We start from the raw sequence: 72,089 nt of genomic DNA, 5'->3' as shown, positions 1-72,089 counted from the left end.
CAAGATTAATGAGGTAAAACAAAAACCAGAAGAGGTAGGGGAGGAGATATGAAAGCACCAGAGGATAGTTCGGTGTTTCATCAATGCTATACTGTTCCCTAGCGTTATCATTCCTTCTGTGTGGCCCTTCTGTGAGGGACTGTCCAATGATTTCACAAGTGGGTTTTGGGTCTCCACTTTGTCCAGGATCCTTCATGTCAATTTGATTGCTTGTTTTTGAACTTCTGCTACCTATTCCTGTTGACACTTCATGATCACACAAGCTAGTGAGCTTCTTCCATGTGGGCTTTGTTGCTTCTCTGCTATCGGACCACATATTTAACTACAAGCCTTTACGACCCTGATGCTCTATCTTTTAATAGCTGGGCACCATCAGTTTCTTCGCCACATTTTCTTATGCATCCATTTTGTCTTTAGCGATTTTGTTGGGAAGGTGAGTAACAGAGAGTGCCACATTATTAGAACAAACTGTTCTTGTATTCTTGTACTGAGGTGAGATTTAAGTACAGGCCTAAAGTCCATCTGCTTCCTTGCTGTATTTACACACACACACACACACACACACACACACACAATGACAAATACACCTATATATATTTATGTATTTACACATATCCATCTTTGTACCTATATGCAATTTTTACTTTCTTCTTTCCTCTTTTTCTTTTTTCCTTCGTCCTGCCCCACTATCCTGTTTACCCATGGTTAACCTCCTAGTAATTCCACTCAGCTACATCTCAATTGATCACATGACCAGGAACACTATACCTTCCTCACTGTCAGTTTTAGAACCCTTGGTATTCCCAGGTCCCTATCATTATTGGCTTATCATTTTCTTCTCCCCATCTCCTCCCTCCCTTTTCCCAATCCCCTTGGAGCCATAAATCCCTTAGCTACCTCCTTGGGATTGCTTATCCTGCCTATGAGAGAGAGAGAGACAGAGAGAGGGGGAGAGAGAGAGAGAGAGAGAGAGAGAGAGAGAGAGAGAGAGAGAGAAAACAACAACAAAAAGATAAAAGAAAGACCATACAAAGATTTCCAAGCCTATCTGTTGTCCTGACCCACAGTAGATGGGTACCTCTCTGTTAAATAGTGCGCCAGACTTGTTAAAACCCATCAGTTCAATCCCCTTTTCCTTCAGGACTCCATTTCCCGAGATCCGTACCTCTCTGTTAAATAGTGCGCCAGACTTGTTAAAACCCATCAGTTCAATCCCCTTTTCCTTCAGGACTCCATTTCCCGAGATCCGTTTAACTAACAGCACTTATACCCTTTTATTCCTTAGCATTTGTGACCAATAAGCACGTCTTCTACATGTAGTCAGGGATGGGGAGGTCTAGTGCCACCCCACCACCCTCGTTACACCTTTAGACTTTTGGTGTGGCCCCCTTGTGAGTACCCTCAACTGGTTCAGTTGAGGCGCCAAGTTCTGCCCCTGAGATAGTAGTGTACAATCGAGATGCCTCAGGGACTTCGTTTGCCTTATATCTTAGAGATTAAAGTAGAATCCCTTGGGAAAAACCAATCCCCCCAAAGTTATTAAAATGTCTCTGTTCTTAGTCCTAGCCTATCGATGGTGGAAATAAAGTTAAGGAGAATATGGCAGAGGGTAGCTCAGCTGTGGAGAGGGTCACGCCTTCTGGACCTCACTGGCTGGGAATAGAGTAGCTTATGCTGAGCTGTGTGGGACGTAACCTTGGAAATTTAAGAACCTCTTGAATAGGCCAAGAAAATTGGAGCCCAGTAGCTTATGTCACGCGGAGCAAGGGAAAGGTCTCACCATCTGCAGAGCAGAGTGCACAGTGCCCTGGATGAAATCCTTTCAGCTTTGGGCCAAGATTATTTTTGGTAAGGAAACTTGTGGCAGCCAATCTTGCAGCTATTTCACAGATAAAGGCATTGCTGCTTGTTATGAAGTAAATCTCCTTAGTATAGATCCTATTTTTCCTGAATTTTATCGCTGGCAACAAATTTCACCAGTTGTTTACCTTAGCCCCTGACAAACTTCTTTAGTTAACTTTTGAAATAAGTGGGCCAAATCCTAAAACTGGGTAATCACAGTCAGTTGATCAGTGACTCCATCAAGCACAATGAGGTGCTGAGAAACCGAGACTACGTCAGCTTGCAGCTCAATCTCTCAGTTGCACAAGGTCAGCTTGCAGTTTGGTACGCAGAGAAAGCACTTTATGCATACCTCCCACTTCATCAAATGGAACATTTTACAAACGTGGACACCAGCGCTCAACTTTTATAAGGCAATGTCTACTACTTCATCCATGTCACTAAGTCAAACTGACTTTAGACACGTCTTGCTTGTGTGTGGCTGATGGCCTCAATGGCAGTGAATTATGGCGATTGATGGAGAATACAGCAACTGCTAGTTCTCTGCAGGGCTGCCCTTTTATTGATGCTAGGAACCCAGCAGCTTCATCCACCACGGCCCTGATACACAGCAACAGAAGGCCATCCTTGACCTCCTCTGACTTCCCTGTTGCCACCAGGCAAGAGGCTCCATTCTTCCTTATCTATTCTTACACCAAGTCTTCCTCTGACGGCATGCTATTTCTATGCTGAGTTCAATAATTCATTGCAACAGCCACATAGAACTCCCTGACAATACTTGAACATAAGGGGTGGGGTGGTGGTGTTATTAGGGTAGTTCATAGGCTACCAAAATCCAGGGTCAGCAAACAGTAAGTACCCTGTTTCCCCGAGAGTAAGCCATCCCCTGAAAACAAGACCTACTTACAGTTTTACCTCTCGCTGAAATATAAGGCATCCTCCGAAAATTAGACATCCCCGAAAATAAGGCCCCCCGAAGCTACCGTAAACTCTGGACTGTAGCAGTAGGGACCACCACGCAGCTTACTGTTGGTTGCAGCGCAGCTGGAGCAGACAGGAAGTGCAAGGTCTCTTTTAATAAAACAATAAGACAATAAACAATAAACATGTACCATATTCTTCTTCGTGGAAAAATAAGACATCCCCCTGAAAATAAGACCTAGCGCACCTTTGGGAGCAAAACTTAATATAAGACACTGTCTTATTTTCAGGGGAACAGGGTATTTGGTTATTGGCCACCAGCAACACCTTACCTCAGTCAGGAGCCAAGTCTTTCTCTGGTCTTCAGTCTCTCAGCCATGTGATCCCGCGGCTTTTGCCTCCACTGGCCAGGAAGGCAGCCTGCTTGTTGCTGTGTCCCACAGTTCCCTCTTCTCAGGCCAGAGAAGGAGAGGTACCCATGGTCTCAGGGCTGCTTCTCTTGGCGGTCTCCGCTATTTCAGGCAAAGACCTTGAATCTCATCTCCCAAGGTCCTCGGGGGTTCTCTGTTCTCTCCTTGCTGCAAAGAAAGTCTCATCCTCTGGACATGGATACAGATAGGCTCTGGAAGCACAGGGAATCCAGGACAGATGAACCCCTCAGGACCAGTGGTGAGAGTGGCAATACTGGGAGGGTGGAGGGAAGGTGAGGGAGAAGGGGGGAACAGATATCAAGGATCTGCATATAACCTCCTCCCTGGGGGACGAACAGTGAAGTGGGTGAAGGGAGACGTCAGACGGTATAAGATATGACAAAACAATATTAATTTATAAATTATCAAGGGTTCATGGGGGAGGTGGGTTGAGGAGGGAGGATGAAATAATGTGGAGCGATACCAGGGGCACAAGGAAAAAGCAAATGTTTTGAGAATGATGAGGGAAACAAATGTACAGGAGTGCTTGACACAATGGACGTATGTACAGATGGTGATAAGAGTTGTACGAGCCCCCAATAAAATGATTTAATAAAAAAAAAAAGAAAGTCTCATCCTCATATCCAGGGGAGTGATAAAGAAAACTGACCAATGTCCTCTATCCATGTTATGTGTGCCCGGTATGCACAGTCTCCCCCTGTAATTTGGTGGGGGTGACAGAGACTTGGGTAGAAGAGTCAGATTAAGGAATTTCACTCCACCACAAGTACTTCTGCACCTTGAGTGTCAATGTCACCACAAGGGAAAAGACAAAGGCTGTCTTCGCCTTCCTCTGAAAGTAGTTTTCATCTCTAGAATCCTTGAACGCATCTCAGGGAATTTTTGAGATCTGTAAGGCACCCACTGAGAACAGCCTCTCTGAGGTGTACTACAAATGGAAGCTATTACAATTCTTCTTCTACTTCACTTTTAGAAGAATTATTGGGAACATGGAGGGAGATAACAGACCACCTGATTGGGAATGTTGCTTAGGGAATTGGAATTCATGCGCCGAGTGGAAGATTGGAGTCAACAGTTATTATGGCGTCTTTCAGTTGGGGGATTTTTGTGCTCTCTGGGAATTTCCACAGCTTCCCAAGGATATGTAGGCATAATGGTCTGATCTTCCTTCTATTTTCAATGGCGGAAACGTGGTTACTCTTCATGGTTGCCTATCTTTCTTTTACTCATGGGAAATCAATAGGCTTTCTATCCATGAGCTCTGAGTTGACATCTTCCTATGAGGCAAAACAGCAGTTGTTTCGGGGAGGGGGTGTTCATGGGTTTCTTAGCTATTTACAATTATAGGCAGACCTACGGAGGAGGATTTTACCTGGCAAAGTTGCGTCCTTGGGACTGGAACAAGGAAGCAAAGGCCCACTTTTCCCCTCATTCATATATTATGCTGGAAGTGTTTTTACCCAATATTTTTGAAATTAAAGAAATACTGATTGATAACAGATGGTTTTGAAAGATGGTTTGAACAATAGAAAACCTAACACATTTCAAAGGGTGCTTATTTGCACCATATTGACGTGAAATGGACAAAACCTCACCTCCTAGAAATTGTTTTCAGCCTTTCCATTCATTCAGTCATTAATTAGTCTAGTCACCTTAAGAAGAAACACATGGTCTTTAACCTTGTGTTTCATTTGACAATCGATGGTAAGTTTTCTTATTTTTTATACTGTATCTAATCTTATTTTCTTTACACTCCCATTTCCAAATATAGCTCCTAGGTATGGCCGGATAATACTAATTTCATTTACCTGATTAAAAGCTCAAATCAAGTAGATGGATATTAAGGAGCACGTTTTTGACATCTGTGTTCCATTTTGGGGAGTTTGTTGTGTTTCTACGCATTCCCAAGCTCAGATTTGCTTGTGCACATTAAGCAATATCTCCAAACCCACAGATGGAGAAGGTACCTGCCTAGGTGGTCTTAAAGTCTTTGGAAAGCACTGCATCTCCAGCACAAATGACCCTCTTAAAAGCATAGCCCTTAGTGTCCAATTTTGCCAATCGACTTAACACCATTCAATTTCCTACTTGAGTTGCTCTATGCATATGGGCTTTTGATTCATGTCTGCAAAGTTGGTTCCAAATAACTCGGACTATGTGCCCCCAATACTCCCCAATCTAGTCACCATGCTGTTTACCTGGAAGTCCTTGGAGAATGGCATTAATACCATCCTTTTTCAGATGAATTGATGAGTTGTAGCTCAATGCAATGTTTAGATTAACAACGTGGATCCCTAAAGGAAGTTCTTTTAAAGTTAAATTACCCGAACAGTTGATAAAACAGGAAACGAATTATTTCAGTTTTATGAAAGAATAACTTTACGATTGTGGGAAAGAGCCTGACCTCTGGTGATAGTTTTATGATCTATAACATGAAAGTTTGTTATTTAAGATAAATCCTTGATCTTGTACATTCATTGATGTTATGGAACAAATGGCATCTCTTTTCGCCATCACGATCACTATTCTTTTGCCTTTAGCTTTGAATAGCATAGCCTGGTGTTATATAATGCTCAACTGATTTAGGTAGGTGACGTGATTGGGTTAGAAATTATTTGATTGGGCTAAGCAGTTTTCTGATTGAATTGGCTGATCAGTTTGGTCAGTGATATTAGGTTGATAATTCAGAGTAATCTTCCTTACCATTGATATGTTTAGATCATCAGGGTGAGGCTGAGGAATGGATTCTCTGAGGGAAGAACCAGGAAAGGAGACACCATGGGTTATGCTTTTCTTTCTTCCTGGTGGGAAATATGGGAATCTAGACAGGGGATGGAGCATCTGTACTAGATAAGCAATGAATCTGATAAGGCTTCAAGGACAATGAGGATATCTGTATTGAATCTTACAGTAGGCCCTTCTGGATACAAGAAAGAGAATTTAGAACCCCTCTTAAACTCCTCACGTTCTTCTGCATACAATTATTCACTATAACCATCGAAGGGCTGAAATCATTGTGTTCTTGACTGTGGGGAAGGGTGGGAGACTAGTGTCTGAGAGACATGGTAGGCTATGAGACTTATCATTGACAAGTCTCCCCTTTCCTGCTTCTCGTGGTGCCTCGTATGCAGGCAACCACTGCATTCTGTTATGATTTCTTATATATTATGTAGATGGGATGGAAACATCTGATGGGCCAATTGAATCGACTGGCTTAAGCGAAGACATGAATGGCGGACAAAAACTACCATTCTTTCTTGCATCCAAATGGAGAACAGATAACTGACTAAAGACAGTGATTCCTTTATATGAAACTTCATGGATTGGAAAGAGGAGAAACTTGAGATAAGGAGACTAACTGGAAATTTAAGACAAACTGAAGATATAAGTGTACAGGATAAGACTCTGAAGAACTATGGGAAGGTAACTCTGAGGTAGAGAACTATCTAATATAATAGTTTATAAGTAAATTGAGAAAATGTATTATAATATTCTTGGAAGAGTGTTTCTATTGCAGTTACTGGGACACATTTTTATTTTCATCAGACTTCCACAAGACCAATATGCTGCCTTCTTTTATTTATCAGGGTTTTTTCTCCTTCCTATGTCAGACACTGTACCAGGAGTGCAGAGCTCTGTGGAGAAGATAGATATATGAACAGATAATTGTAATACTACTATTACAGCACATCATTATTTTAATGCAGCAAATGGAGAAGATTCAGTAAAACTACTGAATAGTGATTAGGCCGCTTGGGGATCTGTGGAGCCTTTCACAAGGGAGGCTTTGAATTCAATCCAGAAATGTTGTTTGGGTCAGTGTAACCTTCTCCGATTGAAATGTGGAGTCATGGGAAAAAGGAAGAAGATATGTTGTTGTTCAGTGTAATTGAGTCAGCTCTGACCCATCGTGATCCTATGCACCACAAAGCAAAACACTGCACTGCCCTGAGCCATCCTCGCAATTGTTCCTATGCTTGAGACCATCACCCATCAATGCAGCCATTTTGTCAATCTTTCTTGTGGAAAGCCTTCTCCCCCCACCCCCCACCCACCCCCACTGCTCTTCCACTTTACCAAACACGATTCCCCTTTCCAGGCTTTAGTCCCTCCTGGTAACATGTGTAAAGTATGTAAGACAAAGTCTTGCCATCCTTGCCTCGAAGGAGCAACCTGGCCTTTCTTCTTCCAGGACAGATTGGTTCGTCTTGTTAGTTCATGGTGATTTCCATATTCTTTTCCATGACCACAATTCCAATGCACCAATGGTCTTCCTTATTCATGGTCCAAAGTTCACGTGTGTAGGAGGCTATAGAAAGTACCATGGGTTGGGGCTGGTGCACATCAGTCCTCAGAGGAGCATCCTTGCCCTGCATCCTCTAAAGAGGTCTTGGGCAGCCATTTTCCCAGTGCGGTGCCTACCTTGATCTCTTAGCGCTGCTTTCATGAGCATGGATTCTGGATCCCAGCCAGACAAAATCCCTGACAACCTCATTCTTTTCTCCATTGATCACGACGTTACCTATCGGCTCAGTGTGACGACCTTGGACTGGGTGAAGTTCAAGGACTGCAGCCTTCTGTGGTGGAGTGAAATTCCTTAATCTGGCTCTTCTACCCAAGTCTCTGTCACCCCCACCAAATTATAGGGAGAGACTGTGCATACCGGGCAAACGTAACCTCCTCACTTTCAGCAAGCAAGGTTGTGTCATCTGCAGGTTGTTCAAAAGCCTCCCTGCAATCCGGATGCCTTCTCCTTCTCCTTCTCCTCCTCCTCCTCCTCCTCCTCCTCCTCCTCCTCCTCCTCCTCCGTCTTCATCTTCTCCTTTGTCTTCGTCTTCTTCTCCTTCTCCTCCTCCTCCTCCTCCTCCTCCTCCTCCTTCTTCTTCTCCTTCTCCTTCTTCTTCTTCTTCGCTAGCGTCTCTGACGATTTGCTCAGCACAGAGAGTGAACAGAGTTGATGAAAGGATAGGACCCCGGGGCACACCTTTCCTGATTTTAAACCATGCAGTATGTCCTTGTTCTGTTCGCACAACGACCTCTTGCTGTACGGATAAGTGCCTCACGAGCACAAAGAAGTGCTCTAGAATGCCCATTTTTACCAAGGTTATCCAAAGTTCACCATGGCCCACACAATTGAATCGCTTTGCACAGTCAATGAAACACAAGGGAACACGTTCCTGGTATTCTCTGCATTGAGCCAAGACCCATCTGGCACCAGTAAACCTTTTGCTGAAAGGGAATTCTAGAACACCTCAGAGGGACCTGGCTTTGGCTGTGGTCCCAGTAAAGACAGAAGATTAACGGCTGCTGGAGATATGGGTCCAGATGGATGGCAAGGGTTCGGAAATTGCACAGAGGCAAGCGAGAAGGAAGAGTCAATGCTCGCTTTGGATTTTTAATCGGGGTGACTGGCAGGATGGTTGTGGCACTAACGCCATTACACGAGGACCAGGAGTAGAGTTTGGGGTCACGGGTGGCTTTGGTCTTGGAAATATTGAATTTGAGATGTTGTTGGAGAATGTAGCAGGAAGTTGGAATATGCGGGCAGAGTGTCTCAGGCAATAAAGGTCGGGGCTTTAGTAGAGTATGGTTGAAGTGGTAACTGTGATAGTAGAAAAGATTGTCAAGTCACTGAGAATGACCATGTAAGCCTGGGGGCAGATAAATGTACAAAGAATTAGAATTGGACATCACCGATGTTGCACCACAGTGTTACTGGATACCAGCCTTAAAGACTGTACAGAAATCTATCTGTTGCTGGGGAATAAAGAACCTTCTATATTGAGAGGAAAAACACACGTGAAGGCAAAGATTTACAAGTATGTTCCGAATTTGGGGTCTGGCAGTAGTTTGGCTTGCTGGGAATAAGTTGAGAAGGTGGACAGATGGTTGTGGATACTGTGGGACATTCCACTTGGGTGGCTGGGAGGGGAAGGAAGAAGAGACAGAGTCAGAGAAAGGAAGGGAAAACTACTCACATAGGTGCTGTCCTAAAAAGGTGACTTAGTGACATGGCTAACAAGGCAGCTCAACAGATTCATGATGGAAGTGTTCTGTGCACGTGGACCCCTCCCTTCTGTTCTCTGTGCCTCAGTTTCTCCATCTGTCAAAGGAGAGGTTGGAAGTAGGTGACTTAGAAGTGCTTTCTTGCTCCCAAGTTCTGCGTGCCTCTCCAAATTCAGGATGCTTTATTTTCTTTTCCGGTCACGTTGACTAATCGAGTGTTCTGGTGATTAGAGTATAATTGGAAGCTTGGACCTGGAAGAGGTAACATATTTCCTTAAAGGGTCCGACTTGTTCTCAGGGCAGAGTTCCCACCCTGGGAGAACTTCCTCATTAGCTCTCCCAAGGGCCCTCCGTCTAACGGTCAGTGACTACTTGGAGTAGGAGGGACATCCAAATATTTACAAAGGTCATGTTGGGAAATATTTTAAAACACTTGAACTGCAAAACATGTGTTTAACATTTATAGTGCCGAGATTAGAAAGGATACTTGGAATCATCATTATTTCTCCTGGGGTTTAACCAGCAATTTATACCCGTCGGAGCGTTGTTTCCAAAGACCATCAGATAGCAAGTTCTTACTTGCTATCCAGAAGGAATCGCATATCATTCTTTGTGATTTAGGTGCAGCTCGATTGGAATATGGCTTTTCAGATACTAGTAATCTTAAATAAATAATGCAAGGCCATGGCTTTAATAAAAGCAGTAATTCTGTCAAATGTCCTTGCTAACTTCCTAAACTTCTAAGGGGGTCAGTGTTAGTGATTTATGAACCCTGCCAAAATGTGAGCGGTGGGGTCTTTTAGGGGATTTGTTGGTGCAGGGGGGAGGTGGGTGATCCTTTTAAGGGTAATTACCATGTGTCAAAACAGAGGCTTCAGCTTCATTGTGTGCTGAATTTTATTTTGGAACTCAAATGGCATGAGAACTATACGCGAAAGGGGGTGTGTGTGTCTTTCACATTTACAAGTAGAAAGTAAATGTTGGACTATCCGAAGCTTAATTTTAACTTTCCTGAGTAATCTGTGTATCCCTTAATGCTATAGGGCAGTATTAAGTTGTCAGATATGTGTGGCCTTTCTACCATATAGTTTATTGGAAGAGAGAGCAGTGCAATAGCACAATGAGGCATGGCTCTGGAGTGTTATTCTGCAGTGATATGGGGGTTTAAGGCAGCACACCTAACTCAGCCGGGAAGGGGCAGGCAGTAGAACGAGATCAGCCTAGTTTGTCTGAAGGAACTTGTGCCCGATCTGGGTCTTAAATGACCAGATGGCGTTACCCAGACAAAACATGCACAAGTGAAGGGTGAAGCAGGAGGCATGACCAGCCCAGGACAGAGTAGGAAGGGAAAGGGCAGTTGCAGCCGATGAGACGGAAAAGTGAGAGGCAAGAGAACCAGCTGTATCATGGAAGTTCCTTCCCTGAGTTGACTTGGTCCTCACATCTGTTTCTTCCCATTGGATGGCTCTGGGCATGGATCTTGTTGTCAGCTACCCTGGCATTTGCTTTTGCTTCATGGTGACTTCATCCACAACAGTCCCCCCTCAGTCCATGACTGGTTTCACATTTGCTGTGGTTTGAAGGGTTGATTTTCAGAAACAACTGCAAGTTTTTCTTCCCAGCGCATCTTCGTCAGAAATCGTTGCTTAAATCTGTTCTGCAGAACCGTATTTGGCATCATGGTATCAGCCAAGCCTCCACCGATGGATCTGTGGTGTTTGTACACGATGTGTATTGGCTGGGAAATGCACTGGCGTCTCCTGCCCCGAAGGGGAAGATTGTACCACGGAGTCACCACTGCCTCTGGACTTGGATGTAGATTCTTGAAAAGTTTGTGAATATCAGCATCTAGCCTTTCAAAGTTTGACTCCTATTGCAGTGACTCCAACGCTTGGGTCCCAGGGTGGAGGACATAAGACCTGGACCTAGTCAATGAGATTGAGGTACCATAGTGACTATCGTGATGACTGAAACTAGGACAATGAGAATGATTCAAACTAGGGCAAGGAGATTCCACCCCTATTTTCTAGAACCACTGCAAAAGAGGCAAACTGGAAGCCATTCTTCCCACTGTGTAGGAAGAGAGTTTGCCTGAGAATAGGCTAAAGAAGCCAAGAGGCTCTGACAACATGGCATTCTTGATACAATCTCTTGAGTGCCTGGGTCCAACAATGTCTGAAGTTTTCCATCCTCATAACTTTTCAGCTATAGAAGCAAACAAAATCCTTTCTTTCTTTCTTTCTTTCTTTCTTTCTTTCTTTCTTTCTTTCTTTCTTTCTTTCTTTCTTTCTTTCTTGACCTAAGGCAAAATATCCAAAATGAAAAAAAAAAAATGAACCGATAGCTTTGATGATACTATATGTATGCAATGCTACCTTGTTGTTTTTTGCTGTTATTTCCTTTCTAAATGCTTCTGCAGTGTGACTCTCTCGAATAGAGAATCTCCTCATCCCTGATAAACTTGGTCCCGGAAAGGTATGGGGTTTTTGCCAGACATGCTCTCCATTGGGTTCCATGGTGACACGTTCCCTTTGATCGATTCAATTCTCTTTTGGCTCTGGATTAAATTGGAGAGACATTACCAACGGTCATTTATATCCTGGAAGGCAACAATGGTAGCCTGGCAGGTAAACAGTAACAGTATTCTAAGGTTCACTATGCTGAGAAAGTTATTTGGATTTAAGCTGAAGACCTTACAGGATATATTTTTTAAAATGGATTGGCACACAGCAAAGCGTTCTAGAATTTGAATCCTTGGCTCTCTTTGGCTCTGAGGAAGGCATCTGTGAGCTGAAATCCACCACAGTTACAGCCCTCTCTTCTGCATGTGCATTACCCTGGTTTGCCTGGAGGCTCCTAGTGATATAGATGGTGAATGAAGCTCCCAAGATGCACCTGGACAATCTGAGGGAAGTGGATACGGTGGCAACCTTATGCGCACTCTCTCAATGTTGTTGTTTCGGGAACATGGGCCAAACCCTTGCTCCAACAAGCTTCCTTTTGGAATGGAGAGTGTTCCGTTTCTCTTATCAGTCTGGAAACCTGGCTAGCATCCATGGTCGCCGTGTCCTGGCACTCCCATACAGGTGGCTTGGCCAGTGCTCCAAAATGATGATGGTAGATTGTAGAGGGAGGCTGGTTAACTGTATTCACCTTCCTGCTACTACCTTTCAGACTTAGGGAGAAAATTCAGATGCATTAGGGGGTTTAAGATAGAAAACAAAAATGAAACTTCATTTCTGGTGGTTGTGCTTCTTTCTCAACAATTAGCCGTATGGATTTCCATAGTCTCAATTCTTTATACCCTCAGTGATAATTTTGTGATACAACATGCATTAGGTAGATATCATATCTTCAAATAATTGAAAAAGAGCATATTTAGGCATCTCCATAAAGAATTTTTTGTGCTGATTAATAAGATTCTATTTATTTTCCCAACTCATTTAAAAATAAATATTGATTTTATAATATGATATATAGAAAAAATAGAAACGCTCATACTTATCTTCCTTCCTATGTTAAGTACTTAAAGAGCAAGGCATAAAGAATTAAATTTTTAAAGGGTGAGCCCCAATGGTGACACACCTCTGAACTACACCCTAATATAAACACACATAAGCAGAATATAACAAGATGGCCATCACAAGATTGCTGGAATCATACGGATTTTAATACAGCATACAGGGCATTGATGTACCAAGACCCATTTGTCTGCCAACCAACAGTCCACCACGCTTGTTACAGCTGTCTTCTACTTCCTCAGACAATATGTGTTTTCCAGCTTACGACTTCAGGTTATAAGTGTATCTGGGGTAGAGTCCAGAGTCCCAGTGGAATTCCTGTATGGGGTCTCACAGATGCAGCCTCTGGAGCATGATGTTCCCCAATCCCCACCTCTAGCCTGAGACCCAGGATTCAGTGCTCCAGCATTCTACAGCCCTTGGCCTGGGTTCCCAGGATACCCCTAGATGCCCTAGGTCAATTCTGCCCACCCACTGCACTCCACAAAATACCCTTCCCTCCTAAGGTCCCCAAGAGTGTCGCCATTGGGGCTTCCTCTCTTGAAGCTGTGTGATTAGTTTCTTTGTTTTTCTGTAAATGAAAACCAGGGACATGGAGCATATAGGGAAAGAAAATATAACAAGGGTTTGGGGAGTGGGGAATAAAAAGGGGTAGGAGAGGTAAGAGAGATGATGTCAAGAAGTCCAAGAAGGATAAGTATGTTTGGAGACTGATTATGGAAGCAATTGTACAATTATGTTTGCCATGATTGAACTATTGAATGATATGACATATGTATGAACTCCCAAATTACAGGGGAAAAAAAAGACATAGATCCAGGAATGGGTTTTAGACTTCACCTTAAATTCGAGCTCCAACTTAAGAATAATCAGTTCTTACAGCAGGGCCCTGCTTGATACCTTCATGAAATGATCCCTGCAGATAAAGATGCTACAGCAAAGTGTGGTGAAGGAAGTAGATGGTGCCCGGCTATCAATAGGAATAGGGCCGGGCATCTTAAAGGCCTGTATTCACACAATCAGCCATCTAAGCGAAGAGTCAACTAAGTCCACACAGAAGAAGCACACCAGTTTGGGTGATTCAAAGATGATAATTACAAAATTTGAATATGGTGAAGAGAAAAGCATCGGTGCTACAGTTACGAACACCCAATTTGTGAAGGGCTATGGGGGATGATGGGCACCCCAACCCATCTGCAGAGTATCTAGTCAGACTGAGCCCCTGGCAGATCCACTCTAGCCACAGGCAAGAGTCTCAAACAGCCTTACTATCAGGCAGAGACCAGTGTAATCTTGATTTTGCTGCATCAAACTTGATAGTTGGCTAGTTGACCACCGTGTAGATGCAACCTGAATTTGTTTGATCTCTTACTGGTTCCACGATAGAAATTTCTTCCTTGGCTCTTTGAATGTTGAAAGGGGTCTTTTCTTTCATATGCATAATTTGTATATTTGACTTTATACTATTATGATTTTTTCCTTACCACCTTAGTGAATTTTAAAAATTGTTTCCTAATGGGTTTCTCAGCTGTGAAGCACAGGTGGAGTGGATGCACAATGGTAATAACTGATACAAGGGGATATGAGGAATTCAGGGGTTGGTGTGGGTGATAGGGAGGGAAAGGGGATTGCTGGCATAAATAACGGAGTGGAGAGGGAGCACTAATGGATTGTGATTACACCAACTTTAACGGCAATTTAACCATGGGTTGGGGGGGTGGGGAATGCTCTAAAATGATGTAATGATCGTACAATTCTCCTTGATATGACTGAATGACTGAACTATTGAATTTTATGATATGTAGAGCATATGGCAATAAAACTGTTGGGAGAAAAGAGTTAATTTTTGAAAACCATTTTTTTTATATGACAGGGCTACTCTCTGAAAAACAAGAAATAAAGGATCAAACTGTTAGCCCCATTTATCTCGTTCTCTGCTCTGTCCCAAGAGTGAGACAAGGAAGCATAGTTGTTTAAACATGTAGGCGCTAGAAGTAACGGGCATGTATCCAAATCCCAGTTCCATCAATTACCATCTGCAAGACTTTGGACAATGTAGTCAAACTTTGCTGCCTCAGTTTTCCCATCGATGAAGTCAGGCTCAAACATAATACCCACTGCTTCTAGCTAGGGTATGTGCTGTAACTATATCCCTAACCAGGCCCCTTGAGGGAAGGAGTTGATGATCCTACCAGCAACAGACCCTAGTTATGGGGGTCACAAAGGGTAATAGGCATAATATACGTCACAAAGAAAATTTTCTGTATCCTACTTTGGTGAGTAGCAACCGGGATTTTAAAACCTCACAACTGGTCGTCTAAGGGGCCACTATTCTTTTCTTCCAATCTGGAGCAAATCAGAGTGAAGAAAATCAAAGATGCAAGGAAACAAAGAGTCCAAAGAACTCTTGGACCGTGTGAAACCCAGCCTCGGTGACTCTGGGAGCAGAGGAACTGAGTGTGCATTGCTACCACTGTTGACTGCATGGAGGAATGCCACGATAGAAGATCCTGGATAAGGGGAAGAAAAAGACGGTAAAACCGAAAATTATAAAAAAGATCATGCTTACTGGTCAGATAGATGATACCCTAAATATCAGCTTTATGCCCTAGAGCTATTGAGCCCAATTAATAACCACTTCAAGCGGAACTGAGAAAGAGGAAAACTTTATTAGGAAGTCAGGCTAATGGAGGCTGTTTAGAACAGTATTCGTCAGGCACTACATGTCTGTGGGCTGTAATTTTCCATGTATATGATGGACCGCAAGAAAATCGTAGGTTATAGTGGGCAAACAGAAAGACCTTGGTATTTAATCATCTCGATTCCCATTATCCAAGTGACTACTTCCGATCAGATTTTATAGGATAGCCAGTGAAACGGAAGGATCCAATCAACCTCAAACAGTAGCAGAGTCAACATTCCCAACTCCTGATTGATAGCTGAAGCATTAGTATGAAAGAAATTTGATTATACTTATACACGGCGGACTGAAAATAGAAATGGCGGCAGTTGTGCTCACAACTCCCATATCGGAGTCTTTAAAAGCCCAAACAAAATTCACTGCCATAGCATCAACCCCAACTCCTAGTGAACTCATAGAACAGAGTAAAACTGCCCAGGTGGGTTTTTGACACTGTCACTCTTTATAGGAGTGTAAACCTCATTGTCTTCCAAGGAATGGCCGGTAGTTTCAAACTGCTGACCTTACGGTTAGCAGTCCACTTCAAGTACCCCACTAGGTCCCTAGGGCTCCTTTAGGCTTTTAAAACTCGGTCTAATGATTCACATTACAGCAAGTATTTTAACCCGAGAGCGCCTATGCTTTTCTATCACCTACCATGAGCAAGTTGACGAGCTGTTTGATTGAGAGCAGTAAAACATGAACCAATAAAAGGATCACACTGAGTACAAAAAATGTACAAGTGTCCAGAAAAACGACCAGGAAAAGGAGGTCAAAGGAAGGTTTGTAACTTGGATAAATTGGGGTGTTTAGCCTGAGTATTGCCATAGGTTATTTATCGGATAAACCTACAATTCAAAGGTTTGCTTTTATTTAAATCGAGGCTGATAACACTGGTTATCATTTCCTTCTTGATAGCTATCGATGCTATCAATAATTGAATGACATCAACTGCTTCATTAATATGGTTTAGATCACAAAATTTTCTAGCAATACTTTGGGTGCAGGGCAAGGGATGGGGCCAACCCAACCAAACTGTTGTTAGACAAAGCAGTCTTTAAAATTTAATATGGATTTCAGATGCTTGTCAGGACACTAAAATTGAGCCACGACTCCACGTTTAGACTTTTTCACTCACACACACCAAGTGTTTCTGACTTTAGACGCCCACGCATGCTTCCTTTTGATGGTGCATTTTATTATATTTGATCACACTTAGATCTGTTGCCTTTGGCATGGACTAGTTCAGAGTTCCATCAGGTGGCTGCTTGTGTTAGGATAAGCTTTTAGGAAAGTAGACATTATCTTTTGGATAGTTGGGCACTCTCTCCTTCTGGAAGCACTCACTCGTCTGCGCTAGGAAATTCGGAAGACAGCTACTTGACCAACTGACTGGAAGAGCTCCATATCTGTACCCATTTCAAAGAACGGTGACTCAACAGAATGCTCAAGCTATAGAACAATATTATTGCTATTACACACAGGCCAAATTTTGCTTAAGAGCACCCAAACCGTGGTTGCAGCGGTACATTGACAGGGAGATTCCGGAAGTTCAGGCCGAATTGGGAAGAGGACATGGAACAAGGAATATCATTGCTGATGTCCATGGATGCTGGCTCAAAGCAAAGAACACTCGAAAGATGTTTGCTTATGTTTCATCGACTACGCAAAGGCATTTGATGGTGTGAACTATAATAAACTGTGCATAACCTTGGGGAAAATGGTAATTCCAGAACACTTAATTGTGCTGATTGATCAAGAGGCAGTTGTGTGAACAGAGCAAGTGCGTACTGCATGGTTTTAAAAGCAGGAAGGTTGTGTACCAGAGTTGTATGTTCTCGCCCTTGTTCAATCTACATGCTGAACAAATTAGCAAAGTTGACTTATATGAAGAAGAATGTGGCATTAGGCTTGGAGGAGAGCTTATTAATAACCTGTAATGTGCAGATGACACAACCTGGCTTGCTGAAAGTGAGGACTTGAGGCACTAGTTGATGAAGATCTAGGATTGTAGCCTTCAGGATGGATTACAATGGACTGTAAGGAAGACCCAAATCCTCAGAACCAAACCAAAAGGTCCCATCAGGATCAATGGAGAAAAGGTTGAAGTTGTCCAGGATTTTGTCTTGCTGGGATCCACAATCAATGCTCATGGAAGAGGCAGTCATGAGATCCAAAGACATATTGCATTGGGTGGACATGCTGCACCAGACCTCTTTAGAGTATGAAAGGCAAGGATGTTACTTTGAGGACTAAGGTGCACTTGATCCAAGCCATGGTATCCTCCATGGCAACGTATGCATGTGGAAGTTGGACATTGAAAAAGACAGACCGTAGAAGAAGCTATGCATTTGAACTGTGGTTCTGGAGAAGAACATTGAAAGTATCATAGACTGCTAAAAGGACAAAGCTATCTGTATTGGAAGAAGTAAGTCCAGAGTGAACCTTAGAGGCAAAGCTGGTAAGAGTTCATCTTACATACTTTGTTCACATTGTCAGAAGATACGAGTCCCTGGAGAAGGACATCATGTTTGGTAAAGTGGAAGGGCAGTAACACAGAGGAAAGTCCTCAAGGCGATGGATTGATACAGTGGCTGCATCAATGGACTCAAGCATAGGAGTCATTGTGAGGATGGCATGGGACTGGGCAGTGTTTTGAGCATAGGGTTGCTATGGGTCAGAGCCAATTTGATAGAACCTAACAAAAATAACATCTTCTTTGCCATGCTTTACCGTAGCACCTAATTTTCAGTGATCCTTTAGGAAACATTCTTGCCATCTACTTCTGGTCATCGGCTGGGCGATCTTAAGGTTAATGGCCATGGCTAATTCTCTCATGTGAGGATGAACTGCTCCTGAGCAAGCAGGGTCAGAGGGTTTCCGCAGTTGGAATTCTTCCATAGAGAATCCACCCCTGTAATATATTGTGTCAAGGAGATAGTATTGAAATTTCTCAGCGTTTTCAAAGATAAAGGTGTATTGTATTCCATGTTTGTAAGGCTACCACTCAGAACATCGGTAGTGGCCTCACACAAGACTGTCACCCATGTCTTTTTGACTGTAGATGGCAAAGCTGGATAGGAACATACTTAATTTATCAGAATAACAATAATACATCTTAAAAGTATAAAATAGGTGGTAAGTAAAAAAATAAACATAAAGCCAAATAAAGTCAGTTAAAAAATTTAGACAGAAATATCTCTAAATATAAATGACTGGACTTATTTTATTAACCAAACGTTAGATATGCCACATCTTGAAACTGTACCAACCCTCAGTCAGCAGAGGTTCATGTGGTGTTATGATACCAAACAGGTTCAGGGGAGCTTCCAGACTAAGACAGACTACAGAAAAACCTGGCAATCCATGCTTTATGCAAAATCTCCGTCAATGAAAAATGCATTGATCCTGACAGTCTAATCTCAAAGCCATCATGAAGATGGTTCAGGAGGCGGCAGCATTGAGTCAGCATGAGGCGGGAACCCACTTGATGTCAGCTAACAATGAAAAGTACACAATAAAGTTTCATCAAGTTCCTCAATCTCACTTAGTATTCATTGAATTCAAGCACTTATCCTGTCATAAACTAAACAGAAGTATGATAGGTAACCTTTTCATCCTTCTTGTAATCAAATGCATTCTTTTCGTATGATCTGCAAACAGCATAAAACGAAGAAATCGCCTCGTAAATTTAAGAAGCACAATATATAAGAGAGAGTGGTAGAAGGAAGTTGCCAATTTGGGGAAAGAATTCATATGCCTAGACAATTAAAGTGGAATTTTTTTTTGAAGAGGAAGTTGACTCTTTCATAAAGATACGTCTGGGACCAACAGAGCAAGAAAACGTTACTTCATAAATTACTTAGTTTCGTGGAATTTTTGCAAAGTGCTAAAGCAATTTAGTGTCATGATACACTGATTCTAATAAAAATAAATTAATAAATTTAAAGTGCTCCGGCACCTATACTCAAAGGCCACCAGGCATTTTAATGGGAGATAAGTAAAAACCATTAATCATGGCTTCCAAGAGCTTTCTCACATTGCCTGAGGCACCGTGTCCAGACTGAAAATGATCTGGGAGGAATCTGCTGATGCTGGGGAGAACAGAGAAGCTGTCTGCCCTTTCCCCTTATTATAAGTACGTATAAAACCGTACTTGTTAACATTATATTTTTCTTTCTTTTCATCTTTTTGCTGTATCCTCAGAAAAGGGCAATGAAACCAGGGAAATTTGTATCGAGTTTTTCCTGCTTGATTAGCATAAATTATTGGTCACACCGAGAGAGAAGCTGGCAGGAGCCCATATCTGCATGGCTTTCTGCTATGGGTTGAATTGTGCGCATCTGTCGCTATCCATCAAAGATGTGGTGGTCCTAACCTGTGAGCACGGTGCCTGTGAGCACGGTTACCTCATTTACAACACAGTCTAAGCAGATCTAATTAGTTAACTTACATAAAGTCGTAGTAAAGGAGGACGGGTTTGGCTAGTACACTAGTATAATCTGAGTCTTTTTAAATAGAGGATACAAGACCACCAAAAGAACGAGAAGACAGCCATGTGATGATGGCACCCAGGAAGCCCTGAGGACATTAAGAACTCCAAAGTCATGGCCATCAAAGTCATTGGGCAACTCCTAGTGACCCTACAGGACAAAGCAGAACTGCCCATGTGGGTTTCTGAGACTCTAATGCCTTCTGGGAGTAGAAAGCCCAGTCTTTTCCCCACAGAGCAGCTGGTAGATTTGAACTGCTGACTTTGCTCAACTTGTAACCACTCTCCTACCAGGGCTCCTGCTGAACACACTACACACTGGAAAAACAAGGAAGTTCCCCTACAGCTTTGAGAACACGGTGCTGCAGATAACCTGAATTTGGACTTTTGAACCATGAGACTGTACATGTTTGTGGTTACCAGACCCTAAGATAGCCTTGCTTATCCGCTAACTGTGTCCCGATCCATCAAAGAAGCGGGTAGTCAGAAAGTGTGTGGATAAACTCATCTTCTTGGAATCAGAGCGTTCTTGGAGAATACCATGAAGTGATGGGCTGCCTCTCCTCACAGTGGGTGCTGCTAGATATTGTGGCGTAATTTTTGCTCCCAGCACCCTCCGTGCAACCGAATCTTGCACCAGCCTGATGATGGCTGCTATGTTTGAAGCCATTATTGCGGTCACGGTGTCAATTCATTGCCTTCAGAGTTGTCCTCAGTTTCGTAAGACTTTCATTTCAAAGAATGACGTCCTTTTCCCAGAGGCTGCTGCTTCCTTGTAGCATGTCCAAAATGAAGTCTTCCCGTTCTCAGTTCTAAGGAGCAATCTGGCTGCACTGCGTCTGAGACAGGTACATTCCATCTTTCGCGTTGGTGTCAGGTGCCATGGCGCTGGCGCCAACTGCAAGAGAATGAAACAGTGCCCAGTCCTACGCCATCCTACCGGTGATGCAGCCAACTGTGTCCATTCATTTCATGAAGGACCTTCTTTTCCTTTGACCTTCGACTTCACAAAGAATGACATCTTTGAGATCCCCTCATAGAGGGGCTTAGGAGAGGAGATGGGTCAGTCAGGGTGCAAGGTAGTACCGACGAAGAGCACAGCTTTCCCCCATATCCTGGATGCTTCCTGCCCCCAACTACCATGATCCGAATTCTACCTTGCAGGGCTGGATAGGGCAGAGGTTGTACACTGGTGCAGATAGGAGCTGGAGGCACAGGGAATCCAGGGTGGATGATACCTTCAGGACCAGGGGTGTGAGGGGCGATGCTGGGAGAGTGGAGGGTGAGTGGGTTGGAAAGGGGGAACTGATTACAGGGATCCACATGTGACCTCTTCCCTGGGAGATGGACGGCAGAGAAGGGGGGAAGGGAGACTCCGGATAGAGCAAGATATGACAAAATAACGATGTATAAATTACAAAGGTCACATGAGGGAGGGGGGGAGCGGGGAGGGAGGGGAAAAAAAAGAGGACCTGATGCAAAGGGCTTAAGTGGAGAGCAAATGCTTTGAGAGTGATTGGGGCGGGGAATGTATGGATGTGCTTTATACAATTGATGTATGTATATGTATGGATTGTGATAAGAGTTGTATGAGTCCCTAATAAAATGTAAAAAAAGAAAAGGGAAAAGAAAGAAAGAAAAGAAAATGTTGAGGGCAAAGAATGTACAGATGTGCTTTATACAAATGATGTATGTATATGCATGGACTGTGATAAGAGTTGTATGAGCCCCTAATAAAACGTTTAAAACAAACAAACAAAAAAAAGAATGACATCTTTTTCCGGGGACCAGTCTCTCCTGATAGCATGCCTACAATATGTGAGGCCAACTCTCCCATCCTCACTTCTAAGGAAATTCTGGTTATAGTTCCTCCAAGACAGATTTGTCCTCTTGGAAGTCCATGAGGTAGTCAATATTTTTCACTGACACCAGAATTAAAAACCATAAATTCTCCTCTGGATTTCTTTATTCATTCACCAGCTTTTATATGCATAGGAGGTGGATGACAATACCCTGGCGTGGGCAAATCCACACCTCAGTCCACAAAGTGACATCTTGGTCATGAATACTTTAAAGAGATCTTGTAGAGTAGATTTGCTCAAAGCAATACATCACTTACAACTGTTATTAATTAACAAATTAACAGTTCCTATGCCATATAATTCAATGGTCTGGACATATTAAAAAGGGTTGTGTAATTATCAGCACAATCAATCTCAGAACCTCGTCTGCATTCTATTTTAAGAACCTTTTTACTGGCACACAGTCCACACATCAGACAATTCAATAGTTCATCATATCAAGAATTGTACAATCATTACCTCAACCCATTTTTAAAAACATTTTATTAGGGACTCATACAACTCTTGTCACAATCCATACATACATCAATTGTATAAAGCACATCTGTACATTCTTTGCCCTAATCATTTTCAAAGCATTTGCTCCCCTCTTAAGCCCTTTGCAATTTTAGAACATTTTCTTCATTCTTGTATTCATTATTATTAGGTTTCCAGTTCTCCCCAACTTCCCCTGCGATAAGCCTAAGAAACCTAAAAAAATCATTTTATTGGGAACTCTTATAACATTCTATAGTTCAATCACATCAAGCTGTGTTGTACAATTACTACCACTATCAATTTCAAGACAGTTTCTTTCTTCTCACACTCATTGGTATCAGCGAGGTGATCATGAATACTTTCAAGAGATCTTGTATAGTAGATCTTGCAAAGCAATCTACTTTATCCCCACAGGAACACTTATTCCTGTTTTTGGACTAGAATTATTTTTTGCCTATCTTACACAATCCAATAGATCCATTCACATACAATTGGGTTGTTCGAGTCCATCGAGTGGGGTTAGACAGTCTTCATTGCTGTCAGCTGCACATTCCCCACTAACCCCCTCTTACCACACCCTCAACCCCAAGACATTTAAAAAAATCATTTTATTGGGGCTCATACAACTCTTATCACAATCCACACATACATCAATTGTGTAAAGCACACTTATACATTCGTTGCCCTCATCATTCTTAAAATTCGCCTTCTGCTTGAGTTCCTGGAATCAGCTCCTCATTTTCCTTTCCCCCCTCCCTCTCCCTCCCCCCTCCCCCTCCCTCATGAACCCTTAATAATTTATAAATTATTATTTAATCCAGTTACCTAATCCATTTTTTATCCAGATACTGTCACTGTCACTATAGATTTACCTATTCCAGATTTCTTTTAGAAAATAGTTGTATAGGTATATAATCCACATATAATAGGATTCACCAGTTAAATCACATGAAGAAGATTTGTGCATCCATCATCACAATCAGCTTTTGAGCATTTTGTTCAACCTTTTTCCCTTTTAAACCATTTTATTAGGACCTAATCCAGGCATCATACTCTTTCATAGTTCAATCATATCAAGCAGTACGATCACTACTTCAATCCATTTCCTAACATTTTTTTCCTTCGTTTACTTCATGTCAGTTCCTCCTTCCGCCTCCACCTCTTCTGCCTTACCCGTCAGGATCCCTTATTCTAGCTATTGTCTCTGTAGAATCACACACCTTGGGTTTCAAATACTGAAAAACATAGAAAAATACATGGTAGCGAGTCAAGAAAGTCAGCAAGAATGACAAAAAATGACAGAGATAAACCACAATATAAAAAAACACCAGAATATACTAAAAATGATCAAATTCAAAATGTATCAAAAGGGAGATCAAACGACAAGGCTTTAACCCTTCAAGTCAGATTTATTATTTTAATCTACCGTCGTAATTAAATCTCGCAGGTCTCAGCGTGGCTCCTTGTGGCTTGTCAACAGGAAGGGAAAGCAGACAGAGGGACCCACCTGCAGTGAGCCATTTATCTCAGTGGCCATCCATTCAAGCTGCGACCTGATCGACAGGCTACACTCCACCCACCTGTTCCTACGGGAGCCATATTGGCAAAAAAAAAAAAAAAATCCCAACAATCACAGATACTATCAGATTTGGATTATATAGTTTATAATCCTTGAATCATGGATGCTGAGGTGCTTCTTCATCCACTTGGTTGAAGTGGATGTTGATGGCTCACTTGGGTACTTGTTTGAAAACAAGCCTTTTGTTTTCTTCATTCTTGTACTCCTTATTATTCGCTCCCTATTTCCCCCCAACCTGTCCTGACAGGTTGTCTGTGTAGATTTACCTATTCTGGGTTTCATATAATAAAAACCAGACACTAAAACTCCAACAATAACCATAACACCAACAGCAAAAACCAGGAAACCAGAGAAAATTTCAATTCAAAAGAAAGCAGAAAATAATAAAAGCCAGACTGAATTTAAAATGGGTTAAAAGGGGGAACAAATGAAATGATGTTAGCTATAACCCAACGATCTCAGCTTTAGTTGGCTTTTCCAATGCGCTCTGTCTGATAGCAAGGCAATTCACATTCAAGGTCAATGGTCAGAAGAACTTCTCCCAAGGCTTAATCCACATGGGTATCCTGCAATGGATTTTGGGCTTTCACTGTCATCCATAGCCTTTTGCAAACTGGGTGCTCAGAATTTAAGCTGAAATACAGCTTGTTTTCCCTCTGGTCTCGGATTTGATCATTTATGATACTTGGAGTTCACTGGCTGGTGTGCTTTTCCTGTGCAGACTTAGCTGACATCTAAGTTAGATGGATGCTTGTTTTAAGATAAGTCTTCGTGACTCAATGTTATTCTTTCTGATAGTCAGGCACAATCTTATTTTGTCATCCCATTGTGCAATAGCACTCATGTAATCAGTGATTTATTCATGAGGGTAAGTATTGAGTAGGGCTATGTCATAAAAATGGTCTAAGGTCAACACTTATGATTAAGTGGGAGCTCAAAATCTATTCATATATCTATGGTTTATACGTGTCCCTGGTCCAGTTTAGTGTCATTATCATCTTATTGGTGGAAAATAATTTCCATGTCTCATATGGCAATTCCTTGCATAATATCATTCATTTAGCGAATGGTATAATCCTTTAAATATTGTTTAGAAAAGGAAAGTATGCGTGCATAGGACATATTTTTAGACTAAAATACAGGGATTTATTAATTTGTACAGATTAAAAAAACTCAAGTGAACAATGAGGTTGGAGTCAGGGCAAAGCATCCAATAAAATTCATTCACTAGGGCAGCACTACGCCTGCTGGGCTGAGATGTCAGAATAAAGCTGCGAAGGTGCAGTGTGTCACTTGATTCCTATTCCTTGACCGCTGCTTCCCTAGGCATTGGTTGTGGATCCAAGTGAAATGAAATTCTTGATAACTTCGTTTTAAATTCTTATAACCCGCTTTTTTTTTCACTTGGTATTTTCTTACACTACAGTTACAAATGAACTGGATTGGCTTTTTGGATTCAAAGATCCACCAGCCAAATTTGCAACAGAGTTTCATCTCTTCCTTTCTAGGAATGCCTTAAAAATGATGCTTTCCATGATGAAACAATGTATGATTTCATGCTGAAATGTTTGAGCTGGATGCTCTGCTCTTCTGCATTCTCCCGTGGTTCACACCAGCTGCGGTAGGGCCCTCCATCTTCAATACCAGAAGATTAGTTATTTCCCTACTTTGTAATTATCTCTTTCAAAGAGGCTAGAGGACTATTTGTCAACCATGGTTTAATAACAACTCTTCTTCTCTAAAATAATTAACTTCTGTTGTAATAAACCTTGTTTATAAGTAAAATAACTGGATCATAAGAGTTATAATTTTACCAACTCACTGAAATTTTTAGCATTCAGCTTCCTAATATGTCAGTGGTTAAAATTGATTTTAGTCTTAGGTTGATTCAAGGTTAACATCCTATAATTTTTCAACGTAAGTGTGTGTCTGTACATTTTTCTAACCAGTTCCTTTATGTTGACTCTGACTCATGGCCCCAACATGCACTTCAGAGTAGAATTGGGCTCCACTGGATTTTCAACAGCTTTCCGTTTTCATTGGCCTATTGTCTAAGGTGGCTCTGGGTTGCTTAGCAACCCCATGTATTAACTGCTGGCACCAGTATCACCTAATGACATTACTTCTGGATAGCTCAGACTCTCTGAAGGAAACCCGAATGCTCAAACTCACCTTTGAAACATTTGGGACATATTAAAAACAGAACCATTTTAATTCTCATTCAGGTTGGCTTGCCACTGAATTAAAGTTACTATGGAAGGCTATCAAATTGTCCATTTGCAGTAGTTATCTGGGATACCAAGTATAAAAATATTAAAGTCAAGATAATTTTTTCTTATGGACTGGTGTTATCCAATAAGAATAAGAATATACTGTATGAGTAGTTATACCAACAAGACATTCAGGAGGAAATTCCTAGACCACTGAAGGAGGTTTTCATATACATATATATATACACACACACACTTACTAGTACACTGATTTCACTTTGAAGGAGGTATATATATATATTTACTAGTACCCGGCTAAAGCCCCACACTAAACACAGAAGCTTTGGAAAGATTGTGGGAAAATTCAATTATCTTTTCATTCAATTCCCAAAGACTCTGGGAAGCCCTCTTGCACATGGAAACCAGTGCATGGTCAGTAGATACACGTGGAGCCGATGAAAGGGTTTAATAACTGATGTGTTGTTGTTTGTGGGTGTTATTGAGTTATTGAGTTAGTTCTGACTCCTAGCACCCCATGTACACACAGAATGAAACATTGCCCCTTCCTAAGCCAACTTCACAATTGTGGCTCAACTTGAGTCCATTGCTAGAGACCCCGGTCAACCTCTTTTGCTGAGTGTGGTCCTCTTTTTCTCTGACCCTCTACTTTTCTAAGCACAGCATCCTTTCCCGGGGATTGGTCACATCCTAGTCCTCCAAGTGACATCTTTGATCTTTAATACTGAAAGAGATCTTTTGTGCTAGATTTATCCAATCTAATATGTTGTTTGCTTTCTTGACTGCCGCTTCCATAGCCGTTGATTGTGGATCCAAGCCAAAGAAAATCTTTGATAACTTCAATATTTTCTCTGTTGATTGTGATGCTGCTTCTTGGTCCAGTTGTGAGGAGTTAAGGAGCCCTGGTGGCGCAGTTAGCATTGTGCTGCTAACTGCAAGGTCAACAGTTTGAAACCACTTGCCGCTCTGCGTGAGAAAGACAGCATTGTGCTCAGGTAGACAGTCCCAGGCCCGGAAACTCACAGAGGCAGTTCCACACTGTCCTACAGGGTCCCTAAGAGTCAGCATCGACTTGATGGCAGTGCATTTTTCAGTTTTTTGAGGACTTTTGTTTTCTTTACATTGAGTTATCATCCATACTGGAGATTGAGTTCTTTGAACTTCATCAGCACTTGCCTCAAGTCCTCCTCACTTTCAGCCAGCCAGGTTGTGCCATATGCATGATGCAGGTGGTTAATATGCTTCTTCCTGTCCTGACGTCACCTCCTTCATCATATAGTCCAGCTTTGCAGATTATTGGGTCAACATACAGATTGAATAAATACAGGGAAAGGGCACAAACCGTAGCTTTCCTGATTTTAAACTATGTAGCATCTGTTTCTTGTGTGAGAATGATGGTCTCTAGGTCTACTTACATGAGCACAATGGAATGTTCTGGAATGCTGAGTCTTCTCAATATTATCCATAGTTCGCTGCAGTCCACACAGTTGGTTGGCTGCCTTTGCACAGTCGATGAAACACAAGTGAACCTCCTTCTGGTGTTCTCTTCTTTTCAGCCAAGATCCATCTGATGTCATTAATTATATTCCTGGTTCCGTATCCTATTCTGAATCTACCTTCGGTTTCTGGCCATCCCCTGCATGGCAGCAATTGTTTTTGAAGGAACTTTAGCACAATTTTCCACGTGATATTAATGATGCGGTTTGATAATTTCCACATCCCGTTTCGTCCCATGTCTGTGGGACGGACACAAATATGGAACACTTCTAGCCTCTGACCCGTAGTGGTTGGCTTCCATTCTCATGACTTCAATATGGTTGCGGTAGCTCCAGTCATCATATCTACATTCCAGTTGGAAGGAATTATATGTCTGGGTGAGAAGAAAGCTATGCTATTTTTAGTTGTCTCTGTACATAAGCAAATGCAAACATCTCCACGGAGCCTGGGTAGCATTTCATGTCTGTCAGGTTTTATATGAGTTTTCTTGGATGCGAGAGAAGGTAAGAAAGGGGGCCCCTCACCAGGACCTGGGCAGACTACTACTCCAAGTCACATTTGAGTTTGGTTGACAAAGGAGGTCCAGGAATTGGTGATTGGCCAGGCAACCACTCTCTGCCACAGTGATAATGAGAAGGGGATACTGCAGATTGGGAAAATAAATAAAAAACAATAAAATTCTCTATTATTTTGTATTTAAAGCCAGTCGTAGTTTCCTATTGTCGTGAGTAGGTGTCTCTGCCTACATGCTTACCTCAGGAGGACATTCAGGGAATAGTGATAGAAGTTATGTTTAATAATTTAAATAACAATGAGTCAGACACATCCTGTGTTGCAGTTCTTTTGCATACACGTATTTAAAAAATTAAAAAAACATTAAGTGTGTTGAAATTGTACAGAAACACTGATTTGTAAATGTCTAATGTTGGAATGAAACTCCAGCTTTTTTGTGCATGGATAGAATTGAGAACATGGCAGTTTTTTATATGTAAAGTGTTCTTGGGAGAATACATTTTTTCCTATTGGACAAAAGAAAGACAACCGAGGAAGTACAAGGGAAAGGAAATTACAATTGTATACACAGTGTAGACTGGGAAGGAGTGTGAACTTTAGCCTGGCAGTAATAAATATTGCAGCAGAAGAAGAACGAGGAGAAAGAAAACCTGACTTTTAAATGTCTTTTTATTTTTTAAATAAAAGCGTTTTATTTTGGGGAATTTCAAACATATTAAAAATAGGAAGAATATTGGAATAAACTTGCATCGCAAGCTTCAACAATTGTCAATTCACTGCCAATTCTGCTTCACTTACACATCTATTCATTATTTTGAAGCATATTTCAGACATCATATAATTTCATCAGTATTAAAGCCTTTTATAGGTATATTTTTAAAATGGAAAGTTACCTTTATTATCATTGTGACCATTCCCCTTCCTCTAAGTTATATATATATATATATATATATACATATATATACATAATAAAGTCCCAAATAGAAACCAGAAGAAAACAAGTGGGCTAATATTTCTTGATAGTGAGAGATGTAATACAGGCAAAGAGAGTATAGGGTTATGGGTTATGTGTTAGTCTCTGTTGACTAGAGAAACAAATTCATAGACACTCATATGTGTATAAGAGAGATTTTTATATAAAGGGTAATTAATTGTACATTAAGAAAGCATCCCAATCCAGTCCAGTCCAATCCCATAAGTCTGATTTTAGCCCATTTGTCTGATACTAATCTACGAAGTCCTCTTCAGACTCACGAAATACATGCAATGATGCCAAATGCAGGAAGATCACAGGCCAGTGGGGAGGAAGTCTTCTGGATCCAGTGGCATTGTAAGCATCTCAGCACTGGCCTGGGTCTCCACGTGGCTTCTCTAGGATAGGGTTCAAGCGTAGTTCCATGTGTCTTGTCAGCTGCAATGTCCCCAGGGAGTGAGCAGAGAGAGAGAAGTGTCTCCCAACTCCAAGGAGGAAAAAAATACAGGGGTTCCCAGAAATATCATGGGGAAGGCCATGCCCACAGAGCGGTCTCATTGGCTATCTCTGATTGACAGGCTAGACTCCATCCTACACTCTTAATCTTCAAATTGACACCCAATTATGTAACTACCACCAGTTAGGAATGGCTAGGGGAACAAGGGATGCTTTAAAGAGGGTTCGTGGGGTTGGGGGTTAGTTTTAATACACTATTCTGTTCTCCTCATCTGTGACAAAGGGACAATGACAGAATGACAACCACTTATCTGTCATTTTGTCCTACTTATGTGGCTTGCATGTTGCTATGGTCCTGAAAGCTATGCACCAATATTTCAAATATCACTAGGCTCCCCCACAGTGGAACTTCCTGCTCAAGGCAGACCAGGAAGAAAGGTCTAGTGACCTACTTCACTGAAAATCTTGTAGGTTAGAGCAGACCATTTTTCACTTTGGTGCTGCAAGATGAACCTCCTAAATTAGAAGGCACTCACAATACAAAGTGCCTGCAACAATGGGGTCGAAGCACGTCAGTGATCATGAAGACGGTGAAGATGGTCCAGGTTATCGCTGATCCTTTAGTTGGGTCTGGTGCTGATCAGCAGCTCTGCCATCCACGTGTCCTTAGCTTCCTAGACAATCTACTCCAAGAGGTAAGTTTCTCTGGGAGGAAAGCAGGCAACGTTTTGTTCTATTGCACCTGAGTTCGCCCATGAGTTGAAGCTGACTCACTGGCAACTAGCAACTAACAAGAACTTCTACAGCTCTTGAAAATTAGTTAATTTATGGGGAAATTACCATGGGCCTGGCTCTGGTTATCATGATAATCTCCTTGATCCCCATCCAAAAGAGCACTTTCCCAGGGAGGCTGTGATACTTCCTTCAGATTTAAGATTGGGTGTTAGATTCTCAACAAGCGCTTGGTACAAACTCCCTCTCCTCTCATCCTGTTCTCCACAAGGCACCTTACTCCAGAACTGTATGCATTTCTGGAATTGCCATCAGGAAAAAAAAATGTGGAATGGGGCCTACCTTTTCCTCCTCCTCTCAAACTTTGTGAGAAGTAACTGGTTTATAAATTTAAAATATTTCTGAGTAGAAAACATTCATTTTTCCCCCTAGATTGAGTATGTGAGAGGAAGGGTATATTTTTTGCAAATTTAATAGAAACTGCTGAAAATCTTATATTAAATTAAAAAAATCATTTGAGATTGAGTCTTACAGTTTTCAATTTGGCAGATGCTTAGTTCTTATCTAAACAAAGTGCTATGCTGCTGGGAGTGTATGCCAAATAAGAAGAAGAGGAAGAAGAAGGAGGAGGAGGAGAAGAAGAGGAGGAGGAGAAGGAAGAAGAAGAGTAGGGAAGGAGGAGGAGGAAGAAGTTAAAATTCAGATTTTAAGCATGGTTTCTTTTCTGGGATTTCACTCTTTTCCCCCCATAATATTTTAGCAGATCACTCTTTATTTATATTAAGTATGGGCTTTGATCCAAGCACCATTTAAAGAACCAACAAACAAGGGGAGAGAATATTTCAATACAGTCATTCACTTCCTTTCAATCTAGCTGAACGCAAGGCCAGGAGGCCAACATTTGCACAAACATGACCTGTGTATGACTGAATAGATGGCGAGAACATAGGTGCTCATTCTGAAGAAACTGTTTGAAAGTTCAGCCTAACCTTCCCCAGAACAAGGCTGAGGCTAGATGGACCTGAGGACTAATTTACCTGCCTTTTCTGCCCTCCTGGCTCTTTCTGAGATTACGATGACATATAACTTTCTCCATGGCTTTGTGATGAAGTGGTGGGACTCCTCATCAGATGGCTTCAGGTCCAATTCCTGCTCCTGGCGCAGGCCATTTTGCTTCCTTTTCACTGGGCTTTGGGCTGAGCAATAGCCTTGCCACCCACATCTCCACTTCTGAGACTGCTTAATGAGTATTTTCCCGCCTTGAAAATTAGAACTTTAATTTAAACAATCTTTTAGTCTTGCCAAGTCTGTATGACAACAGTTGGCCGTTGTAACCATTGGAAGCATACAAAGCAGCATCCCTGATTACATTTACGCTATTGTATCACCATCCCCAGTGCCCATTTCCAAAATTTTCCAAGCAGAAATTCAGTACCTCTTCCATGATAACTTCCCATTGCTCCCTCTCGTGGTGACCGATACCAACCCATCATTAAACCTGTCACCAGGAGCCGATTCATCTTACAGTTATGCAGTAGGACTGCACTTTAGGGCAATCTTTGCAGAAGCCACCAGGCGTTTTCTCTTGTGACACTATTCGATGGGTATAAACTGCTTAACATTTAGGTTGACATTTAGTGCTAGTCCTTGGTGTCTCATAGCCGCCTTCAGTAGCTGGGACCCATTAATGACTTTGTCTCTGTGTGTTCCCCTAGTTTAGCTATTTTCTATACAACCCAACTGAACGCACTGCCATTGAGTCAATTCTGACTTAACAGCTCTCTAGAACTGCCCCTGGGAGTTTCCGACGCTGTAACTCTTTATGGGCAGACAAAGCATTGCCGATCTCTCTCAGAGCCTTTGGTGGTTTTGAACTGCTAACCTCTGTCTAGGTTAGCAGTTCAATGTGTAACCACTGGACATTTGGGGTCTGATTCATCTCACTCCGCAGGATATTTCCAAGGTTCATCCATATCACAGAGCATGTCAGGACTTCCCTTTTCCTCATGGCTGAGGAACATTTCATTATGTGTATATATGAGACTGTTTAAAACTTAAAAAACAAACAAACAAAAAAACCCCCCTCAAAATCCAACATCTTTTCTTTCCTGGGTCCAGGAAAGCACCGTCCTTTCTCCGGTTCTATCCAAATGGCAGGTTCCTGCTCGTAGACTTTATTTGGCAGAAGACAACTGGCACATTCCACCTCTCTCTCTCTCTCATTTTTTTTAACCCTAACCCTAACCCTAACCCTACCCTAACCCTAACCCTAACCCTAACCTTAACCCTAACCCTAAATCCCTAACCCTAACCCTACCCTAACCCTAACCCTAACCCTAACACTCTAACCCTAACCCTAACCGTACCCTAACACTAACCCTAGCCCTAACCCTAATACCCTAACCCTAACCATAACTCTACCCTAACCCTCACCCTCACCTTCATCCTCATCCTCTTCCTCACTCTAACCCTAACCCTAACCTTACCCTAACCCTCACCCTAACCCTAACAGTCCACCTCTCTCTTCTCTTTCCCTCAACCTGGCCTCCTGGCTTCCCTCGTCTGACACTTCCCTGTATTGTCGCTCGTTCTTCACCTATATTGCTCTTTGTCCTTACTGAGCTGTCTAACGTCCCGTGTACACTGCTATCCCGGAGCCTTCTTGTCCGATGAAATCCATCCCCCCTGGTAGTGTCATTATGAGTCGACCTGGGTTTGGCAGTTGAGTTTGGTTTTGTTTTGTGTCTTGGCATCTTCAAGTACTTGCTTCTTATTCTGATAGGTGCTTCCAATTTCTTCACTAGCACCGGAATCCACTGCAGCATTTCTTCTGTGACCATCCAGTGTTGTTGGTTGAGGCAAAGCGGTTCCACCTCATGGTGACTCCACGTACAGGAGAACCCAGAACTGCCCGCATCTGTGCCATCCTCATTAGTGGGTGTCTGCATCCGGGCCTTGTTGCCACCACCATGCCTTCCCAGGGCCTTTCCCCCTGAAGATTCCTCATCCAGCGCTATGTTGGGTAATCACCTATTGTGATCGGTCGATTTGTCAGTGTCCATTTTGAATTTGTTTTCACTTGGAAATTCCAGTGAAACTTGTGGGTGATCCTGCTGGTATTTGAAGTACTTGTGGCATCACTTCCAGCATCATAGACACATGCAAGCCATCATAGGCTGCAACGTACAGATAGGTTTTGGGGAAAATTATATTATACATTATCATATAAACACACAATGTAAGGCATATATACATATGCATATGTGTAGTATATATGTATGTACATATACACACAGTACACGTATACATGTGCATTATATAAGATAAAACGTATAATATGTAGTATATTTCATAATATGTATATGTTACATATTAGATGTGTATTATAGATAACATACTTATATAGTACACACAATGTACAGGCATATATACACATACATATATTCATATAATTTACATATACTTGAGCTATTATAATATATATTAATTTTTAAAAGTAGTAAAATGAACAAACAAATTATTCCCAGAGGACGTACAGCCAGAATGTTGCTTAGAAGTAAATATGGCGAGCCTTCCGCTCATGCCTCTTGGATTTGTATCAGGAGAATCCAGTCTCGGGTAAAGGACATCGTGCAGGGTAAAGTAGGGGGTCAGCAAAACTGAAGAAAATCCTAGATGAGGCGGATTGACACAGTAGCGCATACAATCTACTCAACGTAGGATGGCGTAGGTCTGGGTAGCGTTTCGTTCTGTTGTTCTGCTGTACAAAGGCTCATTATGAGTTAGAGCTAATAAGCTGGCCCCCAGTGACCACATATAGACAAAATAATCAGTTGTAATCCAACCACCTGGATACATCATATTTAGTAACTAAGTATACATTTGTGCATTTTGTGTTTTCTTATTTACAAAAGTTGTTTTATCCTATACATATTCTTTTGCAAGCATTTTCCACTTAGTTAAATATATAGAAAAGATTTTCCCATGTTGTTAAAAATTCCTTTCAACATTACTTTAACATATTTACAATATGATTATCATACATATTGTTTGATATACCACAATCAGATTAGCCATTTTTGCTATGGTTTCTATTATTTCTCATGCTATAAAACTGATATAGTAGACACACACTAATCCTTTAAATATCCAGATAAATCTGTGCCACAGTCTTTAGAACTTAAGTTTGCAAGGGAGAGATTTTTTATTTATAATGCTCAATGCTTGACAACTTATTTGTCCTTTATTCAAAGAACTTCTTAGTTTGTTATTCAGTTTTCTGTATTTTCACATTGTGTCTCTGTCTTAGTCACCTTCTACTGTGATCCTAACACGATTGGGTCAGTAGTGATAGCCAGGAACTATCTAGTTCTTGGTCTCTGGCTAGTGGACACTTTGATTGTTTGTTTCCTCAGTTCTTTGGGCTAATTATTTCCATAAGTACTTGCATTTCTTACTCTTCTTCTCTAGGAATGGGGAGAGATGATGGCTACTGGCACGTGTTTTGGATCCTATGTACTACTCATCCAAGTAAGGGCTGGTGCACTGGCCTTATGGGCTGAATCATGCCAACTATGGTTACGAGGCTTCAGTGTGTCAGATCTATTATTGAGATGGTCTCCAAATCCAGGGAGGGGGGTTAATTCAAGATTTTACTTTGATTCTTGCATACCTACTTTAATTTTCTTCAGGTTCTACTTAAGCTTGCATCTGAGCAGTTCATGGTCTAATAATAGTGAACTTTTCCATCATCTCTCTCCACAGATGTAGTTAATTTAATTCCTGTGTATTTCCTTGTGATGTCTTAGGCTGATATTTTTTTAGAGAAGCAAAAAATCCCAGTGACACTCATATATGCATAAGAAAGATATTTATAACAAGAATGAAATTCATATAAAGGAATCAGCTCAGCTCAGTTCAACTCAAGTCCATGGGCCAGATGCTAGCTGAAGCCCCTCCAGACTCAAGTAGCTGAAGACGGATGAAGCAGGAAGGCAATCCAAGAAGTTGGGAGATCACAGGCAAGTGGATGCTGAGTCACATGAATTCAAAGTCATCAGGAATATGACAGGGAACTGACAGCTTCCAGGGTCAATGGGCCACCTAGGCAACTAGCCCATGGAAGAAGGGAGGAAAGGGACAAGAGAGAGATCAATTCTTCACAGTCTCTTATAAATAGGCTGCAATCACAAGGAGATTTCATTAGGGTGTGACCTGATTGATAAGTTTAATTCCTTCTTGGAGGTGCACCAATTGACAGAAAGACATTATTAAAAAAGGCATCTGCAATATGCCATCGAGCTTTCAAAATTCCATCATACATTCTCAAGCCTCACTGAAGCCAGTTTTGGCTACTCCCAGTCTCTCTTCTTAATTTTTGTTTTCAATTTTCGCATTCCAGTCACAGTAATTATCAATGCATATTGATTGCATACGTGATCGGTTTCAGATTGGAGAGGTTGGTAAATATCTTTCCATCTCTTTCTCATTGGCATTAGTGGTTTGTGCATTAATTTGGATAATAGCTGTATTAACTGCCCTTCATTAGAGGAGTATGGATATTATTCTATGATGGAGGCATGCTACTGTAGTAGATCACAGGACTGTCTGGTTAAAAATTGTCAAGACCAGTCCATTTCAGGTCACCAATGCCTATGAAGGAATACACAGAGCCTCGGCACCAGAGAGAACCAGTCAGCATGTAACCATTTCAGGAAGTAGCATAGAGGCAAGAACCAGTGGTGCCGAAGGAAGAAGGTCAAGCTGAGCTGAAAGCACTAGCCCACAGCAAAGCTCCAAGAAAGAGTGGAATACCAATAAGAATGTTTCCACAAGCTCATGAAGTACTGGAAACACTTACCTATACCAGGAGATTTGGAAGACAGCTATTTGGCCAACAGACTGGAAGAGATCAATATCTGTACACATTCCAAGGAGGGGTGACCCAACACAATGCTCCAATGTAGAATAACATCACTGATAACATATTCGATTAAAATTTTGCTAAAGACACTCAACAATGGTTGCAGCAGTACATCGACAGGGCGCTGCCAGAGGGTCAGGCTGGACACAGTAGGGGATGTGGAAGTAGGGATATCATTGCTGATGTCAGATGGCTCTTGGCTCAAAGCAGAGAGTACCAGAAAGATGTTTCCTTGTGTTTTATTGACTCTGCAAAGGCATTCAACTGTGTGGATCATAATAAACTATGTACAGTCTTGAGAAGAATGGGGACTCCAGAACCCTTAACTGTGCTCATGCATAACTTGTACATGGATCCCGAGGCAGCTGTGTTGAACAGAACAAGAGAACACGGCAGGGTTTAGAATTAGGAGAGGTGTGTGACAGGCTTGTGTCGATGGCACATTGCTTGGTGCTAAGGAGGAGGCCTTGAAGCACTTGCTGATGACAATCCAGATTCACATCCTTCAGGATCTATTATAGCTCAATGTAAAGAAAACAAAAAATCCTCACAACTGGACCAATAAGTAACGTTACAGTAAATGGAGAAAAGATAAACACTGTCAGGATTTAGTTTTGTTTTCATGCACAGTCAATATTCATGGAAACAACAGTCAAGAAATCAAATAACGCATTGCATTGGGTAAATAAGCTGCCCAAGTATGGATTGTGATAAGAATTGTACGAGCCCCCATTAAAATGATTAAAAAACCAAACAAAACAAATAGTACAGTTGAGGTTCAAATTCACCCAGGGGTACCTCAAAAGAAAGGCCTGGCATTCTACTTCTTAAAAACCAGGCACTGACTCAAGTAGAAAGAAAATGTTTTGAGAATGATGACGACACCAAATGTACTTGTGCTTGACACAGTGGATGGATATATGGATTGTGATAAGAGTTGTATGAGGCCCCAGTAAAGTGATTTTAAAAACAAAACAAAAACAAACAAAGTGTCGAGAAGCAAGTGTGGGAGCAGTGAATGATTAATATGATTCTTCTAGCCAAAGCCTCCAAGTCTCACCCAAGGACCTTTCCCTGCATAGGTCTGGTAAGAAGGTGGGGGAAATACTGATAGGCCTCACCTGTGAGTCATTGTGAACAAGCGTTCCTGGAGTGTCATCCTACTGCCTATAAGATAACCAGCCCCCTGAGAAGCAGGAGCAGGGGTCCATTTGCTAGCAAGAGCCAGGAGTGGACCCAAGAGCCCAGTGTAGTGAACCTTCTGGGTCCAGAAGACACAGAGGAGTATCAGCAGAACCAGGAGCCAGAATACGGAACAGAGCGATGCCTTTTACAATCCACGGAGAAAGTAAGGCTGAGTGCTTTTGTGTAGGGAGCTAACTTGTCCAGGGGTTACCTCTGGACACTTAATCAGGGAAAGTTGGACATGCTGAGCCTTGGAAGTTGAGCTGGGTGCCTGCAGGCTGAGGCTTGCTGGAGTGGGGTACCTCTGGGCATGTAATTTAGGTGGCTGGGTTTGCTGACCCATATACCTTGAGTTGAATACCTTTGAGTTTAGGCTTATGGTGGAGAGATATGCCTCTGTGGGCATTTATTAGCAGATCCAAAAGAACTTTGTAACATGGCCTGCTAAACAACTCAACCCTGATCATTTCTCACCGGCAGCACATCTTGTTCATTTCCTCAATGAATCTTTTAATCATGGATATTGTAGTAAAATACATCGCAGTGGATATTAGAACACACAGAAGTAAAATAGAGAATCTTAATTACGGCAACGCAGCAAGGAGGTTGCTTTGAGGACTACGGTGTGCCTGACCAAAGTTGTGATATCTTCAATCTCCCCCTCTGTACGTGAACACTGGACATTGAATACATTGGACATTGAATACAGAAGACTGAAGAAGAACGGATGCATGTGAATTATGGTTTGGGGGAAGACTATTGAAAATATGATGGATTGCAAAAGGAAAAAAACAAATCAATCTTGGAAGAGGTACTGCGAGAATGCTCCTTAGAGGCAAGGATGGTGAGACTTCCTCTCATTTGTTTTGAATAGACTGTTGGGGGAGACCATCCCCAGAGAAGGCCACAATGCTAGGTACAGTCAAGGGGCAGCGAAAGTGAGGAAGATCCTCTATGAGATGGATTGACACTGCGGCTGCAACTCTTGGCACAACCGTGAGGGTGGTACCGGACCAAGCGCTAGTTCATTCTACTGTCCACAGGGCTGCTATGAACTGGCATCAATCGAAGTCACCGACAACAGAAATACCTAGGATATTGATTTTAATGGCTTCCATTTGGATCTTTGTCAGCTTACTGTTTTCCTAGATCCCTCCTGCACACCTTCCCTGCTCTGACTGATTATTCGTAGATATTTTTTAGCTGGTTTTCCTCATTTTGAGTTGTGCCACATCATCAAAAGAAGGTCCCGGGCATTTTATTCTGCCCGTGTGATAAAGGCCGACTCTGCATGAAGAGTCAGCTCTTCCTTAGCAATATTCGAGGGCCTGGAAACCTGAGAGCCTCTTTCTTCATCTGGAACTCTGGCAGGCTATGTTCTGTCATGATGCAGAAGGTTCTAAATTGGTTAATTTTTTAATAAATCCATATTTCCAGCCCCTTCTTTCTAGTCTTTTAGTCTGAAGGTTCCCCTGGTCTCTCCACCATTGGTAATGCTATTTGAATCGCTTCCAGCATCATAGCCACAGAAAGCCATTACCGTATGAAAGACTGACAAGGGAGGGGTGGCATTATTTTTTTGCGCATGAGGATACTTTTATTTTATTTAGTGAATAATTTTCTTGAGCTCTTCTACCCAAACTCAGCAAGCAATAATTTCTGGAGCACAAGCTGCAATTAGGAACCTGAATTCTTATGAATGGCCTTCTTTTAGTTAGATCAAAAGTTGATGGGCCCAATATGCCCTTTGAGTGGATCGCTTACCCATGCACGGTAGTGCAACAACCTGGATTGGTCTTTTAGGAAATGCTAATTCATTGACTATGCATAGCTCACAGATGAACTCACAATTAATTAGTTAATAATAATAAAAATCACATTTAGTACCATCAAACTCAGCCCAAAATCCTTTAGGTGTCAAGTTCACGGTGACAGATACACCTTTCCCTAAATTCTGATTTTTGCCCGAAAGCTTGCATTTTATAATGGCACTAAGTGCTAACTTTTTCCCCCTGATGTGACAGAGTCACTTTGTTTGCCTTTTAGAAAATGTCTACCACACACCTGGGTCTGAACAAGCATGGCTGTCAAACAAAGTGGCATTTTTCAAACAAACAAGTGGTGTTCTAAGAAAAAGATAGCTGCATCAGCTCACAGCTCACATAGGCCCATTTTCTCTGGACAGACATCAGCCATCAATCAGTATGCATAAGAAGGACCTCATGCATTCTTACAACTTGTTTGCAAGGGTCAGGGCTTAATAAAATTAATGACTTTTATTGTACCAGACTAAATGATTTCGAAGTGCAACTGGCCATGTTTTCCATGTGAGTGTGCGGTGCAACGACAACTGGAGCCAGTACCTGGATTTGTGCGAGAACATTGGTTTTGCTCATTGACCATTGCAAATGTCACCTCAGTACAAACAGCAAATAGCATGTGGATAATAAAATAGTTTTTATTAGTTTAATATCAATAGTTTAACATCAAATAGTTTAATATCAATAGATAACAAAATAATTGATTAAAATTAGTTTTGACCCAACGACCTTTCTGAAAAGGTCATGGGGACCCCCTAACAGGACTCTGTGGAAAATACTTTGGAGAATTCGAGACTTTTCAGATACCTTGAGAATCTTTGTTCCAAGTTGCTATCAAGTTAGCCTAGGATGCAGGGTGACCCCATGTGCAAGGGAACAAACTATTGCCCAGGCCTCCACCATCCTCACGGTCCGTTGTGGATTAGACTGTTGTGATCTATGGGGATTTCCCTGGTTGATCTTCAGAAGTAGATCCTTAAACCTTTCTTCAGTCAAAGCCTGGAAGTTCTATTGAAACCAGTTTAGTATCATAGCCGCCGACGGGCCGTGGCGGTTGTTTATCAGATGCGTTTGTCAGGAATGGAGCCTGGGTCACTGTCCTGGAAGGTAAACATTCTCCTACGAAACCACTGATCCCAGCCCTGCCCCTGCTCTAGATTAGCTTCCACATTAGGTGAAGGCCTAGATGTCACCCGCGCAAGAAACCCAGCTTTCTATCTCACGCATGTGTTCATTTCTCACTTGTACGTCATTCTTCCTCAGGGACTCTGGTGGATAGAGGCTCTGAATTCCCATTCCACCTTGCGGGGAACAGGACCGCAAGCTAGGCTATAGATCTTTGATAGTCTTAAAGACGTTTGCCTAGAAATGAACACATTAGATCAGGGTAAGGAAATCAGTACTTGATAGGTGGGAGGTAGATGGTAATATGAAATAAAGTGATCAGGGTATAGGCCTCATTGAGATGGTGACATTTTGGTAAAGACTGAAGGAGATTTGGAGTTTCCACATGGCTATCTGGGAGAAGAAGGTTATAAGAAGAGAAAACAGCCAATGCAAAAGCCCAAACCCAAACTCACTACCATAGAGTCTGAGGTGAGTCATAATGCCCCGATAGAACAGTGTAAAACTGTATCCTCCTGTGACTGTAACTCTTTCTGGGAGCGGAGAGCCCTGTCTTTCTCCAAAGCTGCCCTAAAGGATACCGAGGTAGTTAGTTTATTGTGCCAACCTGGCTGATACACACATGTGGGGTTAATTGAAGGGCGGAGGGATAAATGGTTCGGTGAGCCTCGCCTTTCTAGTTCTTGGGTCTCTGGTTTTCTGATAGTCAGACTAGGGTGCAGCTGCCTTAGCCAGTTCCCTGATTCAGCTGGCAAGGCTCACTTCCTACAAGACATACCCAAGGAGAAGCCACATGGACCTACCCTGATGCAGCCCTGGGTGCTGGAGCAGCCATGTGGAGAACCCTGCTAGCGCTGAGATGCTTACACATTCACTGACTGGGCTTTCTTCCTGCAGTCGGCATCATTGCGTGTGTTTTGTGAGATGGAGGAGGACTTTGTGGATTGGTGTTGGACATATGGGTTAATGTTGGACTTGTGGGCTTGGGCAGCACTGGGTTGGGATGTTTTCTTGATGTGCACTTAACCTTTATATAAAGCTCTCTCTTATATATGAGTTTCCATGGATTTGTTTCTCTAAAGTACCCAGACTAACACATTATGGTAACTTGGGAGTGGGGTACTGGAGAAAAAAAACATAAGATGGAGAGTAGATGTTTGTTTGACCTCTCCCTCAAGGTAGTTTTTCTTTGTCTAGCCACACTTTTCTTGGTTATTTTCTGGGGAAAATATGAACGTAGGAAAATACAAAGTTTGTAAGCTCACCTGCTTTCAGCCATTAACATTTGATCTTTAGATGGGTTTAGGCTATGCCTGCAAAGAAAGCTTTGGAAAGATATGCCCCACCCAGTGCTTTGGAGTACTCAGGAACCAACGGTCTTTGTCAGAAGCTGGAAAACATCTGGAATGATGAAGAAAACTCCTCTCTAGTACTGAATGTTAAAGGGAGCCTGAGAGCAGGCTGAAATGCTTGCTAGGTGACCACCTGGATCTACTTGTTGAGTGGAAGTGGGAGAAATGCAGCAATAAAGAGATGGGTTGAGTTTGGCCACTGACACCTGTGGACTTGGTTTACAGGGAAAAAAAAAGTAGAGATGAGAGTGAGTTGACTGTTCTAAGATTCATGACCTAGCACGAGGGGGCTAGTGTTGTTGACTATTTGTGAGAGCCCTCGGTCTAAAGGCAAGATGACCAATGACTACCCTGATGAGCTGAGTGAGGCAACCCACATTGAGTTGACCAGAACAGACCAGAGGGAGATTTTTGAGCCTGTGAACTGGTACATATTGTTGCCAACTTTATGGATGGCCTGTCTGGATTCGACTTTGCTTATGGAAGCAGACTTCACAAGGTTTCAACTGGAATGAAGACTCTTCATGTGGAAAATATTGTCTTCTCAGAGAACTAGGTTGATGTAAGTGAGCAGTATATAAATTGGATACTCAAAATTGGGAGGATAAAGGCATGAAGTGGTTGGCTTACAAACTTTCATTGGTGGGGGAACATATTTGCAGGATCATAGGTTTAAGGTGTAGGTGTTACTTAATTTCAATTGTGAAGCTAAAAATTATGTACAGGTGCCAGGTTGGCAAGGGGTGGATTGAGGTAGTTTATTGTGCCAACCTGGTTGATAAACACATATGGGGTTAATTGAAAGGTGGGGGGATAAATGGCTCGGTGAGCCTCACCTTTCTAGTTCTCAGTTCTCTTGCTTTCTGATGGTCAGACCAGGGTGCAGCTGCCTTAGCCAGTTCCCTGCTTCAGCTTGCAAGGCTCACTTCCTGCAAGACATCTCCAAGGAGAAGCCACATGGACCTACCCTGATGCAGCCCTGGGTGCTGGAGCAGCCGTGTGGAGACCCCTGCCAGCGCTGAGAAGCTTACACTTTCACTGACTCGGTTTTCCTCTGCAGTTGACATCACTGCGGTATTTTGTGAGATGGAGGAGGACTTTGTGGATTGGTGTTGGACATATGGGTTAATGTTGGACTTGTAGGCTTGGGTAGCACTGTGCTGGGTTGTTTTCTTGATGCACACTTAACCTTTATATAAAACTCTCTCTTACACATGAGTTACTGTGGATTTGTTTCTCTATAGGACCCAGATGAACACAGGTAGCAAATTACTTTTTTGTTTCTCTACAGATGAACACAGATAGCAAATTACTTTCTCCTCAAGCAACTGTTCATGCAGATGCTACTATGCTGGGACATCCAGGGGTCCCACATCTCTGTTATCTGTCTCATTGTTTATTCCCCACGTCCCACTCCTTCTAGGGCTTGCATTCTTCATCAATCAATTTATCCTTTTTTCCCCATTTGATGAATCTGGCAGTCAGGTGGGTATGGGATAATTCAGATTTCTCTGAGTTAAATAGCTAGAAGAGAAGTAGACATTTATCTGGCAAAGTCACCAGCTTTTATACCATCACCCTTGTACACGGTTATGTTAACCGTTTTATGAAGCATGGGTACGATTGCGCTATGCCCCTTCAAAATGTGTTCGGTTACCTAGTCTGAAGGGAAAAGTTGCACAAGAAATAAGGAAGACTGAAGACTCAATGCATTTGAATTAGGGTGCTTGTTGAGAATATTGAAAATGCCATGGATTGCCTGAAGGACAAACATTTGTCCTAGAAGAAGTACAGCTAGAATTCTCCTTAGAAATGAATCTGGAACATGGAGGGTGGGGCCATTGACCAAATGATCTCAGACCACAGCAGATTATTTTCAGGATTTAATACCTAATTTAAATGATTTTGCTGGGTATTGGGTTTCCTTGTTGCCTAGTATCTCTTTTGTTCTCTTTCATTCTCTTCCATTTGTCATGGAAATGTCTACCTTGTTCCTGTACCACCCCCACTGCACTTTAGAAAGGGGTAACTCATACCTAGATTTCACAGGTTCACAGGGAAAGAGAAAATTTGCCCCAGGATGGAATCTGACTGAAGTCATACCCATAATAGAACACATCATTCAGAAGATGAGATTGTGCACTTGGAGTTTATCTAAGGCTTTTGGGGTGATGCGGTAGTGTAAATGTATTTGGATACAGCAAAGCCATGGGTTAGGGGGCCCACATGGTGGCACTGAATGATGTCATGCCAAAGCATGTGTTACAAATCCTAATCCTTCTGCCCGTGGTTATACTGTTATTCGTGATATAGGTTGTGTTTGCTGGCAAAAAAAAGGATTAGTGGAGGATGTATCTTGAATCAATTTCTTTACAATGTAAAAGAGGTTAAACAAGCCAGTAGAGAAGAGATGGGAGCGAAGTAGATGCCAAGAACACACTGAGCTCGCCAACGAACAAAGAAGCAGAAAATGAACAGACAAAGACCTTTCTCTAAAGTCTTACCCCAGCACCAGTGCTCTGAATTCAGACTTCTAGCCTCTTAAACACTGAGGAAAATCCAATTTTGTCTGTTGGAGCCATCCATCCATGTATGGAGTTTCTTTCATAGTAGCACTGGGTAACTGAGAAAATTGGTTAGTGTACTTGGCTGCTAGCAGAAAGCTTCGGAGTTCTTGTCCACCCAGAGCACCTTGAAAAAAAGACCTGGTTATTTATCTTTAAAATGAGGCTTCACACTGGGGGAGTGCAGCGGAACAGCAAGGGAATGGAGCTGCAAGGTTCCCAGGGAATGCTGAAGGTGGACTTTGGGTCCAGGGCATGGTGCCCTAACAGACTGGACTGGAAAACACTCCTAAAGGCCAACAAATGATCCTTGAACTAACTACAAAAAAACAAAACAAAACACACACAAAAAAGTAGGAAAACTGTACAGAACACAATCTACTCTGACAACGTGGGGTTACCATGCATCGAAGTCCACCTAACAGTCATTGCGTTTTGGTTGTTTTACAAAGTAGATGGGTAAGCCCCCAGAAAGAAGGCAGGGAATGGAGAAACCCCTATCTAGACATAGAATTCTATAAATAAATATTGCTAGTGAATCATGTCCTTGACTTGCTACAAGGATTTTGCTCATGTTATATGAATGGCTTTCATTATAAATCATGCATTTCATAGACCTGACCCCTGGAATTATTTTACTCTGTGATCCATTTTAATTTAAAAAAAACTCGAAGTAACCCTCATCCTTTTAACCTCATCGCACAATGCTAGTTGAGATGACAAGAGGGTCCTTAGCGTCAGAAAGATGGGAACAAAGGAAAACTAGCTAATGAGCTACCAGGATAAGAAGAGGCCTTCGTTCTTCTTAGGACAGGGCAGCCTGACACTGAAGCTGGTTCTCAGGAAGAATAATCCCAATTTCATACGGCAAGACAGAAGCGGCTCCTTTCCTACCACCCAACAGTTATGACAAATGGAGACCCAGCCATGAGAGGATAATGAAAAAATTTGAATTATCGCCTTTGTTGCTCATATTCCTGAGACTCTTGAATTAATATAGCAAACCAAGACGGAAGACAAAAAGCCAGCAGCTTTATCAAATTCATTATGTCCGCCAGGGTGTCTACACGGAACTAACTCAAAGTCCTAAGAGCAGCTATGGTTTTGTGTAAGAAGTGGCATGGATTTTTTTCCCCTGCAAGTTATTTATTTATCTCTTCATTTTAAGCCAAAGTGAGTAAGGTTTTTTAATTTATTTACTTTATTTGGGCTGTCTTATTTATTTATTTTTTTGTTTCTTGTTTAGTTTTCTTTGCTTTCGGGTGGAACCAGGGGATTCTTGAATACTTATCTACGAGGGGAGAATAATTGAAGGTCCATCCAGGAATAATAACAGAATATGCATTGGTAGTTGGGGTTGTCAGGGCCAACTCATGGCAACCCCACGTGTTCAGGGCAGAGCAGTTCCCGGGGGTCCAACACCGTGACTTTTGTGAAACTGATGACCAGGTCTGCTTCTGGGTGGGTTTGAACTGCCGGCTTTTCAGCTAGTCATTGAGTGTCCCACCTTGTGCCAGACTCAGGGACTCTGATTGGATTACAGGTTACCTAGATTTGTGCCCAAAGCTAGTCGTGTGGAAGGGCTAGACATTGCTTGGGTTATAGAGTAGATGTGGTAGATGAAGAGACACTCAATCGTCACATTTAAATTCTTGCAACATTTAATTCTATTTATTCACTACTGTACAAACATGAGGGGACTTCGAAATTTCCTGGAAACTTTCCATTGTCTTTTCATTCCACTTCCCCACAATTTTTTGGAAGCCTCTTCACGGCAATGTTATGTTCTTTCCCAACTGACACTGATTGTACACAGCAAACATCACAGCCATATAAATAGCTCTTTGCATGTTTTATGTGACAACAAAGTAGATGTTTTGCTCAAAAACATTATATATCTAATTCTATATTATATTACATATAATTAATATATACAATATCAAATATATAATTATATTATGTATCTAATATAGAAGATATTATAAATAATATAGAAGATATTCTATATCAATATTATATATCTAATATATAATTATATATTAGATAGTATGCTTAGGATTTATCAGCAGTCATTGAACTGTTGCTTGATTTTGAAATTGTTTCTTTATAGTTGTGGTTTTCTATTTTGGTCTTTGAAATGTCTGGCTTGCTATATCCGTGTGTTCAGGCGTCTTCATAATTATGTTAAAATCTTTACCTCAAAATAGTACAATGTAATTGGCTATAATGCTCTAATTTCTGACTGAGTTGTTAGTTCACTGTAAGATCACTAAACCCCAAAACCCAATACATATAAATACGCGATAGCCTAGCATCCCGACGATGAAGTTAAGTTCATGGCAGGGTTCTCCAAGTGCAGGGAGAACAAGAAGCAAAAAGCATAGTAACTACCCTAATGCAATTTTCTTTCTTGCACCGACTCTTATGATTATACATAGGGGTTTGCGGCTGTTAAATACAGAAATTGGTCCTTTGCTAATTTCCCCAAAGAGACTTCTGCAGCAAACACTCTGAAATGTGTATTAAAAATAATACATAAAACAATTCTACCCCTTAATAGGTCCTCTGATGGGACGGCAAACTCAAAGATCTTTGGTCCCTATTGCTATATTACTGGGCGTGGAAAGCAAACCAATCTGAAAATCGTATTAAATCGAAATGAGACTATGATGACCATCTATTTTTCTCTTCCTAAATCTAACCTGAAAAACACCAACAACCTTCCATACCTAGATTTAATTTCCAATCCAGAAGCAAAGCATCTTATCTTTGTTTCAGTCTTTACCATGCTCTCATCGTTGGACATGGACACAGTAATATATTACTTATAAAGCCCAAACTACCTTGGACTCAAGTGAAAAATCCTCCTGTATTTTTGCGTTTCTAGTCGGCCTTTAAAAGGATTTACATGCACATTTGGGGTGTTTTGGTCTGATGCCTTGTGCTTTCACAACCACTAAATAAACCTAAGGAAACTTAACTCCTCTCAGTGTTCATGCATTAATAAATAAATTATACAGTCATTTTCACCCATGAGCTCACACTACTTCCAATAGAGCAGACGTTTACAAACGGGTGTGAACGTTAGAGCAAGTTCTAGGAAAAGAAGTTGACTTTTTTCTTTCTTTTTACCTCAAGGCATGAAAACATTGGTCTTTTGCCAGGTGTTTGGACACTTCAGTCTCTATGAAGCGAACTTCCTTCCTTACTTAGCTCGGCTCTTCTCTCCATTTCCTTGAATGCCAGCGCCACTCAGAATAAAGTCCCTCCCTGTTCACAGTCGTAGGATAAGCTGGTCCTTAACTCGCAAGCCTTGAATGGCAGGACTGTCTCCTGTGGGCTGTTTGGACTCTAAACCTTAGTAAAGCTACTTTACAAAAAGTTATGTAAAGAGCTGTTGATGTTCCCTGAAGTTTGCCTTGCCGGTATTGGCTGAGCACACATTTTGAGAGAGGCAGGTCGAGGCATGTGTGGATGCTTCTCTGCATTAGTTATGAGCTGAGCAGCTTTGCTGTGAAGAGCTGTCATCTTTACCCTGGGTGTGTAGAACCAGTTTCTCCAGCAGGATGGGCCAAGAAGCTGAGACACATCCTAAAACCAGGGGCTAGGGGTGGGGGTGGCTACAGAGAAAGCCAGGGATATAACCCTGCTTTTTTTTTTTTTAACTTCAGGTTTGAAGAAAGGTTAGTATTAAAAAAGAATGAATGAGTGAAAGAAATCATCTTGCAGAGTGTCCTCAGTTTGCTGTGCTTCTGAGGAACCAGTACATAATTTTCCTTTCATTCACTGGGAGTGGAGGGGAAGGTGGGAAACGACTTCGGAAAGGAACCAATGACTTTGCTGTCTACTCTGACGCATGGATGTATGCCGAGTCTGTTAAAGTAGATCTGTGCTTCATGGGGTTTTATACGGCTGAGGTTTGGAAGTAGATTGCCAGGCCTTTCTTCCAAGGCATTTCTAGTTGGACTTGAACCACCAACCTTTTGGTTAGCAGCCAAGCATTTGGATTATCAATAGCTAGATGGCTGGACCAGTGCTGGCCTGGATTGGGAGCATGAAATCTTTGGAAAGGATCATGGAAGTGATATTTCTTTCCCTGATTGACTTTTCTTTTGTATATGGAACAGCTTTATAGAAATCTCACATTATCCAGAGGGAGTAAAAACGTCCCTTATTCAGAACAGAATTTAGTAGTTGTCAAAGGTCTGGGGAGAGGAGGGAATGAGGAATATGGAATTAAGGTGGTGAAAAGTTTTGGAAATAACATTGATGGTTGCGTAGCATTGTGAGTGTGACTCGTGTCACTGATTTGCGTACTCAACATAGCTAAAATGGTAAATTTCCTGTTCCATGAGGTGGCTAAAAAAAGTTCATGGAAAAATAGAATGAAAGGGTAAAGGAATTTTCCCATGAATTTAAGCTTTGTCATGTATACCTTACGAGTGTGTATATGAAAGAATGCATTTGTATATATAAAGAGAGAGAGAGAGAGAGAGAGAGAGAGAGAGAGAGAGAGAGAGAGAGAGAGAGAGAGAGAGAGAGAGGAGAGAGAGAACCAGAGAGCCTTTGTGGCAGAGTGGGATGCACCACAAAGCTGGTAGGTCGAAGTCGGTAGTTCGCATCAGCGGTTCCTCAGGAGAAAGATGGGACTGTCTACTTCTATAAAGATTCAAAACTAAAGAAACAAAGACTCACTGACATTGAGTCATTTCTGACTCAAGGTCATGACACTATAGGACAGGGTAGATTTTCCCCTGTGGATTTCCAGAACTGCAACCCTCTAAAAGAGTGTTCTTGGAAACCCTGTACAGGGTCAGTATGGATTGAAATCAACTCCACGGTAGTGGGTTCAGTTGGTTGATAATTGTCCTTTCTGATTATAGATAAGCTCTGAGTCAACTCAACCCAGGTGCAGTATAGCACTGATGAAATGCACATCAATTCTTCAGTTCCTGAATGCTTCCTTCCCCCCACAACCATGACCCAGTTCAACCTTACAAATCTGGCTAGACCAGCGAACATACGTTGGTACAGATAAGAGCTCTCAACACATAAAACAGTAGTGGGAGTAGCGATGTCATGAGGGTAGGGGGATGGTTGGGGATGGGGAAGGGGGAAAAGGGGGAAACTATCACTAGGTTGGAGGTATAGCCCTCCCTCCCCCCAAAGGGGAGAAATAACAGAAATGTGGGTGAAGGGACCCAAAGGCCAATGTAAGATACAAAATAATAATAACAACACAGAATTGATCAAGATCTGAATCAACTATGTAAAGTAGCTCCTTTGGGATTTTATTTAAATGGCTTTCTTAGGTATTGTGTTAGTCTGGGTCGAGGAGAGAAACAAATCCAGAGAGACTCATATGTGTAAAAGAGAGAGTTTTATATCAAAGGGTGATTGTGTATTAAGAAAACATCCAAGCCCAGTCTAGATCAAGTCCATAAGTCCAGTATTAGCCAACATGTCTGATATCGGTCTAAAAATTCCTCTTCAGACTCACACAACACATGCAATGATGCCGAATACAGGAAGATCATAGGCCTGTGGTTAGAAAGTCTTGTGGATCCAGTGGTGGCGGAAGCATCTCCACGGATTTGGCTGCCATCGGCGTGGCTTCATGTGGCTTGTCAACAGGAAGGGGAAGCAGAGAGAGCGTGTGTGTCCCGCCTCCAGGGAAGAAGAAGTTCACAGAGTCCTCATGAAAAGGCCACACCCACAAGGAGGAATCAATCAGGCTGTGACCTGATTGACAGGGTTGACTCCACCCCTTCATTTTTTTTATGGAGTTGGCATAAAATTGTATAATTACCATAGGTATCTATCCATAGAAGCATATAATGAAAATTGGAAAATACATTATAAACGGGTTTCACAGTTGCCTACAAAGTATAGGCAGGCAGAGTTCCGCTTCAACAATGTGAATATTGGGACAACTTTTCATAATGCTGTATACCGGCAAACTCAGCTATGCATTGATCATGGACCGGGGCTGCAAATTACTACCCTTGCTGGTATCAATCAGTGCCAGCCAGCAAAACAGAGGAGCCAGATCAGAGCATGGTGGCTGCTTTTCTTGAATTCTTTCTAAATATATCTGTTTTTTGAAAAAAATGATTCTGACTGTCAGCTGGGATTATTAGGCAGCATAATGATATTTTTTATACCCAAACACATGAATAACATTACTTTCTCCCCATACGTATTGTGGTTAGACATGCTTTCTGCAAGTAAATTAACATAGAAATAAATCTGTGATGTCAAGGATATGCATTAACCTTTTGGGGCTTATAAATATGTAAAGAGAGCCCCTAACGTGGGCCTTCTCTGTGGTGGAGCAATATCTTACACTGGCCTACAACCAGACATTGCGCTTACTAGAGCGCACAAGTATATTGATTCAAGCCAATGGACCAATAATTGTTTTAATCTCTTGTACCCAGTGTTGTACCGTGTGCTCTAGGGAACATGATACAAGGTGATAGTGGGATGCTACCAATGAGTTTCTACCTTTGCCTTAGATTTTATATCCTATCTATTGTTGCCTAGCCTGTCTTGTCATTCTCAACCTCTGTTCTTCTCTTTCCAAGCTGCTTTTTCATACTTCGTCTTTCTAAAGGGAGCCATTTCGACATTCTTCCCTCCTCTCTCTCTCTCTTTTCTCCGACTTCTATTCTCCGCACTGCCCCCCCCCCCCACCACCATTGGGTTGATTATGATTCATGGTGACCTCAGGTGTGTCAGCAAACTGTGCTCAATTGCTGGTTTTGTTTTTAATTGTTGTCAATATATACGTGATGAAACATTTCCGCTTTCTAAATTCTTCAAATACACAGTTTAGTGACATTAATTTCATTTACCACATTGCTCAACCATCCCTGTTAATGGTTCCCAATTTATTTTCCCATCACTTCAGTAGACAAGTTAGACTAGAACTTCAAATGGAATGGAATGTCAGTTGAAAAGCTCAGTGTCCCTAAGCAGTCCCCGCTCTTTGTGCATATGTAAGACCCTTCACTGTCATTCTTCAAAGAAACCCGTGCTCTGGCTACACCTAATGAGCATGGTCCAGTGTATAAAACTGCTCACACACCTCTGTATATGTGTGCATGCTGATCAGCCACCTGTGCCCCCCCCCCACACACATTCAACACATCCACCTGAGACAAGTCCTATGGCTTCATAAGAAGTCTGCTTAAATGCCATCTCTTTTGTGAACAAGGCCCATCTTGTGACCTGCTTCCTAGCAGGTCTCTGACTTCTGTCTTATCCTCTTCAGAGCGATTGCCGTTGCCGCCCATTACTGTAGAGTCAGCTTCCACTTCACGGACACCTGCTGCATAACAGGAGGAAAGATGGCTCAGGGTTGCACCGGCTTCATGATCACTGGTTGCTTGAGGTCATGGTTCCGGTCAGTGTGCATACGGAATGCTTTCCAACCTCGGATTTTCCAGTCTTCTAGTGCTTTATCAGGCACTATTCTGTTGTGCTTCTTAGGATTCTCACTGGCTCACTTTTGGAAGTAGATCTCCAGGCCTTTCCTCCTAGTCTATTGTAGTTTGGAAGCTCCACTGAAACCTGCACACCATGCGCGGCTCTGTTGGTGTTTTACATCCCAGTGGAGTAGCTGTCCGCATCACAGCAACATGGGAGCCACCTCTGTACTGGTAGACGCGAGGTAGTCGGAGCTCTTAGCACACGCTGTTAGCATCGTTTGCGTACTTGTCAGTACTCTTGACTAGCCTGAGAGCTCTTGGTAGGAAAGGAGTTTTGTTTTATACCTCATTCTAATGCCACTCCACAGCACACCTGTGCAGACATCCATCAAGGTTTCCTTAGTTCCTTCATCACCGAAACATGATTTTCAAGCCTCACCAGTGCTGTAAATATCTTTTAAGGTGGCTGGAGTTGGAAGAATTCATCCTGATGGATTCAAAATGTCTCAATTGCTTTTGTTTCCACCATCTAGGATCGCTTGATCCGGTCTCTTCCTGCCTTTGCTATCTTCAGCTCCTGACTGTGTGGTACATGTAGGATCGTTTGTCGATTTGAGGATTAACAGTGTAAGGGTGGAGTCTAGCTTGTTAATCAGATCATAACTAATGGGGCCTCTGTGTGGGCATGGTCTTCTCCTGAGAATTCTGGGAAATCCGGGACTTCATCCCTAGAGGCAGGAGACACACTCTCTCTGCTGACTCCATGGGAGACATGGCAGCTGACAAGACACATGGAACTGCCCCAGTGCCCTGAGCCAGACAAGCCACCTGGATGCAACCAGACCTCGGAAGCCGGAGAAGTCACAGAGAGACCCCTGCCAGTGCTAAGATGTTTACAACGCTATTGGACCCAAAGACGTTTTACCCACTGGCTTGTGATTGTCCTGCATTTGGCTTCAGTGCATGTGTTTCATGAGTCTGAAGAGGCCTTTATAGATTGGTATCGAGCATAAGGGCTAATATCAGACTTATGACCTTGGACAGGCCTGGGTTGGGATGTGTTCTTAATGTGCAATTGCTCTTGTAGATCAATCTCTTTCTCATACACATAGGTGTGTCCATGGATTTGTTTCTCTAGTCTTCCCAGATGAAGTAAGAAAACACAGCCACACAAACCAATCCTCCCCCTACCCCTTCCAGCCACGGAAACACTTCAAGCTCTGTAGCGAGTCCCACCATCCTTAAAACCGAATGGAAGTCTTTATCCAGACTCCCAATCCTGTACAACCTTCTGAGGTACCACCATCCCCTCCCTCACTATGTTACAGACACCGGACCTGTTTTGGCTCCCAGAACACGCCAAGCTTTCTTCTGGCTACAGACTGTCGCGTCCTTCCTGCCATCAGCTAGAATGTCTTCTCTCAAATTCTGCACAGTAAAGGCCCTATCTGTCAGGTATCAACTGATGCACTTAGCAGAGGCCTCAAAGAGATCTTTCCCAGCCTCTGTCCATCAGAGGAGTCCCTGTATCCCCTGTCTTTTCCATAGTCCTCGAGCCAATATTTGTCCTCAGTAGCAGAAACACAAGTGGACATTTATTTTTATTTCCTTGTTTTGGTGTGTGCTTATTTTCTCTTTCTTCCATTAAATTCTAGACTCCTTGAGGATGGGGGCCATATTTATTTGTATTCTGATTGTGTCTCTGAAGACTTATGACTGCACTTTGGCACATGGTGAAAGATCATTAAAGATTTCTTGAATATTGAATGAATATGAGTCAGGATTGATTTGATGGAACCTAACAACAAAAATAGCTTTGTTTGCATTAATTGAACATTATACTAAAATGAGTAATTGTGAGAAATATGTAAATAAATTTAAATTTATATCCATGTGTCCTTTCTTTTCCCTCCAAATTATTTGTATTTACTCAACGATTCAGCTTTAAAAATTGTAGTGGCATGTATGCAACAAAACATACCATTTCAACATTTTTTACATGTAAAAGTCAGTGACATTAATTATGCTTTTCAGGTTCAATCATGACTAGCCATTTCCAAATATTTCCATCACCCTTATTCCCTTGCAGATACGTGCCTTGCTTTGTTTACTCATTTATCCATTGATGGGCATTTAAGTTGCTTCTACCTTTTGACTATTACTTGGATAACAATTCAGTGAACATTGGTCAAGTGCACCAGTTATTTAAAAAAAATGTACATCAAATGACTCTCACCTTTTTCATGCTGTTGAAGATTAAGCAAGATTTGGGGCCCAAATAATCTGGTGACTAGATTACTCATGTAGCTGTGGCCTAAAAATGCCTTTCTGTAAGCCAGTCCCCAATGGACAAATAATATACATTTATGTGAAATCTCTAGAATAGGCACATTCAGTGTGTTCGGTTGGGTTCTTCAGGGAAGCAAAACCAGTGATGCTTGTATGTGTTGCACATAGGAAGAGATTCCTGTCAAGAAAGGGCTTACACAGTTATAGAAATAGTTCAGTCAGTCTGGTCAGTCAGGCCTCTCCTAACTTGGGGAAGCAAGTGAAGAGGAAGCAGGATGATAAAGCAGAGACAGCAGGGGGGTTAGGCTGTCAGATATATAATCTGAATGAATCTGATGCAGAAGGAATATGCATCCCAATGAATCCACCACCGGTTGTCTCATGACAGACAGCTCCTGGAATCGGCAGGTGACGCAACAGGAGTTGGAGGAAACAGATGCAAGATCCAGCTCTGGCAGAAGGCGAAGGACCAAAGAGAATTGGACTCTGTTTGGTCCTTCTCGCTTAGACAAAAAGCACACCCCAAAGGAGATGTCATCAGGGTGCGACGCGATTGGTAGGATAGGCTCTACCCCTACAAAGAGTATCAGGTTGCTCAGGAGTGTCTAGTTGACAGAAAGTACAGTCGAGTTACCAGTGCCGGGAGAAGGAACACGGGGGCGCTATAGCTGAATGAGAACTGGGTTTCTATTTGGGGTGAAGAAATTTGGGAAAGATGGTGGTGACAACATGGTCAATAGAACTAATGCCACGGCATTGTACACTTAAAATGGTTAAAATGGCAAATTTCATGTGATATACATTTGACTACAGATAACAATGCCTCTCTGCTATCAATGTTGTCCACCAAAATAACAGCAGCATCATGAATACTACTGATTATCTCTGCAAAAAATAACCTACCGGACTCTACGAGATCGAAGTCCTTCAAATAATCCAGCCATGCGGATTGCTTCCTAGTTATCTCATCGCCATCTCCAGAAGGCCTGCTGATTATTAAAGGTGATTCTTGACGTAAACACGTGATTAAAGTGCTGCAGTTTATGAAGCAGCTTGAGGAGGTCTAAAAACAGCCCCAAAGGCACAGCCAAGTCAAGCCAGGAGGCTTGTGCGGTCAACTTAGCTTTGTGCTCAAATGCCCAAGAAGACATGTCCACACGGAGGACTCAGCATCCATCTACACCCTGGTGCAATATGCCAGGTGCCCAGCTGTCATGGACGAGCATTTTCCTGACAGGTGTTTCCTCCTCATGATCCTCACTCCTGTCTAAGTCCTCTAGACAACTTGTACTGAAGGCTCTCCAAGGGCTAGGTATCATGAGGTCCGTTAACCTTCCTAAGATCCCATTGTAGCACAGAGATGCAGAGACGACGGAAGCTAGTGTCCAGTTGTTAGCACTTTTTTTTAAAATGAAGAAGTATGCTAAACACTTTTATGAACGGCGCATATTGTGACCAAAGGGTAGAAAGTTACATTGAACATCAGTTTACACATGTGTCCTATAATATAAAATATATGAACATTTTAGTGCACAAGTGAGATAAAATTATTCTTTAGCTCATGAAAAAATAGGTTTAAGATGACTAAGCCATTAATTAAGTGTCAGAAGGTACATTTACATACATATACTTACAGTATCTTAACTAAGATACAATGTATACCTCAACATTATTACACAAACCTCCATTTATTCTTTAAATAACTTCATTATGATGTGAAGATCTAGTCAATGAAAATACTTCATGAGGAAATAGTAGCTCAAGTGAGGTTTGAAACATTGAATATGTTTGAAGAACTCTTTTAAAAAATCATTTTATTAGGGCTCTTACAGCTCTTATAACATTCCACACATCAATTGTATCAAGCATATTTTTTACATACGTTGCCACCATCATTTCCAAAACTTTTTCTACTTGAGTCCTTGGTATAAACTCCTATTTTTTCCTCTCCCTCCCCGACCTTCATGAATCCTTGATCAGTTATATATTGTTATTATTATTTTGTATCATACACTGTCCATTGTCTCCCGTCACTCACATTTCTGTTATTTGGGGGGGAGGCCTATGTATCCAACCTTGTGATGGGTTCCCCCTTACTTCTCTCCTTTCTCCCCTTTTCCCCTCCCTGACTGTCCCCCTACCCTCATGATATTGCTACTCCCACTACTGTTCCTGAGGAGTTTATCTGCCCTGAATTCCAAGTGTCAAGAGTTCTTATCTGTACAATGTATCTGTACCAATGTATGTAAGGTAGAACTGGGTTATGGTAGTGGGGGGTGGGCTGGGGAGGGTGGGAAGGAAGCATTCAGGAGCTAGAGGAAGGATGTGTGTTTTGTTGGTACTTTACTGTACATCGGTTGTGTTTAGCACTTTTTGACTCAAAATACTTTAAATGAGTTATTCATCCAGATATTGGCTCAGGATCGATGTTGAGACTAATCTTCAGGAAAAGAAGCCAGGCACAGATGCTCCAGTCTGGAATGAAAGAGTACATATCATAATGAAAGACTGCTTATAATAAAATGTGCACGACACACACACACAACACACATTTTGGTAAATGCATAGGATATCTAGTAACACTGGTTGTTTTGCAAGGGGAGTATTCATTTTGCTTCTTAGAAACACTTACTATGGCTTGAATTTGTCCTTTATTAACTTATTTATCATCTCTTTCCCCCAATATCATGTAAGTAATGTATGTCCAGTAATTATAATAGTGCTTGGTGCATGTTAGGTTCCTACTACTATTTTTTTTAATGAATTACCAGAGAGTGAGAGTTTAGAAATGGGTGGGTAGCTGAACACCATCTAGTTCTTCTGGTTTGAGAACAGAGGAGGATATGGTGTATATGCAGACAATTAATCCTGTAGACCAATTCCTAGTAGTTTTAATTGAATATTATTTTGTATGGCTTTACTATTTAACCTTTTACTATGGAAAAAATGAAAGATTTACAAAATCATAAATTGCCATGCACCAATAACCACTAAATAACGATCAACTCATGTCCAATCTGTTTTATTTGTATTTCCCTTCATTACCCTTCACCACCCTAATGCTTTTTTGAAGCAAATCTCAGTCATCATTTTATCATTTAGTGTTTCACGACAGAAATCATAATTGCAGTGCATACTTATCCAAACAAAAAACTATTGATATCATATATCTAGTTAGTATTCAGCAGCTTTTTCTTTGAATTGTATTTAATGTTTATGCATTACTTTTGCATGAATATAACCTGTAATTTTCATAATCTAGTAGAAATATGGTTTTATCCACTCATCCGCCCATTAAATAAATACTTACTGAGTGTCTAGTATACACCAGACAGTGTTCTAGATATAGAATATAGTTATAAACAAAAAGAGAAAAGAGAAAAATTATCACCTTTCCATAGCTTTCGTTCCATTTGGGGGAGTTAGAGATTAAGCAACACAGATGTGAAAAGTTGATTATAATATAATGCAAGTACAGTAGAAGGGACACAAATTCCTTTGTCATACAGGTGGAGAGGACACATGGTTGAAAAAGTGACTAAAAATACCTGGGCATTAACTGTGACATTTAAAAAAAATTGCAACATTTTCTGGTCTGTTGAAACCTTGGACAAAGAACAACTTCATTCTTGCTATGGAGAATAGATTAATGAAGGCCATCAATGTTGTGCTTTAAAACTCATCTGACGGTGCTGACCGGACTGTGCTATCTATCATCCAGTCACCATAGCTGGGAGCTGGAACCCTGTTTGTCAGTATCCAGGTGGTCACTGATGAAACAGAGTTAGGCGCCAGCCTGACACCGGGCTCTGGAAGACAGTTGGCAAGCAGTGGGTTGGCAAGTACATAAACCAAGCCAGGGCCTCGATAAACCACATTCCTCGTGCAGGTCTCGTCATTGGTTCCATGATGTGCATGGGCAAAGCAGTAGGTTCTAGTAAGCCCAGAAGTGTTTTTGAGAAGCTCTTGAGTCCCACATTGAAGTTTGGTGTTGGATCTAAAAGCTAGCAGGGTTAAGACTAGTTAAAAATGGGAAGGGCTGGAATAGTGCCTTACATTTTGGGGGTATTTTTTAATGGACTGAATTGTGTCTCTTAAAGATATATCGTCAAATCCTAAACCCCGAGTCTGAAAATATGAGCCTATTTAGAAACAGACTTGCTGTCGCTCTGTTCTTGAGGCCATGCCGTAGTAGGGTGGGGCTTATATAACAAATATCTGCCGAGTGACATACAGGGGAGAGCCAAAACTCACTACCATTGACTCAGTTCCAATGCATAGTGATCCTATAGGACCTAGCAGAACTGCCCCTATGGATATCTAAAGCTGTAAACTTAAAAAAAAATCATTTTTATTAGGGGCTCATACAACTCTTATCACAATGCATACATACATCAATTGTGTAAAGCACATTTGTGCATTCGTTGCCCTTGTCATTCTCAAAACATTCGTTCTCTGCCTAAGCCCTTGGCATCAGCTCCTCATTTTCCCCTCCCTTCCCCCTCCCCCACCCTCATGAACCCTTGATAATTTATAACTTATTATTTTGTCATATCTTGCACTATCCGATGTCTCCCTTCACCCAATTTACTCTTGTCCGTCCCCCAGGGAGGAGGTTATATATAGATTCTTGTAATCGAGTCCCCCTTTCCTCCTCACCCTCCCTCCACCCTCCCGGTATCACCACTCTCACCACTGGTCCTGAAGGGATCATCCACCCTGGATTCCCTGTGTTTCCAGTTCCTATCTGTACCAGTGTACATGCTCTGGTCTAGCCAGATTTGTAAGGTAGAATTGGGATCATGATAGTGGGTGAGTGTGCGGTGGTGGTGGGAGGAGGAAGTATTTAAGAACTAGAGGAAAGTTGCATATTTCACCGTTGCTACACTGCACCCTGACTGTAAACTTTTATGGGAGTAGAAAGCCTCTTCTTTCTTCCAGAGAGGGGTTGGCGGTTTTGAACTGCTCACAGAGGGGTTAGCACTATATCACTAGAGATACACATACACAAGGGAAGAGACCATGCCAGGGCCGGACAGAACAAGGAACACCAAGAACCACTGACTACCAGAAACTGGCAGAAACAAGGAAGAGCCACCGCCCTGATTTGGATGTCTAGCTAGAGGCAAGCACCGCCACCATCCTGAATTCAGACTTCTAACTTCCTGAAGTGAGAGAAAGAGCCCTTTGATCTCTCCAGGCACCCAGTTATTCTGATGGCACTAGGTAATGGACAGAGTGTTCAGGACAGTAACTCGCTATACAAGTCTGGTTAAAAGAGAGGATGGATAGCAATACTGAGGAGTCATTCCCCAAGCTCAAAGCAGCACAACAGACTTCTTTTATACAAATCCTTAGACGGGGCTTGGGTATCCCACTGATGTTGTTCCTTACACAATTGTCCCCTTGGAAGGAGAAAAGTCTTCAGTTCTCTTTCAATGGGAGAGCCACCCAAGTGCTTTAGAACTACGTCGCTGCCTATGGCGGCTCCTGGAGACTTTCTAGTCATGTCATTGGATAAGTTGACTTTCTTAACTTCAAAGTTATAAGTTAGTTTGTACCCAGATGTTTCCAGTACATGAGGCCCCATGCACTCTTTTAAAGGCTACTCAAAATAGCTCTGTCTTTATCCCTCCACCCACCTATTCTGTATTTTATTTTGAAGCACAGGTCAAATCAGTATTGTTTTCTTCGTCTGGATTTTGGATGAGGAAACAGGATTGAGCAAGTTGACTGAACCAATTCATTTCTCTTCCAGTCAAATGATGGCTTCCTGCTAGCAGTGCGTGGAATCAATTCCGTGCCCATCTGTGTGGGCAGAGAGTGGCATATTGCAGGCACGCAGCATGGCTACACCATCCACCTGCCTCCAATGTCCCCTACTTCTCTCTCCTGACTCAGCTCATGTTTCACTTTCTTCAAGATTTTCAGACCCCTTCAAAGAGACAAGAAGATAATTCTGCAAACTACAAACTAAAGAGCATCGTTCTTTTTATGAGTGGGGTGGAAGATCTATTTACTCAAAAGAGGTGTTGAAAAATAGAGAAAGGGCCGTGATGATCTTTCGGAGTTGGAGTTCATGAAGCATGAGTCACATCAGACCAACTGAATTAATCTCCAATAGGGTTATAAGACCTCTAGAGACAGAAGATATGATATGGTAGAAAGTAGACTTAAGTAGGATTTACAAAATTCAGAGTCAACTCCAGTTTCTCTCCTAGCCTTCTCCAAGCCTTCATTTCCTTATCTATAAAACAGGGTCATTAAATCCCTTCCTTGTAAGGATACGGATTAAGGTGAAAAGAGATCATGATTATTCAGTGGATTAGAATATCGGCAGGTAAATAATTCAAACAATGTGAGTATTATTCACATGCAGGAAAAGACAAAACTCTTCTCCAAGGAAAATTAAATTTTAGTCTAGATGTGTACAAAGGTATTCGTATGTCTTAGAAGAAGTGCATGGAGAAACCAGGAATGTTGAGATTAGAGAAGGTAATCTCAGGTAAGGGAAAGCACACCATTTGTCAGCAAATAAGGAACTAGTTGAGAGGCTGGTGAACTACAACCAGGAGCTGACTGCAGCCCACCATTGGTTTTCATCCAGTTCATGAGCCAAGATTTATTTTTAACCATAGTTAAAAAAATATAGGTTGGAAGCCATCTGAAGGAAATTATGTAAAATTCATGTGTCCGTGCCTGCTTCGGCCACACATGATATTAAAATTGGAATGATCCACCTGTGGTACCTGCACACGTGAAGGCACAACTTTGTGAAATATTCCGTATATATACTTTAAAGTGACTCAGCAATGGGAGGGTATAATATGTGAATTTTATATCAAGTTAACTACCGAAAAAGAAAAAGAAACCAAACTTGACAAATGGCTCATGGGTGAAGGAGAAAGAGTTGTTTCTTAGGGACATTGAGTTTATGGTAATAGGGGTGGAATAATTTGGAAAAGTACTGATCGCGTAACCAAATATAATCAATGGCTCTGAAATGTACATAGAGAAGCTGCTGAATTAGAGAATGTTTTGTTGTGTATGTTTTCCCCACAGTCAAAAATAACAATTACATTAATAATGAGTACAAGGAAGTAGAAAATATCCTAAAAAATTGGTTGTGGTAATGTCTGTACAACTCTCCTCAATATGTTTGAACTACTAAGTTGTATAATATGTGGAAGAAGTGGCAATGAAAGTAAAAAATGAAAAAAAAGAAAGTAAAAGATGTTTATTGTATAGCATGCTATTTTATTAGTCAAGTTAACCATAATCCATATTTCTTACTCTAGTATTCAAATATGTCTTATTTATTCAATCCACAATTTGTCACTTTGCATATAATTTTGTATAATACACATACTCTTTTTAGATATTTATATCTATACATTATATCCCTTTACTTTGTAATTTACATTAAAAAACAAAATTCAAACACCCCAAAATTCGTGTGTCAGCATCCACAGGTAAGGTCTTTTTGTACCTTGGACCTGCCAACTTGTTTATGTTATGTACAACTGCTCTTGTATGTAATGCTTGACTCAAAAAGTTGTGGCAATAACCACTTGCCAGCAAAGCCAAACACATTTATTATCTGGCCCTATATAGAAAAAAATGTATAGACTCTTGTGTTAGGCTAGGTTCAATAGAGAAACAAATTCAGGGACACTCATATATGTGAGAGAACAAGCTTTATATGAAGGAGTGATTGCTTATCAAGAAACATCACTACCCAGTCCAAGTCAAGTCCATAAGTCTCACGTTAGCCCATAAGTCTTATTCGAGTCCATGAATCCCTTTCAGTCTCATACAAGGGTCTGCACATGGTTCCTCCAGCTCTCCGAGTGTGGTTCTTCAACAGGAAGGTGAAGCAGAGACAGAAGCTCAAGCAGTTTTCAGAACGTCTCTGCGTGGCTTGTCAACAGGGAGGTGAAGACACAGAGAGAGGAAGGTCGCCCTTCAGAGAACCATTTCTCTTGGTTGACCTCCGCTCAGACTGCAACCTGATGGACAGGCAAACTCCACCCATTCACTCTCAGTACCCTCAAGCTGACCCGAGACTCTGTAACGACCACAACCCTTAAAATCACTGAAAGAGGATATAGAATGGTTCTGTTTTCTCCAGGAACTTAAATAGAACCAATAGGAAAATCTACAGGCAGATTCCTTTTGATTCAATACAGAGAACAAATTAATGATCAGAATTATCTTGGCAGAGGTTGTTCTGTAAGGAAGTAAGGTGCCTCTCGGCAGAAACCTCTAAACTCTAACAGGGCACTGAGTGGTAAAAAGAAGGGTCGGTGAAGGCAATAGAGATCGTTCCTGAGATGGATTGAAGCATCGGCTGTAACAGTGGGTTCAAACCTTATGAAGATGGGGCTGGATGGAATAGGGTTTTGAGCTTACAAACCCAATGCCCATTTGTCAATGTAAAACCTTGGTACGATAGGCCACAATCCAGGATAAAGTATAGGTATCTGTTTTTGTAGCCCCAGGATGCATCTAGTTCTCCCCAGGGAGTGTTGCCACCTACTTTGGGAAGCACTATGTTATACCAAAGGTCTCTGTGAATCGGAGCGGACTCTACAGAAACGACACACAATTACATCAACAATGGCAATAACATAGGCCTGTCAAAGGGGCTATAGAAAGAATTCAAACACAGGCTAGCGGTTGGGCCAGGAATCTCCTGAACCCTCTGAATGTATGCTTTTTATGATTCCAGTCTGTCTATATTTATAATCTCAAACAAGGCACTTAAAGTCAATAATTCCTAATTTAGAATTCAATTGCATACTATTTTGTTTTCTTTATTAATAAATATGTTGGTTTGACTCGGCTAATTGGCACTCACACGTATGCATGAACTCCCCCCTGGGGCCATGAGGCTGTGTCCCCATAACATGTAGGACTAGGTCAATTATTCTATACATCTCACATATTCATGGAAAGGACCGGAGCGTTTCAGCACACGAATTACTCCCCTGCATAGGTCGTTTTCTACAGAACACTATGAAAGCACAGACTTTTCTTTTTCATTCTTATATTCCCAAGCACCTAGCAACGAGCCTTGCAGACCCAGTTGATTCTATTTGTGGATCCTGTCTTTGCGAATTCACCCGTTTTGCTTGGGACCACCGTGTCAGTACTGTCGGGCTTTCAGCCTTCCCCAGACAGGCACGTGCACAGAGGGGTGAATAGTCTGACCCAGCTGAGGTTGAACAAGGTTGCTCAGCCTTTCTGTTTTGGCTTTCACACTATAAACAAATGTCCTCTTCAAGGTCTATTGAGTGTTACATTTCACCCACTTTGTATTTTTTTCACTGTATAAAACAGCTCCAAATTTTCTACTGAAGGACGGACATGTTCCTAAGCTCAAGAAGGCTGAGGTGCACCTGAAAAGGAATCTTTGGTCTTAGTTAACCTTCATTCAGGTGTGACTTATAGTGTTGTTGGTTGTGCTTCAATGTTCATGAACCAGAAATAGACCATTAGTAAGATGCCTTTAAACAAAAACAAACAAACAAACAAAATAAACAGCCCTACTAGATTATATATCTACTGGTGGATGAAAACATTTTGACTGGAAACTTACAGGAACTGACCTCAGTATGTGTCCTAGAAGCGAGGTTCAATACTTGCTAATCCGTGTTCACAGAGAGTTTACGGAACATCGTGAGGAGAGGGAATTCTCTATGGTAATAATATAATAGCTCACATTTTGTGGGTGTTTGCTATGGGTCAGTTGTTATCATTCATTCTTTTTACACAATTTACTTATTTCTCAGAGAAGGTACTGTCATCGATCTCATTTTGTAGATGAAAAAATTGAGGCGCAGAAAGGCAAAGTGACTTGCCCCAAAGTGATACTTTGTAAATGTCTTAGCAGGTATTTGAACCTCTGTTGTCTGGATTCAGCATCTCTACTTTTACCTCTTAGACTTCTTGAATAATGAAGTTTATGGATTTACTCCATGACCAGTGATTATAACTCAGCCTAATAAGCACACAATATTTTTATACGAGCATGGTCGGAGAGGTAGCATTTGATTTGAAATAAAGAGATCGAAGTTCTAGGCCAGAGCTCTTTCTCTAGTCTGCAAAACTTCTGCAGGACATTATTATAATATTTGATGAGCCGAGGGAATGATGTGAGTTCCTACTCTTATGAAAATTGAAAACTGATGAAAACTTTTCAGAAATCAAACCAAGCCCATTGCTACTGAGCTGATTCTGACTCATGGAGGCGCAACTGGATTGGGTGGAACTGCTTCGTAGGGTTTCTAAGGCATAGGTAATCTCCATGGCACCTCCATAGGTAATCTCCATAGGTACTCTCCATGGCAGCAGATCGCCATATCTTTCTTCTGCAGAGTGCCCGGTGGATTCGAACAGCCAACCTTTCAGTCAGCACCCAGGGCCTACCCACTGTGCCACCAGGGTTGCTCGATGAACATGATGACCTTCACACACCAAAGACGCTAGAGAAACATTCATTCCAATTGTTGCCTGTAATTTTCAGCAGGTTCTGATGCCCAGCTGAAGGCTGTGAGTTAGGAGCCCCAGTGAATATATTCTGCAAGGACTCCTGCCAGCATAACTATTCAGATTCATAGATGATCGCTGTATGTCATTTTGTGGATAACTCATAAACTTTGTTCCTGGGGTATTTTGTTTGCTTGTTCGATTATAGCATATGTGAATGAGACTGACCTATTTAGTGTAGAAGAAAAACTCAAATTGGCTGCTATTGAATCGATTCGGGCTCATGGGCATTCTACAGGACAGAAGGGAGCTGCCTCTGTGGGTTTCTGAGACTGTGCATCATTATGGGAGCAGGCAACCTCATGTTCCTCTCCCTGAGAGGCTGGAGGGTTTGAATCACTTGCGTTGAGGTTAGCAGCCGATGTGTGATACATAAAGCCACCAGGGCTCCTTTATATGGGGGAGTGAGCCAGAAATATCACGGAGCGCATGGCGTTCTAGAGACAAGTCTTGGGTCTGAGGAAGGTATTTTAAAAGGTGCATTTCATAGGTGGGCCATTGGGGACATCGTTGTAATTGTGTAAAGGTCCAGTTTTGTGATAACTGCGAGGTAGTGTGACTGATTTCAGTTTTAAAGTTGACCCGAGGGCAGATATTCCCTTCTTTATATGCTCTTTCTAGTTTTTAATGTGCAGTTTGGATAGTAAGGAGGTTCAACACTGGTTGATTTGTGTGGCTGCTTATGCATTAAAGCATCACTGTGGAATTTGCATGCTGCGAGGTCAATCTCATGTCAATCAAGCTTCATTACAAATGATTAAGTAATATAACTCCCTTTTTAATGATAGTCTTAGTGAGTGGCTTCAAATAATTATTTATAATAGCACTACCTATAAAGCAAATTATTTAAAAACACATTTTCTTTATGACAAGGTCAGCTAATGCATTCTATGGGTCAAATATGACCTGGTCTCTGCTTTTGTTAAATAAACGTTTATTGGAATGCAGTCACGCTCATTCATTTAGTTGAACAGTTGCAACTAGAGACCATATGGCCCGCAAAGTAAAAATATTTACTATTTGCCCCTATACAGAAATCTTTTGCTTATCTCCGTTTTACACTGTAGATGGCAACATGCACAACTGAAAAAGTATGGAAAGAGAAGAAAGAATTTCCTTTGAAAAAATAATGTGCAGATCATGGAGAAATATGGGTCCTTGAAGCTCAACAAACATTTTCATCTCAGTGGAGCATTTGCAGAATTTTGATAGACCATCCTTATATCCAAGTTAATTTGTTGGCGACAGTTAATGCAATATATTCTGAGCAGTAGATGATGATGTATAAAGTCCAATTTGGGAATCATAAAAAAAACAAACCAACCCCCTTTATAGTGATGTGATTAAAAACAAAGAGCAAACCTAAATCCTGAAAATATGTACTTGCACACATAAGGTGTTCACTGTGCATACTTCTTTGGAAGAGAGAATGGCCAAATTGATTTACTTTTCATGCTTTCATTATTGCTGTGCATGAATTTAAAAAATAAACTCCCTTTTTTGTTGTCGTTCTTTTTTAAAAAAATAGTTTTATTAGGGGCTCATACAACTCTTATCACAATCCATACGTACATCAATTGTGTAAAGCACATTTGTACATTCATTGCCCTCATCATTCTCAAAACATTTGCTCTCCACTCAAGCCCCTGGCATCAGCTCCTCATTTTTTCCCTCTCTCTCCACTCCCCGCTAACTCATGGACCCTTGATAATTAAAAAAATAATTATTGTCATATCTTGCACTGTTCAACATCTCCCTTCACCCACTTTTTTGTTGTCCATCCCCCAGGGAGGAGGTTATATGTAGATCCTTGTAATTGGTTCCCCGTTTCTAACCTCCCCTCCCAGTATCACCACAAACACCACTGGTCCTGAAGGGGTCATTCGCTCTTGATTCCCTGTGTTTCCAGTTCCTATCTGTACCAATGTAAATTCTCTGCCCTAGCCAGATTTGTAAGGTAGAATTGGGATCAGGATATGGGGGAGGAGGAAGCATTTAGGAACTAGAGGAAAGTTGTATGCTTCATCGTTGCTACATCGCACCCTGACTGGCTCGTCTCCTCCCTGAGACCCATCTGTAAGGGGATGTCGGTGGCCATCAAATGGGCTTTGGGTCTCCAGTCTGCACTCCCCCCCTCATTCACTATGGTATGATTTTTTGTTCTGATGATGCCTGACACCTGATCCCTTCGACACCTCACGATCGCACAGACTGGTGCGCTTCTTCCATGTGGGCTTTGTTGCTTCTGAGCTAGATGGCCGCTTGGTTACCATCAAGCCTTTAAGACCCCAGACGCTATATCTTTTGATAGCCAGGCACCATCAGTTTTCTTCTCCACATTTGCTTATTCACCCGCTTTGTCTTCAGCGATTTTGTCGGGAAGGTGAGCATCATAGAATGTCAAAAAATAAACTCCTTCTAACATAATAGCAATCATGCAAACATTTATACTTGACTTAGTCCTTTACAGATATACTTTAAATCAAATGCTATGCGAACATGTTTAAAAGTGGCATCTGCCTAAAAGAATGGCTCAGTGTACAGTTCTGATCTTTTGGTCAATCTCAGTTACTCTAGACAATTTTACTTGCTTTCTTAAACATACAAAGAGAATGTCTCTGGGTGGTTAAAAATTTTTTGTGTTCAGTTATTAGCGGAAAGCTTAGAGGGTCCAGTCCCCCCAGTGTTGCCCCAGGAGAAAGACCTGACACACTGGTTCCATAAGGCTTACAGCCAAGAACCCCCTATGGCACAGAGTTACTCTCCGCAGATGGAATCAACTCAACAGGTTTGTTTATTTGGTATATACCAAGGTGTCCATTCCCAAGTGTGCACTTTTCAATTTGTCCTTAACTGATCCGTTCCTGGGGAAAACCTAACCTTTTCAAAGACTGGGTGGATGAGCCTGTTTGAAACAGGGAGCGAAACAGATACAAGATTAGCTTCTAGGGTCTTGCAGGAGAGAGAGTAGATCCTTAGCAGGTCTCTATACCCAGGGGACAACCATTTTACGATACATTTCTTTTATGATTAATTCATCGTCATCTATATCAGGACTGACACACCTTTTAAACTTTGGGAGGTGTTTCCAGCAGTTATCTGCATAGATGGTGGCCATATTTTCCGAGTCCCAAATTGGGATATATGCCCTGAAGGTGCTTTGACACCTAGTCTGCTATTGGGCCTGAATAGTTAAAACCGAAGACGCAGTGGGAAATGACCTACATATTTTTCTTAGTGCACATTTTTCTTAACTTGACCTTCACAATTGAAATATTCTGTGGATGCCTTCGCTCCCATACGACAAATTAACTCAGGTGCTCCTTATCATTAATTTATTGGATTAGCAGCATGACTCCTATTTCTTTTAAATAAGCATCATTCTATTACCTAGCATGATTAATGTAAAATGCGTAAAATACTGAGTGCTATAATTAATATAAATGTAGCAACATGGTGGATCCTTTCCTTTAGGGGAGCTGCCGTTGGAAAAGTGCATCCACAATGCAGAAAGTGCACCATATTGGTATGATTGAGCCTGTGGGCAGAACTCCAGCTCAGCTTCCACAGGAGAGATAATTAAGAGACAATGCTACCGAAACCTGTGCAGCCACACGCGAGAATGCTCCAGTGTGTTGACCTTGCAGCCCCAAGCCACTCTGAGAACGGCGTGGTGTTCACAATTACAATTCCTCCCAGAGAGGCGCAGCGAAAAACGTTCAGATTTCACACTGTTTCGGGGAGCTAAAATGCTTCGTTTGGGGAAAGCTGCCCTCTCCTTGGAGACGGGTGAAGATACTGGAATTTTCAGGTGCCTCAAAAATCCAGGACACAAAGACGAATCTGAAAAGTTGCCAGTAGGAAGGAATGCCTATTTACTGCAAGGAGTTACAACCAGAGGAAGGTGGCAAATGATGTAGAAAGTGTGTGGTGTGGGAACAGTATAATTCACAGGTTCAGCTGGCTATTATCAGTGAACTTTCTTCGAAATGCCCTTCTCAGGATTACATAAAGCTTTTCACCAAAAGGTTAAGAAAAAGGGAGGAAAAGGGGGTTGGCAACCTCAGATGTCGTACCCTGCGGTCAACAGTGGAGAAGGGGAAATTCATTCAAGAAGCCTAGAGCAATGTGCCAGCTGTAGACTTTCGCTGGACCATAAAAAGTGGATGTGGATAATTGGGAAGCACAGCAAGGGAGCCAACCCTCGATGCAGAAACATGACTTGTTAAAAATAACCAAAGAACAACACATTTGGCCTAAACAGGGCTTCAAGCAATCTCCAGCACTGAATCGAATCATTCTGTGCACAGGCATGTGCAGGCATCTACACATGTGTAGGCATGTCGTTATTCTGTGGGGATGATTTGGGGATCAGGTAAATGGAAATACATAATGGTTCGTGTATAGAACGTCACCATGTGCTCTTCCTTTTCAAAATATTGGTTTACTTTTCTTCCATTCAAAAGGGGACCGGTGAGCAGTAGAAAGGTGAGGGCACTGTCCCTTTATAATTACTAATAAGGAAACCCAGGGGGACGATGGCACTTCAAGCTCCATCTTTCCATCTCCTAGAGGCACAGACTCTGCGAGTTGTCAGCTTGGTGTATTCAGTGCCTTTTGAAGCACTAGGCTCCTCCGGAGAGAATGTCAGCCCCAGCCCTGGGCAGTTTTGACAAACAGAGTATATATTGATACATGATAAAGTATGCTAGAAATCACCCCAGCGCTAAAGGCTACTATAGTTTTAATATCATCATTTGAATTAACAAGCATTCTGTGGAGAAATAATGAGCTTTCATTATTCAGAGCATCACCCTTACCCAGGGAACTCAGAAACCATTAGCTCTTGAGAACTTAATGAAAAGATGATAAAGAATGTTTTAGATAAAAGTTTGAATGGGCGCAGTTGGTAACTGAGGTAAAAAATTAATGTTTGCTTGGATGATGTATTAGGATTGCTTGGGAAATAAGTGGGTGGTAGTCAGGTATGTGGGTGCAGAAGCTGAGCTGGCCCAATGGGCAGGGCCCTCGCCCAGCTCTGTTGGGCTGTGTTCAAAAGAAGGGTACCACACTCACATTCTAGCATAGCTCCTTAATTTAGACTTCCAGACACCAAGGAATGGAGGTAGATAGGCGAAAGAGAGAATGTAGACAGAAACAGTAGGATCAACAGATAGTGATGTGCACATCACCACGGGCATCTCTAATCTTCGTTTTTAGTACAGTCTCTAGGCATCAAATAGAAATATTCTATGCCTTTAAGTAGTAACTGTTTTGTTTTTCTTGTTTTTGTCCTGCTAGGGAACAAAGATATTCGAAGTTGCTATCCCATCTTTTAATTTTAAGAGATCAGAGAGTATACATATTTATAGGGATATTGCATATTTATAGACTATTGGGTACAGTGGATTCAGCATCGGATGTGGTTAAAATCCACTCGCTTCTCCATGGAAGAAAAAGGAGAGAGATTCACAGTTTCAGGAACTCAGTGGAGCCATCCTACTCTGTCTTATAAGGTAGCTATCGCACGGAAGGATGCGTAATATAGTACAGTATAGGATAGCCTAGAGTAATAGGGAATTTTTGTTGTTGTCATTGTTGTTGTCAGTTGCTGTTGAATCAACTTCTGTGTCATGTTTTGTGGAACGAGGTGTTGCCTGGGTCTGTTGTCATTCTGTCATGGGGTGTGAATCAGACCTTTGTGGTCCATAGGAGTTTTTCTGGCTGAGTTTTGGAAGTAGATTGTCAGTCCATCTTAGACTGGAAGCTCCACTGAAATCTACTTAGCCTAATGGCAACACACAAACCTTCGCGGACAGAAAGGCGGTGGCTGTGTGTAAAGGCACTTCCTGGGAGCGAGACCAGCACCAAATTCCAGCACCAAATCGCTGATGCCTTCGTAAGGTTAGATAAAGGGAAAGATAAAAACAAAAAGAAAACAAAACACAAAAAGCCAAATTTAACGTGAAGAATTCTCCCCCTATAATCACCAGTTTTAGCGGCACCTTAAGTTTAGCATGTATTCACAGTCCAAGCAACAGTAGACGCTAAAAAAAAATGAGGATGACTTCATGGGGGGAAATGGGAAAGCACCGTAAGAGATGACATCTTTCAGGTTGAGATGCCCAAATGGACCACCTGAGAACTGATAGATCAACTTGGATGACATTGAGGCATAAAATGAAAGTAAGATTTACTCATCATCAAAGATTTCATTTGGAAAATACAAAATGTTGAAAATGGCAAGTGTTAATCCTTTCAGCTGACCCCTGGTCACACTTGGGTGTACTTAGTTTCTACCTTTTTTGTAGTTGACAGATATACTTAAAGACCAATGATCATACAGGGTCTGCCAAATCAGATATGTTTAATTTTATAGAAATTTTATAGTATATTTTTTCTGACCACAAAACCATTATGCAATGATCACCTATATCTGGAAATATTGGAGATATCTAAACGCTGATGTCCATGAGACTCACCTGGGAGAACTTATTCAAAGCATGGCCTCTTGTCTGCACCTCAGACATACGGAATACAATATCTAGAGTGGGCTATCAATGCTTCTAAAACACACAGAATATTGGCTAGCACCTAGCACACAATAAAATATTGGTAATTATTACTATTAATATTATTCTTGTGTGCAATAAATCCCCCAGATTACGGTAATGGAGCATTAGACTCACAGTATGGGGTTAGCCTGTATATTAAAAAAAGTATATTCAGATTGTATTGTTGTGAGTACTATTGACAGATTAGTGTTCAATATCCTTTTCACCATTTCCAGTATGTTTTGGGTGCATTTCCCAGAATCTCTTGTATCTACAATTCTGAGTATAACTTATCTTTCAAAATGTAGGCATTCATTCATGTGAGATTTGGAAAGTGAAAATGAGGTAAAGGCCTTATTTCTGCCACTTAATTGTTGTAGTAGTTAAGTAGGTTTCCCCAGCTGTAACTGGAGGAGAACTCTAGCAGCAGTTGACCAGCAAGGTTGGTGGGGGGAGTGCAGGTAGGGGAAAGCACTTAGCAAAGACAATAGCAGTGATGGCATAGGGGATGATGGCGGGGGATGGTTTGAGGATGACGCTTTCCCTGGTGGATGGCTCTTTGGACCATACAGGAGGCACAAGAAGAGGTTAGGTTTTGTATCTCTGGAAGACATCCTTGAAACATAACCTATACACGAATTCCTCAGCCTTCTCAGAAAGTCAGTAACTCATGTGAAACTTATATCCAACATGCTATTGGTGTTCACTAGAATTAATTCTGTTCTTTGCATTTAGAGTTATTAAATATAAATATTTAAGCCTTAGAAGGACAGCTGATAATTTATTGGTCTTTACTAATTTTAGAAAACCATGACCAAAAAGAATGAAAGTTTACTCCATTAGCGTTGAAACAAGGAGATTTATTGACGGTAAAGAGATAGTGTCTGGGGTCTTAAAGGCTTAAAGATGAACAAGTGGTCATCTAGCTCAGAAGCAAAAAAGCCCACATGGAAGAAGCACACCAGCCTGTGCGATCACGAGGTGCCAAAGGGACCAGGTATAAGGCATCATCCAAAAAAAAAAATACCATAGTGAATGAAGAGGGAAGTGCAGAGTGGAGACCCAATGCTCATTTGTTGGCCA

This window comes from Tenrec ecaudatus, chromosome 7 (assembly GCF_050624435.1).
Source record: "Tenrec ecaudatus isolate mTenEca1 chromosome 7, mTenEca1.hap1, whole genome shotgun sequence".
Classification (NCBI taxonomy): Eukaryota; Metazoa; Chordata; class Mammalia; order Afrosoricida; family Tenrecidae; genus Tenrec; species Tenrec ecaudatus.
Note: the sequence above shows the minus strand (reverse complement) of the source record.